This window comes from Cnephaeus nilssonii (genome assembly GCF_951640355.1).
Source record: "Cnephaeus nilssonii genome assembly, chromosome: 6".
NCBI classification, from domain to species: domain Eukaryota; kingdom Metazoa; phylum Chordata; class Mammalia; order Chiroptera; family Vespertilionidae; genus Cnephaeus; species Cnephaeus nilssonii.
Window position 1 is genome coordinate 50,731,293 of NC_137077.1, and position 68,387 is coordinate 50,799,679.

The window sequence follows — 68,387 nt, forward strand, 5'->3', positions numbered from 1 at the left end:
CAATGTTTGATCACTTGGGCAAGATGTTGACTATCAGTTAATTCCTTTTTTAAAAAATGTTTTTTTTATTGATTTCGGAGAGAGGGAGAGAGAGAGGGATAGAAACATCAATGATGAGAAAGAATCATTGATTGGCTGCACCTGTACACCCCTGACTGAGAATGGAACCTGTGACCTGGTTCGTGGGTCGATGCTCAACCACTGAGCCACACTGGCCAGGCAGGTCACTTCATTTTAAGTTATCTTTTTTCCCCCTGTATGTTTGCAAATAATTTGTGTGGTGATATTTGGCACCATGATAATATCCTGTTCCCTAACAACTTTTTGCTTAAAGTTTTGGTGATTTATAACACTTGCCTGAATCAATTATTTCATTTTGGGTTGCAGAATGAATGGTGATTTTCTTACCCTTTTATGTCTTCTACATTTATTAGATGTCTTTTTTTAAAAAGTTTTCCCTCATTGACTAAGAATGAATTGCAGTTTTAAAAAATAATTATTGTTTTTTATTGATTTCAGAAAGGGAGGGAGAGAGCAATAGAAACATCAATGATGAGAGAAAATATGGATTGGCTGCTTCCTGCACAACCCCTATTGGGGATTGAGCTGGCAACCTGGGCATGTGCCCTTGACTGGGATCAAACCTGGGACCCTTCAATCTGCAGGCCAACTCTCTACCCACTGAGCAAATCCAGCTAGGGCTGTAGTTAGTTTCCTCTAAAGAGAGAGGGTAAATGCTTAAATCTTTCCTTTCAGTTAGCAATTTTCAGAATAAGGAGTTAGGGTAAAAGTTACCTCCAATGTGGCAAATTGTTTTTTCTCTCTCTCTGTTTTTGAGTGTTATTATAGATTACCGAGATTTTCCCAATTCTCATCTCAGATGGATGTCCTCAGCCATCTATTTCTTTTTCCCTTTATCCAAGTCCACTGTCAACTCTCCGCATTTACGCCTGGACTTTCCCGTTAGGCCACTAGAGGCCACTAGTTTCCTCCTTGCCCCTATGCTGCCGCTCTATCATAGACTACTCCATGGACTATCAGCTGTTGTCTCGGTGGTGCTGACGCTGTCCACGGATCCGCTCTAGGATATTGGGAGGCCTTCCCATATTGCGTGAGGAAGGTTTGGACGACGCAGTCGCCTCGCCGGCCCCCAGGCGGTTAGCGCTTCCGGGGTCGGAGGGTGCGCGGGGTTGAAAGCGGGCCGCTCCGCCCCGTCCCCCTCCCAGACCAGCAGAGGCAGCAGCCGGAGCAGCCGCAGCCTGCGCCCTCTCCCGCCCGCCCGCCCTCCGCCCGCCCGCCCGCCCGCCCTCCGCCGCCCTCCACCCGCCCCGGGGTCTCTTTCCCCCTTCCTCTTCCACCCCCCCCTTCCTCCTCCGCCCGCCCGCGGGGCCCCCCTCGCCTTCCCGCCCGCCCCTATTGTTCCGCCCCCGGCCTCCCGCCCTTCCCCTTCCCGCCCGCTCCCCTTTTCCCCTCAGTCGCCTCGCGCCTGCAGGTAAGCTTCAAAATTCTCCCTCCGCCCCCGGCTATAGCACTATTTCACTTCTTGCCATCTTTCTTAGCGAGCTCCAGTCCTCGTCACGAGCCCCGGCCTCGCGTAGTCTCGCGTGAGCGCCTACTCCCTCACTCAGCCAGGTCGGCCATTCACGCGAGGTCCTGGCTCCTGCGCGGCCTAGTAGGCCTCGTGAAGGCCTGCCCCCCTCCCTCCGCCTTTTCCCGGTGACGGCTGCGCAGGAGTTAAGGAGGGCGCGCGCGCGGTTAGGGAGCAGCGGTGGATTTGTTGGTTGAGGGGGGTGAGGGGAGGCGATGGCCGGCTTGCAGGCCGGGCGGGTGAGCGCGGCTCCCCGCGGGGGTCAGGCGCTGGCGCAGCCACGCGAGGAGGCGCTGCTAGTCCGGCCCCTCCCCCTGGGTCGCAGCGCCCCCCCCCGACCGAACCGTTTATTTTTTCCTCTTAGTCTAGTCGAGGGATGGGAGGGGGGGCATTTTTTAAGTGGAAAATGCTAGGATGGCCAAGGGGAGGGGGGCTGCGGAGTTAAAGAAAGGGTAGACGGGCCCTCCCAGTTACCGAGTTATTCAGGACGTTCTCTCGGGGTAACGAATTTTGAAATTACAAAATGCCTGTCGATATAGACCCAGACCGAGCTATTTATAGAAGGGGTAATGGACTGCCGGATTAACAGCTGGATTGCTGGGATTGTGTACTTCTATTGACCTAGTCAAGAGAGATTTTCTTGGATGATTTGGAGTTAGAAATGCACCTTTGTGCCTTACCTCAAGAAATGGCTTCAAATAGGTTTCAGTTTTCTTGCCCTTTCAAACTTGCTTTATTGTATTTGTAAAGTGCTTCCTATGAGTGGGGATAAGGAATTAAACTGTCAGTTTGTTAAAATGTCTTATTTTAAAAAAGTTACTGTAAACCGAACTCTGGCCCGTCGTCTCCCGCCCCCCCCCCCCCCCCCAGCACTTTTGTTTTTCCATGATTAAAAATTGTTTAATTCTGGGATTTTGCCAGCAATTAATTATTCTGAAAATGGGTGAAGGGTGCTTTGGGGATGCAAAGCCCATCTTTTAAATAATCACACGCTGGGGCAGCTTGCCATATACAGAATGATCTGGCAGCCACTTTAGTACTTAGGGTAAGGGCTTTGTGTTCGAGCAAAGTTAAAACGGTGGCTAGTTGTAAGCGAGATCCTTGTTCAGTTTTGAAGGGCGGAATACTAGAAATGTCACTGGAGAAATTTAACAACTTTGGAGAGAGTCTTTTTAAAGCTGCCACTTTTATTATCAATACCGTCCTAAGGCGGTATTGTAGGCAAAGGTATATCCAAAACAAATCCTCTTCATATAATCAATGTTCTAAAACAGAAATGTTAAGAAATAGAGGATAGGTGGGGAAAGGGCTTCCTCAGTAGGAAAGGCTCATTATTGTTGTTCAAGACAACTACACAATACATTTTTAGCAGTACCAGTTTTATTTTGGTTGATTGCAAGAAAATTTAAGAGACTTGATAAAGACTGAGTGGTAATAAAGAATACACAGAAGCAAAGAAATTTTCAGAAATGAGTGACTATTAACTTGGGTTGGGAGAAGGCTATACTTAGTGAATGTATTGAGTCATTTTCTGAAGGGGGGAATATGGAACATCAGCCTAAATGCCCCATGGAGGGCATTTCAGATGATGCCTTTTTCAGTGAGGTTGTTGATTTAAATCTCTGAAAAATTATTTGATGTCATTTATCAACACTTAAACTTTTAATGATAGATTCATTTCAATTTCTTTACCTAGAAATTGCTACTAATAAGAAAATTTACATGTGTCCTCTTTAGCCTTCAGCCTGAGCTGCTCCCTAACAGGGAAGCAGAAGGTCACTTGCCCCCTCTGTTGTAGTTGGTTAGTTTGAGGTTTGCCCTCATAATTTCCAGGTGTTTTTGTATCCTATTGAAGTTTAATTCTGGTGAAGGATGACTGGTGCACGGTCAGCAGTTCCCCTTAGAACCATTGCTAATTGAAGGAATCTTCCTCCTGAGAGTCAGCAGAAACCCAACCATTAATGAGAGACGACAAAGTTGCTTTCCATATTTAATAGAACCTGAGCTGTTAATGGGGGTCGTTACTGCAGTTTTGCTGGATGTATACAAGCTTGCCAAATGAAAAGCTGTCATTTAAAGAAGAGTCAGTTTGAAAACATTGATAGTGGCGAAAATAACAGGGAAATATTCTATTGTTTTCCTCTTCTCATTTGGTCATGTTTGTATTTCAGTTCTTGGCTTTCACCTTCCCTCCCCCCCACCAGTGACCAAAGACTTTACCACTCAAAGTCCAGCTCCCCAGAATACTGCTCGACATGGACACCGGTGTGATTGAAGGTGGATTAAACGTCACTCTCACCATCCGGCTACTTATGCATGGAAAGGTATGCACCAGCTTGGGAAATTGGGTCATAGTAACTGCTAGGGGAGGGGCCAGGAAGAGAGAGCATGTGTCTTGGAGCTCATCAGATTAGCACTGTAGGGTGTCTGGCTTTAGCACTCTTCTCTAGCAGAGTAGATGAGAGTGTAGTGGGAAAATGGACAGACTTCTCTGGGAAGCTCCACTGAGCAGGAAAGGCTTAACTAGAGCCTAGAGCCAAAGACTATGTCATACCTGGATAAGATTTTTCTCATAGAGGTTGCTATAACTTGTGCTAGGTAGATTGCCCCTGCAATTTTTGGAAACTTTAAGGGTGGATGATGTATTTTTTGTTTATTTTAAAATAACTTACCTTGTATATTGAACACAAAGATAGCACTCCTGCATTATTGTTCCTTATTGAGAGCTCCAGTTACATTTTGAGCAAAGAAAAGAATAATCCCGCCCACTCCCCTTTCCAATAATTCTTAGTTTTTTCATTACTTTGGACAGTTAAAAGTTTCTTTTCATGATAATGAGCACTTAGAGTTTCCTCGTATTTGACACTAGTTTTCTCCATTGTAGGAAGTTGGCAGTATCATCGGAAAGGTAAGATAGTTTCACTTCCACTCTAATTACTATTTAGTCAGTGTCGGTTGAAATAGCAGTTTGAAGTCACTCTTGATTTTTCCTTACAGAAAGGAGAATCAGTTAAGAAGATGCGAGAGGAGGTGAGTTATGGGGGGATTTGGGGAACTGTTACCTTGGAAAGTTAAAAGCTTAAAAGCAAAAATTCTGTTTAAGGAGAGCTTAGAAGGGGGAAGGTCTCGAGAAGAAGTTAATATTTTTCTGGCTTTGTGGTCACAAATAATATGCTGGGAGATGTAGTTCTAGCACGTCTTCATTCATTCATGACTTACGGCAACTTTTCTTTACATTTATTAATTTTTAGAGAAAGAGAGAAACGTTGATTTGTTGTTTCATTTATTTATGAAATCATTGGTTGCTTGTATGTGCCCTGCCCGGGCATCAAACCCACAACTTGGTCACTCTAACCAGCTGAGCTACGTGGGCCAGAGCTTAAGGCAATTTCTGTAGTCTTGTTTGAGGACAAACATAGAACAGTATTTGCAGTGATGCTTGTATCAGGATCATGTATATAGGCAGCTCCTTGCCCATCTTATTCAGGAGGTCTCTATATCTACATATGCTAGATATTTTGTCTACTTAACCTCTTGTTTCTGTTTCTTATCCAGAGTGGTGCACGTATCAACATCTCAGAAGGGAATTGTCCTGAGAGAATTATCACTTTGGCTGGACCCACTAATGCCATCTTCAAAGCCTTTGCTATGATCATTGACAAACTGGAAGAGGTTTGTTGTTCTCCCTCCTCCCTCATTCTCATTCTTCATTTATACTTGCTTCTCGATACCTTGTTGATATTCAAAGGAGTTTTTAATTTTCAGGACAGACTGGATTATAAAAATCTGTAGATGGGTTCTTTGCTCCCCTTCAGTATCCCCAAAATTTGATTATCATTTATAAAATAAGTCACTTGAGTATTAAAACAAATAGTTTGACTATTACCAGGGACTCACTGTAAAATAATGGTGTTAAAAAAGCAACATCTTTTATTTTTATTTATTGACCATCGGGTTGTTGTTTTTTATATTTGGAGCTGGGTTTTTTTATTGTCTAAAGTATTACATATGTCTCCTTTTTCTCCAATTGACACCCCTCCTTCCCCCAGCCATTCCCACCCTGGGCAAGCCCCCACCGCCCCAGTGTCTGTGTCCATTGGTTATGCTAATGTGCATGCATACAAGTCCTTTTGACCAACGGTTTTTAAGGTATGCCACCACTGCACTGGTAAACTTTGTCCCCAATTCATAGTTGAGTGAATTAGATTAATGTGCTTTTAATAAATGGCCCTGCTGAACACTAATATACCCTATAAATATGGATATCTTCCAGCACGGGGTTCAGTTATACTTTTTTAAAAAATCAATCTGAGAGCTAGGAGGGAAGGAATGTTTTATAGGTTATCAGAAGCAAAATATTGATTTCAGGCTTTTTGGCAGAAGGAAGTTTTTTTGTTGTTGTTCACCAAGCCACCTCACCCTTCAGGTACTGAACAGCCATTAACCATCGAGTAGGTCGGAAGTCTTGGCTTCCTCTCCCTTCTGCCATAATACTGCTAATCTCTAATTGACACCACAGGCAGAGGAGAGCTTCTGGCTGCTGCTTGATTGGTCCTTAGATACTTAATGGTGGCTGAAATCTTATCCTTGCCAAGATCAGTAATGTTAACCTTTTGACCTACAAGACCCTGCTAATCCAGACCTGTGGCTTAAAAAACATTCAGAAAATTTGTTCATAATTGAACCAACTAAGAAACATGTCCTTGACTTTATATTTAAGCAGTTCCCAGGTCTAGCTACTATATAGAGGTTAAGGCTGGGTAGTGATATTTAAACTAGTTAATTTTCAGAAGGCTAAATCGATTAAAACCATGACTTTTTGAATGCAGCATTGTTATGGGAAAAACTGGGCATTGGGGCCAATATAGTTTAATTTTAAATCTACAGCTTTATAGATGTGATTGGGGCAAGTACTCAGGCTCAATTTCATTACCTGTACAATGGTAACATTACCAAGAAATTAAAACAATGGTATACAGAAGTATACTCTTTAATCTTTCTAGGTTTCTAAGAGGACAGAATTAGTTATTTGAATTTGGGTTGCATTGTTTCACCTTAATATTTTATTTAACTGTGACTTCAATCTTGATTTCCTTTGGCCAGTTTAATTTCCAAAACTAATAATTGTTTTTCTTCCTCTACCAAGAACATTTCCTTTCCCCAGGGTGAATAAATAAATATAGGCCTAATTCTGAGGAAGTTTGTAGGTGTTTTTATCTTTTCAGAAATAGTTAATTTGAAGGGACATTTTTGGGCATTTGTTGATGGTGGATATATATAATATGTCCTTTATTTAAGGGTAACTGGTTCTTTTATGGCATTTATGGGTTCCAAGGGATCTGCTTAAAACTTGTTATATTCTGTCCAGCTGGTGTGGCTCAGTTTGAATGAGAGCACGGTTCTATTCCTGGTCCGGGGGGTCAGGGCATGTGCCTGGGTTGCAGGCTTGATCCCCACCCCAGTAGGGGGTGTGCAGAAGGCAAATGATTGATTGATTCTCTCATCATTAGTGTTTCTATCTCCCCTCCCTCTCTGAAATCAATAAAAACACATTTTAAAAAACTTCCTTAAAAAAGAAACTTGTTATATTTTGGTGTTCTGATTAATTTCTTGTTGTAGGACATCAGCAGCTCTATGACCAATAGCACAGCTGCCAGTAGACCCCCAGTCACCCTGCGGCTGGTGGTCCCTGCTAGTCAGTGTGGCTCTCTCATTGGGAAAGGTGGTTGCAAGATCAAGGAAATAAGAGAGGTTGGTAACTTTTGTGCTCCTTTTTGAAATTTAAGTATTCTAAATGCGGCTTAAGTATGACTAGGAAAAGTTAGCATTTGTTGAGGTGAAGATAATTATTAAATAGTCCTAGAAGATTACAATTTGACTATATTGGGATGGAAAGTATTGTACAATTGATCTTTTTATTAATTTGACAACTTTTCCATGAATCTTCATAATTCTTTTTTTATGTCTAAAGAATTTACAATTTGATATGTAATAGTAGCAAATATTTTCCTTGGCCAAATTCCTATTGCGGGGGGGGGGGGGGCGGGGGGAGGATGGGAAAGGATATTGGAAGGTATATTGGGATGTAGTGGTAATCTTGCTCTCTTAAATTGTGGAGTTACATTGAATTATGGAAGCTTTTAACTCTATCTGGGAGTTACCAAATTGGATGTTGGAATGAAATTTGAATGACTCCTAAAAGAAAACGAGTTGGAGTTTTGGGGAGCCTCTATTGTACATACCAGGAGAAAGCTGGGATTTTGATTTGTTCATTGATGTATTCCTCGAACCTGGAACAGTGCCTGGCACATAAAATGGGCTTAATATAAATATTTGATTAATATGAATGAAAGGTGGGTGAGATTTGTAGGGATTTTGTTTGATGGCCCACAATTAACATTAGCTGAAAGGAAACTGTCAGAAGGGCCTTTTTCTTGAGAGCAGGTTAAATTTAGACTGTTATTCAGGTTTATTCTTGGCTTTCAAAGGCTAATTTATTTATAACTGATTAAACAGTCCTAACTGGAATAAGGGAGGAGTGGGAAGGGAAGTCAGAAAGGGTAAGGTAGGAGGTGGGGTAAGTGTCTATTGATCTTTAGATTCTAAAGTTGCTACTGGGAGGAATTGGAAGAGTAAGTATGAGCTGTTTTTCTCTGATTTTTAAATTTCTTTTTACCCCAGAGTACAGGGGCTCAAGTCCAGGTGGCAGGGGATATGCTCCCCAACTCAACTGAGCGGGCCATCACTATTGCTGGCATTCCGCAATCCATCATTGAGTGTGTGAAACAAATCTGCGTGGTCATGTTGGAGGTAAGCCCTCAGGCTCATGCTGAGAATGGGGGGAGGGTGATTCTAGGGGAGACAGCCTCATCTATATTTAGTAAGACTAGAATTAGGTGAGGCTATTAGAAGCCTCCAATGGGGGTGGGGAAGAAGATTCCTGAGTTCATATTTTCCTTTCCCCAGTTTGGCTTTTCTTATAGTCTGAACAAAAAATAGAAACTGCTAAGTAGCAGTGATCTTTTGGGTTATAGCAATTCTAGTGGGGTTGGTAGGGGAAGATTCACTACTTGGACTAAGTGGATAAAAGATGTATCTGGGTTTCTGAGATTCTAAGTTGCCTCTTGGATTACAGAATTTTTGCTCCATTCAACTTTGAAACATTTAAATTTCTGTGTTTTGTGGCAGGATTATATTCAAAGTGGTAGTTGTATAGAAAAAGTATATCCAAAATGGTGTTTATGAATGACTTATAAGGTCCTGGTATGTGTTGTTTGATTAAAGCAAAAATAGCAAAATTAAGAGACAGTAAGCCTTTTTAGAATTGTTATTTGGAGTTGGACCCATCTTGGCAACAAAGGAAAGTAGAATTTCCAAATAGAAAAATATTGATGGAGCCTTTGGAGTATTTATGGACAGTGTCTGTATTATACTAAAAAGTCTCCAACTAAAATGTACGTATGTACACACAGAGGTTTTTCATATTTGTTAGGCTTATTTGAAAACATGGAAATAATGCCTAAATTATTACAGGGGGATCTGCCTTGATGAGAATTAGTGTGAGCTGTGTAGTCCACGGACCATCTTACTACTTTAAAGGCAAATAACTGCAGATGATTTCAGATTAGATCTAGCCAAAGACAACGTTGGTAGGTGAGGGGATGGAAATACAGTTTTTAATTTAACTGACCTGTGTGAGCTTAAGCCACACAGCTGAAGCAGCTTTGAAACCTTATCTCTTTTTGTTTTTTTCCCCTCTGACTCTCTCCCAGTCCCCTCCGAAGGGCGTGACCATCCCATACCGGCCCAAGCCGTCCAGTTCACCGGTCATCTTTGCAGGTGGTCAGGTAAGAAAATTCTTATTGCTGGGCTAGATAAGAATGAGGTTTATATTTGAAATGTCAATTTTGCCAGCAGCACATCAGGCCACTCTGCATGCTTGCTGAAACCTGTATTCTGGCCATAGTTTGACCTGCTTTTAGTTTTATTTATTTTTTTTGTACTGGAGAAAGCTGTGAATGCCAAGCCCTACTTAATTTTTAGTAGGCAATGGGAGTTTTGTAGGCACTCGAAGAGGTCATTTACTTGGTGATTTAAGGTGGGTTGGCTTAGAAGAAAGGGTTAAATTGCTTCAGTATCACTACCCTCCCTATCCCCACCCCATCCATATTTATTTTATGTATGGGATATTCTTCAGAGGTCTGAATAAAGGTAGCAAAGACTTGGACCTCTGAAGGAGATTCTGGATGGTGTTCTCAAAATTGGGGGTCCAGAACTTGAGTGTCCTACAAACTTCCCTTTCCCCACCTCCCCTCCCCTACTCCTACCCCTTCACTCCCAAACTCCAGTGTATTTGTCTCCTAAGTTCTTAAGCTCATAAACACTGGTTTGAACCCACATGGCATAACGAATCAGCTGGGGTAATGATTCAGTATGCAAGAATAGAAGGGGGAGAGCATGTTGGGCAGTGGTGATGTTGACCTTTGGTGTTTGAGTAAGAACACCAAAGCACCCCCTTGGGCTTCTTCTACTCCTTTACTCACCTAAACACTTGATCCTTGGCACATGGATGGTTTATTATGAAGTTAGATTTTTATGACACGAGCACTGATCACCATGGTAATTTTATACTTTGTTGGTTAGTATTTGAGGAGTAGGTAGGTTAGTGTTTAAAATACTGGGATTCAGGTTGGAATAGTGACCTTCATTTTGGTACCTGCCTAACAAGTGCTTTACTCAAAATACCTTTACCCACATGAGGCTGTCCTGTTCACAAGCACAATTATTTAGTCCCATCTTGCATTTAAACTGGGGAAGCATGAATTTGAAATCTGTCTCATTCATACTCTTGAGTTGGCATAAAACTGACCAGATTTTGGGGGACTTAGTTTGTCATGTAGTTCTGGGGGTGTTCACAAGTTAATCATGTCACAGTGTTACCTTGAAACAATTTAGTACCTTGCTTTTAACACTAGCCGTGTACAAACTGGTTTGATCAAAGGGCTTTCAGTCAGTTTGGTTAGGGGCAGGATAAGCAAAGACCCAGCCAGAGTTAGTGTAGCAAGTTTTAGCTTTAGGAGTTTTTTCCCTCTCCCCAGGAACTCCAGGTTCCTACTCTTCTGGATTCTACCACTCCCTTTATAAAGAGTCCCATGCTGTGCCACAGCAATCCTTTCTGTTTACAATTCTTCATTTCCCTTTTCTTCCCTTCGTTACCCACTTTCCCTTTCTTACCTATTTGCTTCCCCTCCCTCCCTCTCCTTTATTCAGTTGACCACCCTCTAAAAGCTTGCAGTTTCTCCCACGATTGGCCCTGTCATGGATTATTCCCATGGGCCTTTTTAAATGGACCAGTTCATGCAATGTCCCACAGATGGACCTGTGTCTTTTGTTTCTTTGTGATAAAGTGGGCTCTATAGGGGTTCAACTTAATCCCTCACTGACCAGGAGCTGGCATCAGCTCTGTTGCCTTACCCCTTTATTACTGAAAATAGCCCAATTGTGCAGTGTGAAACCTGCCTCTAGGTAACTTTTTTTTTTAATCGACTGATTGCAGCTCGTTTCAAATTGTGTTGTGAGCTACTTTTTAAAGGAAAAGAAAAAAATTAAACAACTTTTTTTTATGTGAATTTCATGCTGGTGACAAGGTGCCGGATTGACAGCCCTGGAGACTGAAATCCTCTATTTATCCACAGGACAGGTACAGCACAGGCAGCGACAGTGCGAGCTTTCCCCACACCACCCCGTCCATGTGCCTCAACCCTGACCTGGAGGGACCACCTCTAGAGGTGAGAGGGGATGTTCAGTCTCCAAGGCTCACTCAATCCTTCCGCCTCAGCCGAGACTGCCAACACGCGGGGGGCCAGTGACGCTGGTGATTTTTGTGCTGTGGACACCACCTGTCCACGGGGACCTGGACTGACCCCCCCCACACCTCATTTCACACAGGCCGCGTAGCCCACCAGATGGTAACACCAACTCTCTTTTTTTTTCTTTTTGTTCAACCCCTCTTCCCTATATCCCACTCCTCCCCCATTTTCACCTTCCCACCCCTACCTGGGTGCACTTTGAGGGGTACTGGCCACTGATGTGAGAAATCTCGTATCCTTTTAGCCAGCTACTCCTTCCTTCCCTGCCCTTCCTACTCCTTGTCCCCAACCCCATTGCCCTGAAGTCCCAGCTCCTTTTTCTGAGGTTATGGTGTGGGGGGAGGAGGGCGTAGTGGGAGCTGCAAGTGCATTTTATTGAGGGGAGGCGGGAGAAGGCAGGACTTAGAACACAGTGATTTTTTGTGTGTGTGTTCTGTGGTCGGCTCTCTAGTACTTAGGGACTAAACTAGCTTCCAGTGCATTTAAAGGTCTTTAGGCAGATGTAGAGAAAAGTAAAATAGGGAAAGGGAAGTGTTTTAAAACATTCCATGTAGGTTTGTACAAACACAAATCATTCACAACACCATGATTGGTAGAGGGGTTGGGTGGTTTGAGGGAAGAGATCCTTTTCCTCCCAGGCTGTCTTGTACATAGGGAGAAAGAAGGGGGCTTGGTCAATCCAGGCATTGCTTAATCCCACTTCTCACATTTTCATTTAGGAACTGATGTGTATTTTGCCTTTGATTGCAGGGAACATGGCTATGGCTCCCTTTTAAGGCTTCCCAGAATAAGTCATATCTAGGGTTCAAAGAAGGCCAACTTGGGTCTGATTGTATTTGTGAGATATCATTTACTGCCTCAATCTTGGCCTCCCCATTCTGTAGTTCAACTCTGGCTTCCTGGCTAGTTGAAATGTCTTTTTCTCCCAACTGGGTGGCTGTCCGTGATTGGTTTTTTAATAGGAACTGTTTTCCTCCTTTTGTAGGCCTATACCATTCAAGGACAGTATGCCATTCCACAGCCAGATGTAAGTTTTGTTTTCACTTCTTCTTTTGTAAAGCTCCCTTTCCCATCCAAAATTGTCTCATTCCTTTCTTCCGTGTAGGCAGAAGTGAGTTGGGTCTTAAAACAATCGCAATATTAAGTTGTTTTCCTCATAAGATGAATCCCATATTTCAACCTTTAAATAATCTTTAATCAGGGCATAATGGCACCTACTTTGCCTTTTGATATTTAATCCCTGGAAATTATGATTGGCAGAATATTAGTTTCTACTTTCCTGCCTATTCCAGATTACTCTGTCTAAAAGGGAAATGTTCTATTTCTGGGCATAATTTAAATTAACTGGACTGTGCATCTCTGTATGGAGTCTTCAATTGGGGGTGGGGTGGGAGATGGTTTTGCCTTTGGGTATTCCTCAATTTGAGATAGTAATTTTAAAAGCATCCGGAGGGTTGGGAAAGGGGCTTATTTATACAGGGAGGGATAGGAAGTTGAATATTTGGGTATTCAACTCAATGGAACCTTCCTTGCCACTAAAAATTCCTATTTAAAAAGTGTTGATAATCAGACTTTTGTTTAAAGACATTTCTTTCTGCACTGTTCCTTTATCCTTACTAACCCTTTTAGGTGCTGAGCATTAGACTAGGGAAGTTGAGTTTGGCTCTTGGTTAGTGTTAGGGCCCAGAAGGGGAAGTATACTTGAAGAGGGATTATTTTACAACAGCCAAGACAGTTTATATACATGAAGAAAAATAGCTGTAAAAACTAGTAGTGGGGGAGGGACTAAAACCCATTTGGTTTCATCTTAATCTCCTTATAGTCTCCCTCCTCCCCACCCCCCGTCTCCTTCCCTTTACCCAATACTGACAGAACCCTGCATGGTGTGTTTTCCCTAGCACCACTGCACAGTTTATTTACCCAGCCTGTCTGTGCTTGTCCCTGAGGCAACTTTGGCAATGGCTGCAAACACCTTCATTAAATAGCCTACAAGGGATGATTGTTGGGTGGATGCTGCTGCTTTTCTTTTCACACACCCAAAATGGCATTCATTTTCTTGTACTGATTCCTGTTCTAACCCTTCATATTCTGTCTATCCCCAGAGGGTAAGCCCCATCCTTACCCTCTGTTGTAATTGGAGTAGTAGAGACAACTTTGGGGATCATCAGGAGCTTTGCATTTTCAAATTTGAATGATCTTGAACCCTGGCTCTGTTACTCTTCTAATGTCAACCTCTCCTGTTTCGTCCCTGCAGTTGACCAAGCTGCACCAGTTGGCAATGCAACAGTCTCATTTTCCCATGACGCATGGCAACACCGGATTCAGTGGTATGGATACCTCAGTGTTTATTTTTGTAAGGTGTAGTGCAAGACAGAGGCCAGCCCCAAGGCCTCAGTTTGACATCTGTTTAAGACAAACTTCGTTACCCAGCATCCTACTGGTTTAAAATTGCCTATCTTCTGTGGCTAAACCAAAGGAGGTAATGTGTTTAACTTGGTTTTCATTTGGGATGAGTTATTCTAAAAGAAAAAAAAAAGGCCCTTGAAGGTTTGGGGTGAAGTCAGGGGATGCTTGTCAGGCAAAGGGTAGGCTGACATTTCCTCTAACCTATTCTCATTGCTGCCCCTTTGATCTGATTGGCACCCCCTTTCTTTCCACCAGCTTTCACAGACCTGGGTAGAGACAACAATCCATTTGTGCCAAATTGTGTAGTGTTTTTTGCTTTTGTTTTGTTTTGTTTTGGGCTTTTTTTTCTGTATAAGGAATAACTTGTCCGATAGGGTTAGGATGAGACCACCAAACTCATTTTCACTTGTATCTTAACAGGCATTGAATCCAGCTCTCCAGAGGTGAAAGGCTATTGGGGTAATGATTAAAAAAAAAATCTGTAGTATTCTACTGTTATATTAATAAACTGGTGGGAGTCTTGTTTCACTGCCCATGACATACCAGCAACATACACATGGCAGAAAGAAGCTGAGAGAGCAAAAGGGTGGGCCTGGTGCCCCTGGGGGGTCCCTTGGTGGATCTGGCCAACCCCCTTCTAAAAGTATTGAATTTAGCAACCACAATTGAGAGCAGGGCTAGCCTTGACACTTAGCTAGCTGCCCTGGTCCAGTCCAGGTGCCATTATAGATGGTTATAGGTGTTTGCTGATTAGATTTTTTTTCTTTTTCTTTGGAAAACAATAAAAACCAGAACAAATTAATGAGCAATTGAGCAAAAGACAGGGAATAAATCTGGAGAAATGAACTTCCCTCTCCTGACTGCCATTCCCTCTGACCTTCAAATGTAGGTTAAGATAGTGTGTGTGTGGTTGATGGGGGGAGGCACTGTTAATCTGATACAGGTATATTTAAAGCAACTCTGCATGTGTGCCAAGAGTCCATGGTACCCAATAACAGGCATGATATTGGCACTGGTGCTAGTGAGCATCAGGTGAGATAAAATTGGAACACAACAGCAGGAAATTCTAAGAAAAAGGGAGAAGTGCAGAAGGACTTGGTTAGATTTTGGTCCTGTTTAAGGATACCACACTCCCTTTCCCCTTGCTTCCATCCCCTTACACCCTAATAGGCTGGGCTTTGCAGGAAATGGTATGAAATCAGCTCTCCTGAGTGTACAGAGGAATCTTTCCAGAATTATTTCTATACCCCTCTACCCCTCTTTACTCTTTGAGGTTTCTAAGTTAGTGATGAATCCCAACAGCCAATGCTGGGTTTCCAGTTTGTTTCCTTCTGTTAGGTTAATGTGCAAATCAGTTGGGGTTTGTATGCTGCACATTGAATTTTCTTGCTCTCTTCTGTCTTTTAGCAGGTTTGGATGCATCTGCTCAGACTACTTCTCATGAACTCACCATTCCAAATGATGTAAGTATAGTTAGTTGGGTTGCATGGGATGAAAATAAGAGAATTGGTTTTAAAGAATAGAAGTCTTAGCCAGTATCATGCCACTTTTAAGGCCTAGGGAAAGGAAATTGTTTTAGATACCAAATTAAAAACTAGTATCTAGAATTCTGAATAAAAATAGGTGGAGAAAATGGGTAACACTTGTTGGGTATTCATGAGGCAAAGAACCTTTATATCTCAAGTAGAAATTCTTGTTTGCCTTTGTTTCTTGTAGAATCTGAAGCCTTATCCTTAAAGCAGTGGTCTTTGGATGTTTTATCTGTGCTGTTTAATATGGTACTCACTAACCACATGTGGCTATTTAAATTAAGAAGAAAAAAACATTCAATTTTTCAATCTCACTAGCCACACCACACTTGATGTGTTCAATAATCACATTTTATTAGTACCTACAGTACCAGACAGTGCAAATGTAGACCAATTTTTTACTTTTTCTCAAGGCAAAAACATAAGAAATTAGCCAAAATCCATAGTAAAGTGGTAATCATGGCAGGATGAGTTTTAGATATCTGTTGCCCAAAAAAATCAAAGATACCTTTACCTTTATTTCCAGGTTTATTATGATAAATTAGGTTTGTTATCTTGGCTCAGTTTTATTTTTTCTTTGGATTTACTCTAAGAAAATGAGCTATGCTCAGTTGGCTATGTTGGAGTCTGTAGGCTCAGTTGGCTCTGACAAAAGAATAGGCAAGAGTTGAGCGCAATCTGTAACTCAACCTGGAGTATATGAGTAGTGTGTGTAGGATGCAGTAGTTTCCATTGCCTTGTTCATGGACCCAAGTTATAGAAGGCTGGAGGGGTGGGATGAAATTCTTGGGCCTAGCCATGGTATTCCTAATTTGGTGTGCATTCTTGTTTTTCTCCCTAAAGTTGATTGGCTGCATAATCGGGCGTCAAGGCGCCAAAATCAATGAGATCCGTCAGATGTCTGGGGCGCAGATCAAAATTGCGAACCCAGTGGAAGGATCTACTGATAGGCAGGTTACCATCACTGGATCTGCTGCCAGCATCAGCCTGGCTCAATATCTAATCAATGTCAGGTAAGAGCTCCCTGCCTTTTTTGTCTTAGTGATGTCAACACACAAGTAATGTGTGTGTTGGGGAAAGCTAAAAATGTATTATTAAATGGGGGATTATTTGGGGGATGGGAATGGGGATAGATGGAGATGGGGGAGAAGTTTAAGTCTAGCCCTGTTTTCATTCATTTTTAGTGTAGCAGAAAAAGGAACCAGATTGTAGTAAGTTCGCATGGGGTTGAAGGGGGGATAGAATGCTCAGATTTGACTTTTGATCGTTGGGGAGTGGAAAGGTTGGGAGTGTGTCTTCAGTAATAGGTCAGGTGCTCTGGCTAGAGCCACCCATACTTAGACTCAAATGTGGGACTTTACATGTCATATAGCCCAATGTTTCTTTCACTGATAGGGTGTAGGCTCCAAAGTACCCTTAATTGAAATAAGGATAATGAGGTAATGTGACAGACAGCAAGGCAGTTTCTTGGGGGTAGCTATTAACCTTTTATTCTGAAAACATGAATTTTTCTCAAATCACAAATGAGTTTCATTGTTCAGAGCTTGTGGGAAAGCGGAGGCACAGGTTTTGGAATATTTCAGAAATGCCTAGGTGTTTTCTCTTTTTCTTCCACCATCTCATCCAATAATGACTTCCTGAAATTGTAGTTTCCTTATTCAAAGCTAGCTAATGTTACTAAAGACTTGATTGTAGCAAGACTATTTATAGTCCAATGGGCATCCTACAAGGCATTTAAAAAATAGTACTTCTTGCTTTTTCAGTATTAGTACTTATGTCACATTTTCATTGCTTACTAACATTTTCAAACCAGTGTTAGCCCATTTCCCAAGGAGCTTAGCCATCCATTTTATGTAGCCTTTGTCTAGTTGCTTTTCCCTCTATAACTATTTGGTCTCTTGTGCATTCTAGTTTTGACTCTTAGTGCAAGACAAAGGAATTCATAAGTATGAATTTTATATTGTCATGCTTACACTAATCATGTCTTTATTCCATGGTCTTTATTCCTTGGTTAAGAATTTATCAGTTCCTCAATAGTGGTTCTGACCCCCCCCCCCCCCCTTCAGTCTTTTTATGTCGTGAGGTATTTACTAATCTTTATGTGGAAAAGACTTTCTGTGTTTGTGTCTGCTTTTTTCTTCAGCTACCAAGCACATCAAATTCTTAATGTTCAGAGTCAAATATAGTAAGCTTTTCACAGAAACTGTTTACAAAGGTTTAGTCCTCTTGTTTCTAATTGGGGGTGGTTAAGTGGCAGGAATCATGTTCTTGGAAGCTGGAAGTTACTTTCTTTGGTAGGCTTGCCATGAATATTGTCAGATAGTGTTGAAATGAAACTTCTTGCCTGACCCCCCTATATTAGGTCAGTGGCTACACTGTAAGGAAGCAGAACTTAGTTTCCTGGTTTAGTTCCTCTTCATGATCATCCTATTTAATAAAACCGTTTAGGCTATGGATTTGGGTCAAAACCTCTTAAAGTCAACTTGAGTTAACATCAAAGCAAGGGCTCTGCGTGTACAATGCTTATTCTTCATTTTCTCATCTTATTAGCCCAGTTGAATGCAAAAAACAAACTGGTTTTACTGTTAATACTAGCCAAGAAATATTTCTATGCTTTCAGTAATGGCTTATGAGCATTTCTGGCCTGATTGTGGCAGTCGGTTCCTTTATCCTCTCCTTTATGGATTGCAGCTGTCCTGGACTTACATAGACAAAATGGAGTCTTAAGAGGAGCCTAGCCTCCTTGCCCTAGAAGAGCTCATCCTTTGGGGTGGGTTGTCCAGGCAGACTAAAGACGTTCTGACTTAGACATGTGTAGACATTTGGGAATTGCAGATCATTACTGTCATTTGGAGTTATTTTAGGAGTAGAAACGGTATTTTTACTTGTTGAACATGAATTTTTTGGCAGTGCTTGCTTTTCTCCCAATTCTGTAAGGTCTGTATTACAAATATGGTCAATCACAAAACAAATAGCTCCTCCCCCCCCCCCCCCCCCCCATCATAACCCCTCACCAGAAATGAAGCTTCCCTAGTTCTTATCTATGGTTCTGTTCTCAGCATTTTTCTTTGAAAATGCTACATTCTTTCAAGTTTGAAATTAGTCATTGACCTACTTTTTTGGTCTCTTTCCCCTGTCCATCCTAATATATATTGGTTAGTTTGCAATGGAGATAGAAGCAAAATTTCTTATTAATTACAGGGGAATTTTTTTTTTTTAATTCATTGGGTTAATATCCCAAGGCTTCACAAGTGATTAGTGGCTGAAACATTTGTTTCTTCTTTGGAGATAGAGTGCTTTCGTTTTCTACTTGAAATCATTCCTTTCTGACCTCTGGGTTGGATCAATGTGTCATACATGGAAATGTGTTTCTTTTTTCAGCCTATGAGCTTTTTCTTCACCATAGCAATTTTAAATAGCACTGTGGAATGATATTTGGCGGGTAGACATTTTTAGAGGGTGGGATACAAGGTAAAAGGGAGACAGCTTTGTCACAAGTTGGTATTAGGTCTTCCTAATTTGCAACCAGAAACACTGATAACTGAAGCGGTTTTTGTCCTGTACTTTTTCCCTTTTGTGGTCTTCCCTTCCACCCACCCGGTTTTTTTTGTTCCTTTTTTCCTCTGTTACAGTTTAGAAAACGCTAAACCCTCCTCCCAGGCAGCCTCCGTCACGATCCCTGATCACCTCAGCATCAACCTCTCTCAACCCTCCACCCCTTCTTCTTCTTCCTCCTCCACCACCACCCCCTCGCTCGCCACAGCGGGGACCTCCGACGCACCCTCCAGCCTCCCCAACCCTCTTCCGACCGCCCCTTGTGTCTCCAGTCTGCTTGGCATGAAACCCATCCCTCTCCTGGCTCTAAATGTTGTGTCTGCTGCTAAGGGTACCGGGGCTTCAGCTGCCACCACCACCACCTCTGCCGTGCCATGTGTAACTAACAAACTGAAAGGCGAGAAACAGAGATTCTCCCCCTACTGATTGCATATCTTGAGGCACCCCCTCAAGTAATTATTGGTTCATTTTGTTTTCCTTTGTTAACATTGGTGAGAAACAATTGTGAGCTTGTGACATTTCCTTTTTACTATTTGGGGGATAACTGGGTGGGGGTGGGGGCAGTGGTAACGGTGTTTAGGTTTAGGCCATTTCAGCTGAGTGCCTGTTTCTGAGTCTGATTTGTTGAATATTTTATCTAGAGCCACAGTTCTTGCTCTTTCTCATTCTGTTACTTTTTTGTAGCTTTATTCTGCCTTGCAATATAACAATGTGTTAGGCTCTGTGTTAATGAATAAAAGCTTCTCCATTAATCTTTTTATTATTATTATTTAATGGTTAAGTTATCAGCTGGCCTTCTTGGCCAGATTTGTGTTTCTAGCTGTAATAAAGTTGCCACAGTAAGAACCTTAGTTTACCGTGTGCTGTCAAGTGTAAAGGGGTGGGAACTTTGTGACCTGTGGCTTGACTAGGGAGTCTATAAAACTGACCGGACCTCTTTGTATCCCTGGTTAATTTTGTAACCCTTTGTCATTCCCCACAAAGGGAGATGGGCCTGTGGCAGATTAAATCCAGAGGGTCTTCCATAATTTGCAAGAAGTTTACTTAGTGAAGATTAGTTTCTCTGATTTCTCAGATCCTTTACCTTGCCAAAAGCAGCAAGTAACAGGGGTGTCCATCCCAGGTTTGTTTCTGCTGATGAGTGGTTTACTCAAAGAAGTTATTTCTTTACCCAGAATGGGGAGGCAAGTTTGTTTAAGTCTCAAAGTTTGCCAGCATGTCTGCATTCCTCTGAAATAGCATTAGTCCTCTTCCTATGACATTGGGTAAATCTTAAACAACCAACCTGTGACATCTCCCCAAATTTGATAGGATTCTGTCCAATCATCCTAAATCGTCCCTAAATTATTAGACTTTATCTTTTTTTCTATTCCTTGTTTACCCTTCTGTCTCCCCACCAGCCCCCTTATTTATCATGTGTAGAAAATTATAGACTTAAATTTGGAAGGAACCATTAATATCAGCTGTAATTCATCAATCTACTCATTTATCAGGTTAAAAAAAAATAGAAGCCCTAAGAAAACTTAAATCTGCAAATCACATGGATGACTAGTGAGGACTAAGAACTCAAAATGCACTTAATCTCCTGAAGCCTTATTATTTTTCTTATCCAAGACCACAGTTCTCTCCATAAAAGGGTAGAAATACTGTAGGTAGAAAGGTAAAAGCCATCTAGTAGGATTACATTCTACCTGAATACATATTGCAGGACTAATGAAAGTATAATGCTCTTCCCAAAGCACCAGTGTAGAGGATTTTTCCCTGATGACCTTTTCCCACATTCCCTTTTTTTATTTTTTCTTTAATCCTCCTCGGGGATTAGATTTTCCCCAGTGATTCTAGAGAATGGAAGGGAGAGGGGTAGAAACATCGGTGTGACATTGATTGGTTGCCTCCCCACAAGTGCCCGACTCCAGGCAGGGATCGGACCTGCAACCCACGTACATGCTCTTGACTGGGAATTGAACCTGAGACACTCTGGTGTGTAGGCTGATGCTCTTAACCATTCAGCCATGCCAGGCAGGGTCCCTTTGGTTTATGTTATGGTGTTAAATTGCTCATGAGGATTGCAATATATTACATTGGTGGTGTGGCCCTCAATCCCATCTTGGGTCAATGAATTCATTTTACTTGTCCCCAAAGTCTACATGGGATGGGAGGGGCAAACATTAGTTAATTGTCCAGATAGACTTTTTCTTGTTTAGTTGCTATAGATGCTCCTTTATCATATAGTCGAGTTTTCCCTTAGGTAAGCTCTTTTTGTAGTTGGGACTTAATCTTGCTGATAATCATCTCCCCCCAGGTACCTGGTTTTATTTTATCTAGTTCTTGATTAGAAGGCCTCTTCACCTAATGAGTTCTTCCTAAAGAAAGATTGCTAGGAAGGAATCTAGATGTTTTAAGGGGCTGACTGACAACCGTCACATAGAGTCCTCAACAATATTTTTGTTGGGTTTTCCTATTCCTTGTCCCCCTTATACCTGCTCCTTCTTCCAATCCTGCTCAGGCTGTGTGCATGAACAGTTCCTTTTAAACTCTTTGGTGACAAAGTGCCACCACCTTCATGCATCAATTTAATTTTTTTTAGGTCCTAGATCTAAACTGTTTCCAGCAATTCCTCCCTGAACTTTCATTCAGGGCCTGTTGTTTACATTACTCTAGATATCCCATTTTGGCATTGTCAAGGATCTACCCTCTTTAAGAACAAAATATTCTCCTTTATACCCAGGTAGAAATACCATTTCTGACTAAAATACTAATTCGTAGTTGAAAGACCCATCTATCTTGGCCTTGGTTTTTCTTGCCTCTAGCCAGCTGTTGGGCTTTCATTGTGGTAGAAGAGATACAGATGGGAAAATATTCATGCTCCCTTGACTTAGGCAAGTCATTTTAAAGTCTATGAAATTAATTTATGAACTGAAACTTCAGTTGTAACATTTGGTTCTCTTTAAAATGGAAACTAAGTCTTGCTGGCTACCTAATATCAGTGAAGCAGGCCAAATGCCTACATACCTCTCCTTCAAAGCCCTAAATTGGACTCCAGGGCTTCAAATGATGTTTTCCAACAAAGGCTTTATAGCCAGGTATGTTTGTCTTAAGACCACAGATTTGGGAGCTTATAGCGAGTTGCTGAAACAAATTATTTTAGCTTCCACCTTTAAGTTCTGAAAACCATAAAAACTATAGCTTGAGTATAATTCTTGACCCTTACTATACCTATTACCTGTTTGACATCTCTTAGCATTTGAAACTCCATTATCTCTTAATAGTTAATATTGGCCTTTATTGGCAGAGAAACCCAGGACTGTTCTAGAATAAAAAGCTGTTTCAGCACTAGCTTTGTGAGGCTACTTTCAGATAAATGTTTCCTAAATTATTCTGTCGGTATTTTAGGAGGATTGGAAATAAGCTCGGCAATAAAGAAACATTGCTTCTGTGATTTGTGACTTGAAGATACTTTACTGTCACGGTGTACTTCTATAAAGTGTTTAACATCTCCCACAAAGGTTCTGGAGGAACATAGTTTGAGGGACGCCCACACTTGGTAACCAAGCCTTCTCAGTTTCCTTTGATTCTGAGGTAATTTCCCCTCATGAAGTTTCTTCAATTGCAGGGGTTACAGGCACATGGTACTCGTTAATTCAAAAAACCTTGTTACTGAACCACTGATTGTTTCACATAAACTCTACTTCACAGTTCACCAACCAACCATCTGTTGAAAGATTTGGAGTTGAGGTGCAGCTGGGCATTTAAAAAAACTAACTTTGAGTTCTTGTTTTGTGTTACAGGCTTTCTTCGGAGACGGGTGGCATGGGGAGCAGCTAGAACAATGCAGATTCATCCATAATCCCTTTCTGCTGTTCACCACCACCCATGATCCATCTGTGTAGTTTCTGAACAGTCAGCGATTCCAGGTTTTAAATAGTTTGTAAATTTTCAGTTTCTACACACTTTATCATCCACTCGTGATTTTTTAATTAAAGCGTTTTAATTCCTTTCTCTGTTCAGCTGTTAATGCTGAGATCCATATTTAGTTTTATAAGCTTCTCCCTGTTGTTTTTTTTGTTTTTGTTTTTTTGGCTCATGAATTTTTTTTGTTTGTCATGGAAATGTAAGAGTGGAATATTAATACATTTCAGTTTAGTTCTGTAATGTCAGGAATTTTTCAAAAAAATTAAAAGATGGACTGGAGCTTTTTCTTTGTGAATAGAAACTGGATGCCACAGTGATTCATGTGGGTTTTATTCCTGTTGTCTTGCTGTTATTTTTGCACCTTTTATCCCTCAAAGGACAAGGACCCTGCTTGGGTTTTGAATATAAGCATTTATTCCAGTTAAGATGTTTTCTTCTGTTTTACCACTCCATTCTTATTTATTTCAGTAGCCCTTGATTGGATTTTCTCTTGAGCCTGCATTGAAAGGTGACCTAGTAGCTATAGCAAGCTGGCTGTGCCCTTAATTTCAAAGGTTGGGGGTTACATTTTCCTAGGATTTATCTGTAAATAGGCAGTCACCTGGGGGTTGGGTTGTGGGAAAGGATGCACATGCATACACCTGGAAGCTGTTGGAAGTGTGTCTGGCTGGGATTCAGGTTGCAAGATGAAATATTAAGATCTGCCTTCTAACATCCTTTAGTTTCCTGCTCCCATTTATGCAGATAAGTTTAGAAGGTCGGAGCTTTAAGTGATGTTCATTTAGAGAGAAGAGCATAAAAGGAGGAAGTAATTTATCCACAGTCCTCAGATAATGTCTGGAGCCCAAGGCTTCTCCTTGATCATGTATGCTACCTCATTCATTCACCAAGAAAACCCTCGACAGCTGGGCCTGCTTGGAGTGGTTATATTTCAAGGTTTTTCACAGGGGTTACAATAGGACAGTTTCCACCCCAATCAGGCACCAAAATAAAAGCAGGGACTTAAGATCCCAGTTCTTCAGCCTGAGCCATCACATGCTTGTACAATCTTCTAACCTCCCCCTAGACCCTAAGCCAGTGCTTGGGCAGAGAAATGAAGAGACAAAGAAATTAGTTACATTGCACCTGATAAACCTCAGAAGGGAGGAGCCAGCCTTAGCCTCCCTCCTCCCAGGTGCAAAATGTGTAAACAGTTAATGGAAAACAAAAAAGTGCGGTTAAGTGGCTCCCTTTCCTTCTCCCTGGTATTTGGGGAGAAAGGGTAGAGAGGACCATAGGAGGCAAGTTGGGCTTTTCTACTGCCTGACTGCTTGTTGAACATAACTGGGTGAAGCAGGGAGGGGCCAGTTTGCCCTTACCCACAGATCTAGGACAGTCCTTGTTCATTTCCACAGCTGCCAGTTAGGTGAATTGGTCAGGGGGTCAGTCTCTTGAGCCTGACTTGAGGCTGGGATAGCCCTGTCTTTCTCTGTTGATTATGTGGCGCATATATATATTATTTATATAAATATTCCTATGTACAAGAACAAGAGTGGCTTTCATGGAGGGAGGGAGGCTGGGGGCTGCAAGGCTTCACCACTGTTGGGATTGTCCAGTTCAGTGCTGTCACAGTCTGAGTCCTCGGAATTGGGAGGGCCCTGTGAAAAGGAGACATGCAAGGAGGGGTGAGGCTCAGAATCTCTTGTATAAACCTATCTTCTGGTCTCTGCATCCATCTACCCAATAGCTCTCAAATGACCAGGTATCTCTTCCCTGCCCAGTACTGCCTGTTTCTGTTACTCACCTGCTCCTCCCTGAGTAGGTCCTGGTGCTGGATGGGCAAGGAGGGTTCAGGGCCTGTAACCACCTCTGAAGCAGGTTGGTCTAGTGGGATTTCTGATCCCTGGGAGCACATGTCATCAGACCGTTCATCTGGCCGCTCATCAGTGTTGGTACTGCCAACATCAGGTGTGCCACTGGGGGATGGCTCACTAGCTGTGCCTTCCTCCCCATCTGATGGATTCTCTGAGCTGAAGGTAGAGAGTGACTGGCGCATGTTCAGGCCCTGAGGCCACCTATAGGTCAGCGAGACACCTACGGCTTGACTGCGCTTCTTGCAGCCCAGGAAGCAAAAGAATGTCATTACTTCTTGTGCTCCATCACTCACCTCTGGCTTGATGTCAGCTCTACTTCACTGTCTACTTCCCCTTCCTCTTCCTCTGATGATATGCCACGTTTCTGTAGGAGAGATGAATAGACTGGTCAAAAGTGGGAAGAGGTAATGGGCCCAGGGAAGGGGAACATAATTCTAAAGCATTAAGTAGGGAATGGCTTAAGATAAAGAGCCTAATGTGGGAGGTGAGTTAATGCATTTGGACCCCAGGGAGAAAAAGAACTCAGAACCCTCTCATACTTTACCTGACTTCTGGTGACAGCAGCCCTGTACAGCAGTGCAGCTGGGGTCAAGTGCTGGGACCCAGCCCGGCTTCCTCCCCGTCCCGCCGTCCCTTCCCTTCCAGTTCCCAGCAGCCCTGCACCATCACCAGGCCCTACTGGTGGAGGTGGCTCCCCTTTGGCTCCCCCAGGTGAATCTGGGCTGGTGGAGCCAGGTGCTGAGCCCTCACTTGGGGGGGTGTCGCCCCGGGCTGGAGGTGGTGAGCCAGGATCCCCAGTTTCCCCTGTGGCCCCCCGGCCCCGAGCTCCCAGTGCTGCTGACAGCAGATCTGGGGATGAAGAGGACATCTTTCGTAGCAGGAGGTCATGATGGAGCCCACGGAGGGCTGGAGGGCAGGCTTCCCAGGCTGAGGGTCCCCCTCCTAGCACCCCTGGGCTTCCTGGTCCCCCAGGTTCATGGGGTGGCACAGCAGCACGAAGCCCAGGCAGGTCCCCACAGCTGCCCTTGGCACTGGCTTTGCGATGACGGGTCTTGCCACGGCGATTCCGTCCTGGTGAGGGGGGACCCTTAGGACACCCAGGAAGACCCACCCCACTCAGGGCTGCATCTAGTTTTGGTAGCAAAGACTCAGTCTTGAGGATATCTGGCCTGGTGGGAGAGGGGAAGGACAAGTTTGAGATTAACAAATTTATCAACTGAAAGCATTCCCTAACCTTGGGCAGTACACAAAGCACTCCTCTCCCCTTTCTAAATACACAGTACCAGTCTTCCTGGCATCCTTGACTCCTACTCCCTGCTTCTGCATCCCTCTTGCCAATTTTGAATCTCGGCACTTAACTCTGGTCTCACCTTTTGCTGTGGGGTGACAGCTTCTGTGGAACATTCCTCTTCTTGATGAGCTTCTCCATTGTGTTCCCATGCAGGAGACCCCGCGAAGGGTGTGACTTCAGCAGACCTGGGCACCTCCGCTCTAAAGCTTGTTCCCTCCTAAAGACACACACCACTTCAGTTGGGCATGTGACCAAGAAGGGGGACCCAGGCTTAGTAGCATCTGAGTCAGGCACAGCTTCATGAAAGTGGGATTAGGGTTGTGTAAGGGCCTTATGGTTACCTGAGGAGTTCCCGCTCCTTAAGCTCCAATTGCAACATAAGGGCATTAAGTTCCATGTACAGGTTGTTGGCTCTCTCCAGCTTCCGTTCATAGTGTTCCCTGATGTCCAAGGCATGTCTGCAATGGGCAGAAGAGTCCCTGAGGTTAGCTGGCTTCACTGGGTGCCATAGTTGATCCCAGTCCCTGAGAACTGGTCCATGGTCCCTGCTGTTGCTGAAATCCCCTTTCCAAACACAGGCACACACCTGAGCTCCTCCCTCCTCCGCATCACCAGCTCCTCTTCTAGGCGGTGCAGACATGTCCCTTCTGACTTAATTTTTTCAAAGTGCAGCTTTACCTCTTCACGCCACTCTGCCTGGGGGTGGAGAAATAATGAGGGGTGAGGAACATAGGAGTGAGGAACATGATTGACCAACACCAGGTCTCAGCCTCCCAAAGCACATTTATTCCATCCCAATCAACCCTTCCCAGCCTCCCCTCAAAGAGAGGAAGCTCAGGTGTTCATTTTCCTACCCACAGCACACCTGGGACTTAAAATAAGTCTCCTGGGGTGTAGAAAGGACATCTGCTGAAGCAATGTCTAGATGTAGCAGGATCTGTCGGAATGATGGACGATTTCGTGGTTTGCTGTTCCTGGAGGCGTTAAAGAAGGAATTTGAGGGAGGACCAGAAAGGAATTAGGGCATCCTTTCTCAGTGTCCTAATGAACCCAATCCTAGAATGGACTCTGATAAAAATTCCCTATTCAATTATGTCTAGGAAATGTTATCTGTTAGCATAGCAAAACCCTGCAGTAAGCAAACCTATTCATTTTCAACTTGCTTGCCAAAACAAAACCTTTTCCCTAATGACTCCATTAAAAGAAACACACTTTGGGAAATGTTTAACCAAAGATTAGAAATGTTCAACCTTCCTTTGGGGTCTAGGTTCCAAATAAGGGACCAAGGCTCTTCCCTCCTGTGTTCTAAAAATTGTAGTGCTTGCCCATGGTCACAGAAAGCCTGTGTGGCTTTGAATCTAATGCACTCCTGCAGATTACTGGTTAATCCACCTCTCATTTCTACATTGTAGTCCCTTGGATTCATGGTCTGAATCCTGGGGTCTTCAAAAGCCATATATGGCAACTCTGTCCCCTTTTCCCTGTTCATGATTCTGGGCCCAAATGCCTGGATTCTACATGCTGGTTAACCAGCAATACCCCTTAGCTTCCCAGCTTTGCCAGGCCACTCTTACCAGCACTGGCGAAGCAGGATTTTGAAGCCATCTGGACAGCTGGAGGGCACAGGCAGATGAAGACTGTTGCTTCCCACACCCCAGATGATGGCTGAGGAATCTACATCTTTGTAGGGAATCTCACCAGTCAGCAGTTCCCATAGCACCACACCAAAGGACCTGGGGAGAAGAGGGGATATCACTTGGGAGGTGATCCCTCCAAAGGACCTGTTTGCTACCAACACATCTCACTTGCACTCAGGCCCGGGAAACCCTCTTCCCTCCCACACTCCCTATGCTGGCCACCTGCTATTCTCAGTCCTCAGCCTGGCCCTCACCAGATGTCGACCTTCTCAGACACAGGCTCGTTACGAATCACTTCAGGGGCCATCCAGGCTACTGTTCCTGCAAAGGACATCTTGGTGCTCTTGTCACTCAACTCCTTGGAAGTGCCAAAATCGGAGATCTTCACCACATCGTCGTACGTGATTAGCATGCTGGTAAAGAGTGTAGTCAGCTGGGGTCCAGGCCCCTCCACACACCTCATCCATTGCAGCAACTCTACTTTTCTGTTAAATCCTTTGGGACACCCAGGGGGCTCACCACAACCCTGGGTTAGGACTGTCACTGGGAGGGGTTTCTGAGATGGCCACATGGGCATAGGACAGGGTCTGGAAGCAGGGAGATGGCTACACTGACGTGGGTGGCGTTATCTGCAGGAGACCATGCACATCAGTGTCTCCCTGCTTGCTTGCTTACTCACTTGGGGGACTTGAGGTCTCTATGGATAATCTTGTGCAGGTGCAGGTAGTTCATGCCACCAGCGATGCCCATGGACCAGTCAACCAGCAAGGAAGGGGTGACAGGGCGGCCAGCCCGCAGTACCTCATACAGCTGGCCCTGGGCGCAGAACTCCATGAGGATACAGTAGCAGGGAGCCTGGGTGCACACACCCCTGGGGACCAAACAGTAGTATGAACCAGCCCAGTATACCTGGAACCTCATTCCCACCCATGCCATTTGGGTGTCTCTTTTAAAAAGGATAGGGTAGCCCTAGCTGGTTTGGCTCAGTGGATAGTGTCAGCCTGTGGACTGAAGGGTCCCAGGTTCGATGCCAGTCGGGCACATGCCAAGGTTGCCAACTTGGTCCCCAATGGGGGGGGGCGTGCAGGAGGCAGCCAATCAGTGATTCTCATCATTGATGTTTCTATCTCTCCCTCTCCCTTCCTCTCTGAAATAAAAAAATATATTTTAGAAAATAAAAATAAAAAATAAATAAGGGTAGGGTAGCCCAGCCGGTGTGGGTCAGTGGTTGAGCCTCTACCCATGAACCAGGAGGTCAGGGCATATGCCCATGTTGCAGGCTTGATCCCTAGTAGGGGGCATGCATGAGGCAGTCAATCAATGATTCTGATCATTGATGTTTCTATCTCCCTCTCTGAAATCAATAAAAACATTAAAAAAAAAAAAAAAGGGTAGGATAGCCCAGTGTAGCACAATCGATTGGAGCGTCGTCCTGTGCACCGAAGGTTCGATTCTGGGTCGGGAGACATACCTGGGTTGTGGGTTCAATCCCCGGTCAGGCCACATCCAGGAGGCAACCAACAGCTGTTTCCCTCTCTCAGTGATATTTCTCTCCCTCATACCAATAAAAATATATCCTCAGGAGAGGATTTAAAAAATTTATAAAAATATTTTTTAAAAGTAAATAAATGGTGGGGAAGATCCCTGCTGCCCAAGTAGGTCCCTACCCTCAGCATAGTATCCCCAACCCCTGCCCTGAACCTTACTTGAAAGTGATGATGTTGGGGTGCTTTAGCTTTCGCAGGTGCTTGATGTCAGTCTCTTTCAGGTCCCGTACCTTCTTCACAGCCACCTCTTCCCCATGGAAACGCCCCAGAAAGACAGCACCCTGGGCCCCTGAGCCCACCCACTGCAGATCCAGGATTTCCTCAAAGGGGACCTCCCAAAGGTCTGTGGGCAGGAGGCACAGTGTCACAAGGTTCAGAGAGAGCCACCCTCAGGGCCTTGTGATGGTCAGGTACAGGGAGAGGATAGGGTTAGCTGAAATGACTCAAGGAGGGTGAGGCAAAAAAGTAGCCAAAATAGGTCACGAAGACTAGGTTTCGGGGGACAGGGAAGGCAATGAATGAATGGGTGGCCTAAAAAAAAAAGCTGGGAAGTCAGTAGCTGATGGATGGATAAGGAGCTTGGGCCAAGCTCAGGGGAGAGGGTCAACAGGTGAGTTAGATGGGATTGTGCAACAGATCTCAAGCTCAGGGAAACAGGGAGAGAGTCCCTGAGGACAAAGTGGACAAAGCCTACCTTCCTGCTGCTGCTTGTGCTCTGTGGAGTAGGCTTTGCCGATCATGGTCCAGACAGGGCGCAGGCAGCCAAAGAGGCCTTCCAGGAAGCCACTGCCGCTCTGGCACTGCAGCCGCACCTCATCTGCTCGAACTCTGGGCACCCGACTCTCAGGGGACCCAGCGGCTCCCCCTGGGCCTCCTGCATCCTGCTCATGTAGCTGCAGGACACTGTTGGCAAAAGGCTCAGGAGGTGGCTCTCCACCTGGGGAGGGGCTGGGTCCACCCCCGCCCTGCCCACCCAGTGGCACTACGTCTCGAAGTACACACTGGGTAGGCGTCAGGTCTTTCTCAGGGGTGCAGTCAGAAGTGTCTGGGTCCAGCTTGCGCATGGACGCCTCGCTTAGGGTGGACACGAAACCCCCAAAGGAAGGGGAGGGTGTGCGGGTCTCATGGAGGCAGGCCATGGCCTCTAGGCCCCAGTGTGGCGGTGAGCGATGGGCCCTATAGGAACAAAGGAGGGAGAAATGGTCAAAGCCACAGGCACGTCAGCTCAGAATGCTCACTCTAGAGTCACAGGCACAAGTTGGGGAGCTGGGCTCCCTACTGGAAATAACATTTGAGTCTCACCGTCAGGTACTCATCCCCCTTCGCAAGTTTCACCTGGGACCCATCTTAGGAAACCTGATACACAGGCTTCCACTGAAGTGTCTATTAGTAACACAAGTCTGAGAATGATACTCAGGTATACAGGTAACATACCTGAGTATCATTCTCAGGTAGACACAGGTAACGGCCCTGCTCAGGTACTGGTAAAATATATCTCAAGTTCAAGTGTTATGGTAACAGACTAGTCCCTTCTCCCTGTAAGATTACTGCAATTTGCCTTAGGAGCACATATTTCTTTCACTTGAGGCTCACATGCACACACACATGTCATATAAGGGTCTCAGATATATATACCTTTTGAGTCTCAACCTTAGGCACCTAAAAGTAACACACCTAGGGCCCTTGCACGGAAGCACGCATAGGTGACAGTGATAACACTCAGCATCACTCAAGCACTCTCAGATGACATTCCTGGGCCTCACGCTCGAGTACTTACACATGATACAGCTGAGGCAGTAGCAGGAACACTAAACTCAGGTGAGAGTATCCTGAGGCTCAGAGATCACATCTGGTCTCCCGTGAGGGTGCTCAGAGGTACACACCTGGGCTTCTTCCAGATACGTGAAGGCAGTAACCAATCAACTCCACTATCTCCCCAGCACAGTTGGGGAACAAGGCAGAACCATTCAATGGGGGTGCAGAAGCTGTGTCAGGACAAGCTGTAGCCTACTGCTTCATCCTGCTTAGCCTAACCCCCATCAGCCCAGCTTCTCCCCTAGGCGGTCAGTTAGAGTAGACCCTGTCTCCTCTTTTTCCATGGCCTCATTCCCAGATTCCCAAACTAAGACCCAGCTTTCTAGACAATGAAGATATGTCCCAATCCATAGCTGGATGCTACTTAAGCAATCATCAAGAACTCTGAATCCTGGCCTTGCCTCTGCCTCTTACTGGCTGTGTGACTTCAGGCGAGCTGTATTTGAGCCCGTTTCTCCAACTGTACAAAGGGTAAACCAGCTATCATTCAGGCACAGCCAATTCTGCGCCCTATACCAAACTTGTCCAGAGCTTGACACAGGGGGTCATTCTAGTCGCCCGTCTCCTTCCACATCCAGTCAGTTAACCAAATCCTGTGACATGAGGGTTCCTGAGGACAGCAATCCTCATTGTTCCTTAACCCCCTGCACCAGAACCCGAGTCCCATCAGGAGAGGGATGTCAGGAATCTACACATAGAAAAGGCTCACTGATAATGACGCAGATCAACATGGACGTCTGGCATCTCTGGTGGTCTCAGCTCCTGTAACATTTAATTTGCAGGCCTCTCTAAGCCTTTTTCAGTGGGTGTGTTGGACCCAGAATCTGTGTATAGAACAAGCACCTCAGATGATTCTTGTGCCTGACACATTTAAAAAGTTCTGACCCGATGCCATTCTATTCTCCCTTCTCTACTCCCACTTTACTACTTAATTCAGGCCTTATTAGCTGTGTCACCTGACCCAGGACAACTGCCTCTTAAATGGTTTCCAAGTTCTTCCAAAGCCCCCCGCCCCCGAGCCCGTTCTCCACCAGCCTTTAAAATAATTTTTTTTCTCTTTTTAAATCCTCACTCGAGGATATATTTACTGATTTGAGAGAGAGAAAGGAAGAAGAAGGAGAGAGAAACATTGATCGGTTGCCTTCTGTACCCACCCTGACAGGGGATGGAGCTGAAAACCCAGGTATGTGCCCTGACCAGGAATTGAAGTCAAAACGTTGTTGGGTGTATCAGGGGATGCTCCAAACTAAAAGATGGCCAGCAACCCCTCTTCTGCTTCAAACCCTTTAGTATGCTCCACTGCCTTTGGTCCGCCTGCCTGACCTTTGAGCTCTGGCCCCTTCCCAGCCTCATCTGCCACTGCTCGGACCCGCCCAGGCCATACATAACTGGGTTGAGAATGGCTAACTCTCATGGAAGGCTTACTATACATGTTAGCCTCTGTCATAGTCACATGAGCTCATTTAATGCTCAGAGCTCTATGGGAGGCATCTTTTGCCCATTTGACGGGTATTATTAAATAACCTGCCCAGGAAGCTTAGCTAGGAAGAGGCTCAGAATCGGTCCCCAGGTGTGCTCTCGAGCCGAATCTCTTGCTCTCCCATCTCACTTCATCCTGGAAGTCTCTCTCTCCCCCCCCCCCCCCCCCCCCCCCCGGCCCTGCTGCTGTGGCACAGTCCCCTGTGCTTCTGTCATGGCTCCCATTACCCTGGCCGCATGTGATAGGGCGCCTGGCTCCTCCGAGAGCATGAGTTCGCATGGGATCCATCCCGGGGCCTCAAACAGCACCTGGCGAGCAGGCAGGTGCTCAGTAAGATGGGGCCACTGCTTCACTCACCCCAGAGGAGTGTCTTAAGGACCGCACCTACACTACCTACCACTCAGACCCAGCCAGCGAAGGACATACCACCACTGGCCCCTTTATATTCCTGAGAAAACAGGCGCAGAGAGCTGAAATCAGTCCGGTCCATCCTCTGAATCCCCAACACATCCCACGAGATGAGCGCCTTCAAGGGGTTAGATGCAAATGACACTACAATGCAAATGACAAACACAGGCCAAATAACAAGCCAGTTCGCCGCAGAATTCCCCCTGGAGGATCTGCGGGCTGCCACCAGCGCCCCTCAAACGGGGCTTCCCTTCCGAACCCCTGAGAAGACAGGCGGGAGCTCCCTGGCAGGCCAGCAGGGCGGGACGGCGGGGTCGGCGTTGGAGGCGCCAGGACCACTTGCCGGCCCGCTAGAAGCCCCAGTGAAGGCCAATCGAGGCGGAGAGGAAGGGGTTACGGGCCCATCACCCCCTCCCCTTCCCGGTCGTCACGTGGCGCGTGGCTGCGGGCGGGGGCCGGCAGCAGGAGGAGGGGGTCCGGGTCGGGAAGGGGAGGGGATACAAGTTGAGGAAAGCGCAGGGCGATGCGGCGTAACCATGACGACTGGGCCCAAGGCGGCGCGTGAAGTCACCGGGACCAGATTAGCCCTGGGTCACGTGAGCAGCGACGGCGGGGGTGGGGCTGCGCCTCGGCCCCGCCCCCGACCCGGGCTGGCCCACGTGCAGCTGCCGGCCGCTCCGGTGCACCTCTCCTGCCCCCACCTCCCTCCCTCGGCCCCGCATTCAGATCTCCGGCTGGGCGCAAGCAGAGGGAGCCTGATGCTGGAGAGGGGGCTTGGTTTGGCATTGGGGGGGTGCAGTGTCACAGAGAAAGCAGGAAATGGGGAGAAAGGGAGAATAAACACAGAAAGGACAACAGGCACAGCCAGAGAGGGAGAGACAAGTTGAGAGATACAAAGACAGAAACAGCGTGAAGCCAGGAAGAGCCAAACCTGAGAAGAATGGATTGAAAAACTGATTTTGAAAAGCAGAGACACTGAGAAAAAGGAGAGGAAAAGGGACTGACTGAAGAACAGGATGATTCGTTTTCTGTTTAGAAGCTGAGCCTTGAGTAGGCACAGCACCTGGCTTTTAAAAGGCAATTTGCAGCCTTCGTTTGGCGTTTGGCAACTAAGAGGTTCAGGCATAGAGAGGGTGACATGAAGCCCAGCCTCTCTCCAGCTCACCAGCTTCCCCAGAGAGCCCTCTGGTATCCAGGGCCAGCAGCTGGGAGAGAGGGAGAGGAGCCATTTCACCTGTTTGTCTTTTAGGGCAGTGGGAGCAGCTGAAGAAAAAGATGGGACTAAGGCAGTGGTCGGCAAATTCATTAGTCAACAGAGCCAAATATCAACAGTACAACGATTGAAATTTCTTTTGAGAGCCAAATTTTTTAAACTTAAACTTCTTCTAACGCCACTTCTTCAAAATAGACTCGCCCAGGCTGTGGTATTTTGTGGAAGAGCCACACTCAAGGGGCCAAAGAGCCGCTTGTGGCTCGAGAGCCGCAGTTTGCCAACCACGGGACTAAGGGAAAGGGAGGGAATCTATCCAGGCTCAATCCACCCTCACCCTGTTCTCAGGCTAATGACAACTCTTCCAGATTGACCTGAAGGGGTGAGGCTCCAGGGAGCTGTAGTAAATGGGAGATATCTCTCTTGCAGCAACCCCCCCCCCCCCCCCCCGCCCTTTCCTTTCTCTCTGACCTGCCAGCTGTGCCCCACTGCTCCCCCTCCCCCGCCCCGGCTGGGCCTTGGAGCCAGGGCTTTGGGGGGATATGGCTAGGAACCCCTGGCCCAGACATTTGGTCACCTGGGGGAGGGGAGCTGTCTCCCCAGCCATCAATTATGCAGAGCATTGGGGAAGGGCAGGGATGTGACGGGAGTGGGTGGATATGTCAGTCATCTGTCCACCATGTTTATCAAGTGCTTACTGTGCAGAACTCTGTTCCAGATTGGGTGAGGGGACAGAGTGGTCCCTAAGCTATACATCTTCCAGGGTAAGAGGCTTTTTGGACACCTTGACACCCAGTTTCAGCTACCAGATTCTCTGCTTTGGTGCTGGTTCCCAGAGTGCCTCTTCAGGAGGCTGTATAAGTGGTGAAGGCAGGGAATACCCTCTTCCCCCTTTTTCTTCCTAGGTTCCCAGCCTGAGATGCTGGAGGCCCGTGGCAAGGAAACCCTTTGAATTCTTCCTTGGTTCCTCCTAACAGCTTCGTCTCAATGCCAGGCTGCTTATCTGGCTGTCTTGGAGGCTCAGTTTCGAGGCCAAACCATCTAAATCTTGGGTGTTCACACTGAGCACGAGCCACTTGTTCTGGCCTTCACTTGGTACTCAGGAAGAGGAGGGAGATTCCCCTTCTTTCTTGAGTGGGGGTGGGAAGGGAGGCCTTCATGGGGAAAGGAGACCGGAGACTGGAAGGTTAGTCTCACCTCTGCAGGCTTTGAGACCCTTAGAGGATGGACTGACCCCTTCTGGCCATGCCTTCTGGTCATTTGGCTGCAGCTTGCTGTTTTGCATCTTATAGAGTCCATGGTCCTGGCCCCAGGGTTCTTCTCAGACAAAAAGAACTACAACTTTTCTCAGTGCCCTCATGAGGGGGAAATGCCTTCTCCTGAGAACCTGGAGAAATCGAAATCCAGGCCCTCGGCCTCTTACAGGCCGAGCCCCGAGAACCCTCATGGTCACCACATCTTCCAGCAGAGTGGGCAGTGAAGGTGCTGAGAAATGGAGGGAATTACAAAGCCAGCTTTGGATTTGGATAGATCCGAACTAGAACCTCAGTTTTGCCAAAAATTAGTTTAAGAAATGTAACCTCTCCAAGGCTCCCAACTGTACCTCATGGGGTGGGGAGGGTTAAGTAAAACGATGTAGGGATGCTCTAAACACAGTCCCTGGCTTGTCTTCCTGGTTGGCTGGACACCGGGTCTTTCTTTGTGAATTCTGGAAAGGCCACCTCTTTCTGTCTGACCAGAACAAGGGAGACTTGGTCTCCAACCTTCTGCTTCCCCGAGGCAAATCTCAACTTCAGGTCCCAGGCACACCAGGTCACAGCGGCGGCGGTGTGCCAGAGTCCCGTCATTCCTCTACCAGGTCCTTGGTCCTTCCTCTGCAAATCCTGCCAGACTTCCTCCTCCGCTCTGAGGAGGAAGGCTAATTCTCTGCAGCCCATCCTCACCCCCTGGCCAGTGTGGTCTAGAATTACCCCTCAGCCCTGCTCTTTCAAGTCTGAGGGAAGGAAAGGGTAGGAGCAAGATATGATGGGCCACGGAGCTCACAAAGGGTCTTTCCTGCTCAGAACCTCAGGAGAACCTGGAGGAAGCTCAGCGTATTTTAACAAACAGTCCCTGAGCTGAATGTGCATTTTAAAAGAGCTTGAGGGATAGATACCAGTGTACCATTTCCTAGGTAGGTGGAATTGTGGGTGTTTTTCTTCTTGTGGCTTATCTATATTTTCTAGTATTTCAGTAATAACTTTAAATTGCTTTCAAGTAAGAAATTTAAAAATCTACTTTTAAAGAGATGAAAATTACCGAGTGTTGTCCATTTCTGTCACCTAGCTTGGGACAGTGTGCAGTAGAGGGAGAGTGGATGACCTGAGAATCAGAGAGGCTTGGTTGACATCCTGTCTCTGCTCCTGATCATTTGGGCAACCTGGAATATGCGACTTCTTAACAGACATCGGCTCCTTCATCTCTAAATGGGGCAGTGGTACCTCTGCCACACAATGGTATGCACTTTATAATGCATTGGGTAAGAACACAGGCTCTGGTTCAGCTCTGGCCACATATTAACCTTTTCACTTCGAACAGATTACTTAAGTATTAGTTTCTTCATCCCTAAAATAGAGATGATGATGATAATACTACCTCTTAGTCCTGTTGTAAGTCTTGTTGAATAAAGTTCCTGGCCCAGTCCCTGGCACCCAGCAAGCCCCCTATAAGCATTAGCCATGTGAAAAGTGCCTGACAAGCTTTAGAAGGGGTTTTATTCATGTAATTCCCATCTTTTCTTTCCCTTTCCCTCTGCCACAAAAGCAAGAAGCCGTAGGCAGGGTACCAGTGGAAAGGGACAAGGGACACGGACAAACAGGAGGGAGAAAAGGGGAGCAAGGAAAGAGGAAAGCAAAGGACAGGGGCTCTTTATCCTGGGTGATCTTCGGCCTCTTCTGCAATAGAGTCCCTGCTTCCTCAGCACCTTCCCCAACACACACAGCCCTAGTCCTGGGAGCAAATGAAGCAGAGGCCAGTCTCTGTGGGCAACCCCTCATGAAGCCCCTGGCCCCTGCTGGCATCTTCACACTTTGCTCCTTTTCCCCCAGCAGGGACTTCCGAAGGGTGGTTCCCCCGTCCATTATTTCTCCCCAGCCCAGGCAGGACTGCACACAATGAGCCATTTTTCCGTTAGGTGAGTCCTGGGTGGAGGGTACTAGAATTTAGAGCAGTGATGGGCAACCTTTTGAGCTTGGTGTGTCAAACTTCGCCAAAAAACTGAGCATAACTCGGGTAGTGTGTCACTTTGAGGAAAAAACATTATTTCGCAAATGTTTCATCCTCAGGAGCAGCAAATGTTTCATCCTGGGCATGCGGCCGCGTGTCATCAGAAATGGCTACGCGTGTCAGTGCTGACACGCGTGTCATAGGTTCGCCATCACTGATTTAGAGTCTTCTTCCTGGCAAAGCCAGGTGACCACATCATCATTTCCATCACTTGCTGGGCAGGACTGGGAAACAGCAGCTGGTTTTTAGAGGGGTTCTGCCATCCTCAGTTGTAAGGACACCCAGGAAGTCCTGAGCCACTTCCTTACTTAAACTTCTTGCCTCCTCTGCCCATACTGGGTCTAACGAGGGGAAGGATATTTAGTTGTGCATTTTCATGTGTGCGGGAGGTGGGTCTCCCAGAATCCCCTCAGTCCCCAATGTGAGTGGGTGAGCAGCAGGCTTGAGAGGGAAGCTGCTCTTGCCCCTCCTAAGTGTGAGATAGAAAAGAGCAGGCGCTACCAGCTCAGAGGAACTTCAGTGTCTGCTTAGAAAGGCCAGGGCACACCTGGGTCCTTGCCTTCCTGAATCCTCTCTGCTTGCCTTTCCTTGGTATGAAGGACACTCTGGCTGAAAACCAGAGTTCCCAGAGCCATGGGGTTAATCCTGAAAGTTGGAGGGGAGTTGCACGTTGTTTAGTGGAAGGCACTGACTGTCTTGAGGTAACTCGGGTGGGGAGAGACCTCCTGGATGAGGACCACTCACTCACTCTCCTCCCAAAGGGAACAGGTAATGGAGTTAAAAGGTAGGACTACTCCCTAAATTCTAGGATTCTTATGTATTTTTAAGCCAAGGAGTTTGAGGCGTGTGTGGGTAAAAGGGAGGAGGAGGTTCATGAAAGGCCTGGGCTTGGGAAATGGGTGAGGAAAACGAGAGGAGATGGAAGGACAGAGGGAGAAACCCACATATGAATGGAGGAGGGGAGGATGCAACAGCTGTATGGAGAAGGTGACTGCCATAGCTGGAGGGGATTGGGGGCTTCACCGTGGACGGGGAAGGAGACCACGGCCTGGGCCTCCAGGAACAGGTGCTCGCTGCCTGTAATCCTCAGGTGCAGCCTGCTAAGTGTGTGTGTTTGCGGGGAGGTTGGGGGTCGGTGGGCCCACCAGGCCTTGTCCATCCTTCCTTGCCTTCTTTCTCAAGGGCCAAAACTCCTCCTCCTCCTTCCCTCTTCTCCTTCTGAGGAAGAGTGGGAGGAGAGGAGGATGGTCTCTTGCCCGCTGTCCTTAAGTCGGTTCCCCATCCATACCCCCACCCCCACCCCATACGGTCCTTTTAAGCTTTTGAGGCTCTTCATCTCCCATCTCCCCGCTGGGCCAAGCTGGGCCGCAGCGTCCCTCCCCTCCGTTCCTCTCCTTCCCATCCCCACAGGCGTCGGGTCCAGGTCTACAGTTCCTCCATTCCCACAGCCTCAGCATCCCCGCTGCACCCTCCCCCACCCCGCCACAGCTGCATCCCGACCCTCCCTCGCTACCGGGGTCCCAGGACCCGGACCCATCCCTGCCCCCCGCTCCCCACGACTCGGCCCGGCTCTCACCTCGGGGGCTCCGCGGCCGCAGCACAAAAGGCGGCGCTGCTGCAGCTCGGCTCCGGATGCTGCTCCCGCCTCCTCCTCCTTCTCCTCCTCCTCCTCTCCTCCCCCCGCTGCCCTCCACCGGACCCGGGGCGCCTTCAGAGGCGATGCTCGCGCGGTGTACCGGTGTCAGCCCCAGATTTCTCCCCCCACCCCCCAACCCCTAGCCCCGTCCCTACTGCGCTTGAACTCCCGCTCCTTCCCAGGCCCCTGCCCCCGGCCCCCCGGGACGGACACGCCCTGAGCGGGGGATGCTACGCTGGAGCCGCCGGCCTCTTAAAGGAGCCCGCGGCTGCCATCCGGTGCACTCCAGGCGGGTCCCTGGTCTGTCTGGGGCCCTCGCCTCCCTGCGGGCGGTCCCACCCGGGGCCTTAAGCTGATTCCAAAGGAGCCCCCTAAGACTAGTCTTACAAACCCCTCCTACACCCTGAGGCAGTAGCCCCTTAGATGGGAAAACACCCCACCCCTGCGCACTAGCACTGCTCCCCCAGTCATACCAATTTTGCCAGCTTTCCTTCCCCTAATTGTCACCACTCCAGTTCCAGCCAATGGGAATCCACTCAGCTCAATTCCCTCCCCCTTCCGTGTTCCTGGATGACCCCCCAATATTCCAAGATTCTTCTGGACCTCCGCCCCAGGCTCAGCCTTCTCTTCCCTGACCCACTCTTAGAACACTCATGAGAATCAGATATTTTTTCGTGATTTCTTTCTCTGCAAGGTCACAAGATTTTCCTTCACCTTTCAGTTCAGTGGTTGTGAGACTTTGGGAAGGAGGGACTGGACCTCTGAAAGCCAGATTAGCCGACTGTCTTAAGAGGCCAACATTTTCTCTTGCTCTCAACTGAGACCCAAGACCCATGGCAGAGGAGATGAGACCACCATGGGCTTTAGTCCTTCCAATCCTGTCGTCCCCTCGATTCTCAGGCTCCGGAGGGGTCTCCGGGCCGGCCACAGAAGGTTCCCTAGGGTGAACCCGGGAACAGCCACAGAAAGGTGCATTCTAGAAAGGCTTTAGAAAAGAAACAGGCTGCGGGCAGAATTAAATGGGAAGAGAGGTAAAGGACAACCTAGGAAAAGGAAGCAGGTTCTGTGAGACGAAGGCCCGGACGCTAGGGGCCTGGGCTGAGGGCCAAGGGTGAACTGTCTGAGATGGACTCGCACGTACCACTGCCCCGCACTCGGAGGGGCAGAGAACCGTGCTCTCCCGCGTCCCGGTCAGGCCTACCCTCGCAGACCGCGGAGAGTCAGGACCCGACAGCAGTCTCACCACTAGCCAATCACAACCTTTTTTCCAGAAAGAGGCGGGGTCAAAGGCACTGACTTCTTCCTTGTCCCTGCCCCTCGGGGGAAGTAACCAATCGCAATACACCCAGAGCAGGTAAGCGCAGTCGGGAATAACCAATTGCGCCGGAAGCTTCTCGTGCAGGCTTGACCCTGCCCCTCCAGCTGCGACAAACGTGACACGCGAGCTCCTGGGTTCGGTAGTTTTCTGAGCACCGGAAACCTTGCCCCCCGACCTCCCGCTCCGCCACCGGGGAGTTAGCCCTACCGCCCGCCCCAGCCGCTTCCACGCTGCTAATGCGCATGTCCAGAGCCTCCCCCCTTCTCCCCCCCCAGCCAGGGGAGAGGAGGCGCGGAAGGAAGGAGGCGGGATAGTATTTAAAACAAACAACCCACCCTCCTCTCGGGGAGCGACTGTGTAGGGGTCCGCTCCTCCCAGAAGGCGGCGCTGCCTGCGAGGGCGGACCACGCGGAGGGTTGTGGGGCGGATAGCTCCCCTCCTGCTGGAGGCTCATAGAGTCGGGTGGGCGGGGGGACTCCATGTCCCAGAATGCCCCACGGCGGGCCCGACCGGCCGCGACTCCGGGCTTGGCCCCGGCCCTAGCCTGTCGGCGGTGTATTGGGGCGCGTGGAGGCAGAAGTCACGGTGGCGCCCGCGGGGACGGAGGAGGGAATGAGTGAAGAGGAGCAGGGCTCCGGCACTACCACGGGCTGCGGGCTGCCCAGGTGAGCGGCCTTGCATCGATCGCTGCAGGGCGAAGAGCGTGGCGCTGTGCGGAGGGGTAGCGGCGCGGCCCCAGCATGCACCTGGCCTGAGGGTTGTTCCCGGCAAGCACTGGGGTATTGGGCCGCGGTTCCCGGCAGTCACCCGAGCAGTGGCCACTGCCTCCAGCTCGAAATAGTTTGGGGCTGGTCCGGTTCCCAGACTGTACTGGGGCATTGGGCTTTATGCCCCCGACATTCAGTGCATTTGGTGGGTAACTGGGTTCCTGGCTGCACTGTGTTAGGGGACATGCACTTCCAACCTGCACTCGGGTACAGGATCCCACGCCTTAATTGAGACAGGAACAGTGCATTTCCCGCTTGCCCTAGGGCAGTGGACCCTGCTCTCCCAGCCTGCACCTCTAAACATTGAACCTAGCCTATGACTGCTGTACTGCCTGGGGTCCCCTGGACCTTGTGACCCCCATAGTGTGCCTGGGTCTGATATAGCAGTGGTTGGCCAGGTGGGTGCAGAGAGGGGAGGTGTGATGAGGGTCTGTGCCCCTCCCCCCAGTATAGAGCAAATGCTGGCAGCCAACCCAGGCAAGACCCCGATCAGCCTTCTGCAGGAGTATGGGACCAGAATAGGGAAGACGCCCGTGTACGACCTTCTCAAAGCCGAGGGCCAAGCCCACCAGCCTAATTTCACCTTTCGGGTCACCGTTGGCGACACCAGCTGCACTGGTGAGGAAGGCTTGGGCCAGCCTTGCTGGGGTGTTCATTCGCAGGGCCCCAATGGCTTTATTTCTTGGAGTCTCTTCACAGTCCTCTTCTCCAAGAGCCGTGAGGGAGGGAGAGGTTTCAGGGGGAAAAGCCACTGGCTGGATTGGGAGAACAGGTCTGTGAGGAGGTGGGTAGTTCTTGGGAGTGTTTAGAGGAGCAAGCAAGATTGCCACAGTGATCTGGCAGATCGTCAGCATCCTAGAGGAAAAATGAAAAGGAGACAAACCGAAATCTCAGCGAAGTGTTTGGGGAGTGAGTGTCAGCTGTGCTGGGCTCTGTAGCAGGTGCTTAATTTAATTCCTATTTAATCATAAACCTCAGTCTAATCCAGTGATGTAGGTGGTAGTACCCTCAAGTTGAATAGGAGGAGACAGGCTCAGAGGGGTTCAATGACTGGTGCAAGGTCACCCATTCTTAGTAAGTCAGAGCCAGGCTTTGACGCTAGAACCTACCTTATTTCAATTTTTACAGCCATCTCTATTTACTGAGAGAAAGTGCTTCCCAAAGGAAAGTAAGGCAGAGAAAGAATCGCCACCCAAGGTGTCTGAGCTCAGGAGCAGTTCTGTCCGGCATGGCTTGGTTTGGGGAGCTCATAGAACACTTCCAGTTTTGGACAGGGGTTGGTCAGTGAGGAGGAGCTTGGTTGACTCGCTGTAGCTGTGAGGAGAGAGGCTGTGGGATGCTGGTTTCTCTTCCAGTGACCTCCAGTATTGCCCACACCCCCTCTCTCAGGTCAGGGCCCCAGCAAGAAGGCAGCCAAGCACAAGGCAGCTGAGGTGGCCCTCAAACACCTCAAAGGGGGGAGCATGCTGGAGCCGGCCCTGGAGGACAGCAGGTGAGGGAGGAACAGCTGAGGCATCCTAAGAGGCCCTGCCAGGAACCCAGGCCCCTGCGTCAGCCCCTTTGCCCAGTAGGCCTGACCTGGTGACACTTGGCCACCTGATCTTCTCTTCCTGAGTTTCCTCTGGACCTGAGCAGGGTGCTTCCTGGGGGAAATGGCCAGCTCCACGGAGGGATTGTGGCTGTGGTTTGGGGTTCAGGCTAAGGAGGGGAAAGGGTGGAGGCTGAGGCTGGAGGGTGTTGCCTTCTCTGTCTAGCAAGATATCCTTTCCTCTTCTGCACTGAGGTTGGAGTTTTTTGCTCCTATAGTTCTTGGGTAGAGAGACCCTCTTTCTCTTTTCCTCAGTCTTTTTGATCCAGTGTTTGGCAAGCAAAGGATCCCAGGAGGAAGAGCTGGTGGTTGAGCTTCCCTGAGTCTTTGACTCAAATGGGAAGTTTTCTTAGGGGATGGGCAGGTGAGGAGGACCTGGGTCCCCCACCCTTTCACTGTCCCCGCTCCACAGGGGTGTGAATCAGAGGCTCCCTTCCCCTCGGGAAGTTCTTTTTCTCCCTTAGACTCTTCACTGCCTGAGGACGGTCCGGATTTTGCTGCTGCAGCGGCTGCTACTCCTGTTCCATCTGCTGCCCCAACCAGGTATCTTGTGTCTTCTGACTGCCTGGTGGGGGGCAGGGGGGGGGAGGAATGGGTCCTGGCTCCTGGCCCCCAGCCCTTGGACCCAGGCTGGTCAGGCATGAGGAAGTCTGAGAGTAAACAGAGGCTGGAGTAGTCGGGGACCAGAGTTTGAAGAATTTGCACCAGCTGGTAAGCTTTTGGGACAAGTGGTAACCAGTTATTTTTAAATGGCCATGTGGGTGATGTTTGACCCATGTTAAGGGTCTTGCAGGCCCCATTTTCTTCCGAGTTGGCCCCATGATGGTCCTGTGTTTGAGTCCCATCCGGTTCTTCCAGGGACTGGATATACAGCCCCTCTCCCACTGTCCTGGCGAGGGGGTGATCACATGTTCCAGAAAATTGAAATGGGTCTGGGACCTGGAGGAGACTCACTTGCAGGGGAGGGGGAAGGAAAGGCGGCTGGGAGTTTGGGGTGGGGGAAACCAAAACGAGGCTTAGGACTCCTGGGCAGCAGCAGACAAAACTAGTCCCCTCAGCTTTGGCCCTGGGCCCTTTTTCCTTCAGGAGCCCCCCCATGGAGGTGCAGCCCCCCGTCTCCCCTCAGCAGTCTGAGTGCAACCCTGTTGGTGCTCTGCAGGTGTGCCCCCTCATTTCCTGTGCATGCCCGTCCTCCCTTGAACCAGGGGCCATGAGGGCAGGTTATGGGGGGCGTTTGCCCTTTCTGAGGGCTTTTTTTCACCCCATTTGTTCCTCCTCTAGTCTGGAATCTGAGGCCCCTCGGGTAGGAGGGAAAGGATGTTTGGACTCTTCTCGCTCAGCCCGTCCACCCTTGTTTCTCCCTCCCAAGGAGCTGGTGGTGCAGAAGGGCTGGCGGTTGCCTGAGTACACGGTGACTCAGGAGTCGGGGCCGGCCCACCGCAAAGAGTTCACCATGACCTGCAGAGTGGAGCGCTTCATTGAGATTGGTAACTGGGCAGAAGGGAGTTCTTGCAGCTCCTGTCCCCCAACACTCCAGTCCTGGCCACAGGCAGCACCTAGCTTCTCTGCTACAGCCCCGCGCTTTTGGCTGAGACCCCCAGCTTGGCTCCTGCCTCTTAGCTTCTTCCTTACGCCCTGTCTTCCCCCTTCTTCTGGCCAACCAGATTCTCAGGTGCATGGCAGGTCCTGAGCTCCCCTTTCTAATCGATGTCTCTTAAGGGGACCCTCAACCCAGATTTGAGCCCGGTGGAAAGCACTGAGTCTGTTGGGAGTTATAATCCAGTAACCCTCTCCCCGCATGCAGGCAGTGGCACTTCCAAAAAGCTGGCAAAGCGCAATGCGGCCGCCAAAATGCTGCTTCGAGTGCACACGGTGCCTCTGGATGCCCGGGACGGGAACGAGGCAGAACCTGACGATGACCACTTCTCCATTGTGAGTGGCTTGTGGGCCATCCCCCAGGCCAGGCCAGGGCACTGGGGACTCGGTTCTGTGACTCGGGAGTGAGCCTTTCTGGGTCCCAGGCCTGCTTCTGTCCATTTTCCTATCGGAGCCAGGATTCTTGGGGTTCCCGTTCAGCTTCAGCTGTAGGCCCACCTGGTGAGTGTCTTGGGGGAGCTGGTGCAGGCCAGGGGCCTGCAGGCTTTTGTTCCTGTGATGAGGAAGGCAGCTTGGCCATCCAGTCCAGGGTCTGATAGGGACAGGGATAGGGGGTCATACGGGAATTGACTTGAGGGGAGGCAGGCTGGAGGTACCCTTCTTTGGGCTATTCTCTCCCGGGACATTAAATGTCTCTCAAATGCCAGGGTCCCAGCCCAATGCCACATCTTTCTCACTGTCTTCATCTCGTCAGGGTGTGGGCTCCCGCCTGGATGGACTTCGGAACCGGGGCCCAGGCTGCACCTGGGATTCTCTGCGAAATTCGGTGGGAGAGAAGATCCTGTCCCTCCGCAGCTGCTCCCTGGGCTCCTTAGGTGCCCTGGGCCCTGCCTGCTGCAGTGTCCTCAGCGAGCTGTCTGAGGAGCAGGCCTTCCATGTCAGCTACCTGGATATTGGTATGGCTAGTTGGGGGGCCGGGGGATGGTGGGGACTGGACCAGAGCAAGTACACATGGGGATAAGGAGTGGGGGGAGGGCATGATGGCGGCATGGATCCCACCCCCCCACCCCCGGTGCTGCCTCGCCACCCGACACTGCCTCCTCCTCTCTCTCGGTCTCCAGAGGAGTTGAGCCTGAGTGGGCTCTGCCAGTGCCTGGTGGAGCTGTCCACACAGCCGATCACCGTGTGTCACGGCTCTGCAGCCACCAGGGAGGCAGCTCGCGGCGAGGCGGCTCGCCGTGCCCTGCAGTACCTCAAGATCATGGCGGGCAGCAAGTAAAGCTCCAGCTGGACTCCTGGACATACAACCTTGCTCCCTGCTCTTCCTGCTCTCGGCCCAGGCATCTGCCCAGCTCTGGCACCCTCTGGAGGTGCCATCTCTACCTCTGACAGACTGCCTCCCTGCAGGCCGAGGAGGGCATGGGCCCAGGAGCCAGGGACCACAGTGCCTCAGTGGCCCAGGATCCGTCCTGTTACTGGTGATGGAGGGGAATGAAATCGGACCGTCCCCTAGAGCCCAGAATAAATGTGCTGCTTTTATTAAACCCTCATCTTTCCGTTTCCCTGAGTAGTTGATGGCAGAGAGTTTCGTGCCAGATCACCTCCCCTTTGTGCCTCCCCACCTTGTTCTGCACATGTCCCCGTGCTTGCTTTTCTGGTGGCAGGAGGCTGGGTGCAGTGACTTCTGGGAACCCCATCACCTGTGTTTCTGGAGTTTGGTGGAGATGGAGGGACTGGTTCTTGCCATGGGCTCCCTCCCAGCCCCATCAAGTCTTAGACACAGACACCTGATTCAGAAGCCAGGCAGCTTTATTTGGGGGGGGGGGGGGGCACACATGGCACTTTTGGGTGTGGACCTTGCATGCAGATGGATCAAGGGATGACATGTCACTTCTTCCCAAAGCGCTGAGGGGCAGCCAGACTCCAGAACGGGGAGCTCAGCCCCTCCCCAGCTCGGGTACTCAGCCGTTCGTTGCTCCCGGAGCCCTGGGTGTTTCTGCCAAACCTTAGGAGAGATCCATCTTCAGCTGTAGGTCCTTCCAGTCCCCCCTTCTGTAGCCCCCTCCCTCTCTCCTCCCCTGGCCCCTGCCTTGCCGGTGTCCCTCTCAGACTCACCTTTGGGGCTGAAACGGGAAGGCTGGGCCCCGGCCGGGTCTCTGCATGGCCTGGAGCAGCGAGAGGAAGAGTGACGCAGGAGCCTCGGCATCCTGTGGCGTGCGGGGTCCGGTGTCTTCCTCCTGTGGTACAGGGACACCCAGCAGGGAATATGGGCAAAGACATGACATTCAGGTCAGTAGGGGAAGGATGTGGCTTCCAGTGACTAAGTTGTAGGAGGCTGAGTAGCCATTTCTTCAAACAAAGACCCTAGCCACAAGTGTTTGAACCGAGAGCACAAGTCCCATGCTGAGGTAGAGAGAAACAGTGATGTGGGGAGGGGTGCGCACTTACCATGAAGATCTGATCTCCACCCCGGCCCCCTGGTCCTTCAGCGTGGCCCCAGTCTGTCACTAAAAGCAGCACCACCAGCAGCACTGCTGCCTGCCTGGAATCCATGCCGTCATCTGCCTTCCTCCGGCCACATCTGCCTCTTATACCTGCTGTCCCCCTGCCGGCCACCCCCACCGCAGCTGGAGGGGGAGTCTAGAGCAGGCAATGGAGATGCACGACTCCATTAAGAGCCCCTGGGATCCCCGCCCATGGCCCCTCCGGGACTTCCTGCTCTCAGCCTCCGGCCCTAGCCCCTAAGCCTGGCATTACAGACTTTATTAGATGCATAAATCCTGTCTCCAGAGCTTGAGAAGCATCATTAATTGCAGATGCTTTGTCAGTGCCAGGCCCTGGGGGGCCTTTAAGAACCCCCAATCCCTCAACAGGTTGGAGAGCTCCAATTGATCACCTCCTCCTCTCTTTTCTAACTTGTAGAATAAAAGCATAAAGAAACCCCTGTCAGGAAGGGCTAGGTATTGTGTCCTGGAACAGAAGGAGTGGGGAGAAGAGGGTCAGAGTTGGCGGGGATGACCCAGCCGGGGTCCCTCCCCTAACGGCTGAGGCAGGGTCACCCAGCCCACTCACACCTCTGCATGTGTGCCTTTTAGAGCCACTATGAGATTTGCCTGTGGGTAGGAAAGTGAGATGCAGAAGGGAACAAAATGAAAGTGGGGAGCTCTCAGAGTGGGGATTGCTTCAAATGTTTGTAGATGGACCCCATCTTCACTAGAGGGCAATTGCTTGCTTCCGCCCTGCCTCACCTGGGGCTAGGGAGCCATCCCCGCAGCTGAGGCACTGCTGCCACCCTGTGGCCACAGCTCCACACTGTCAGGCCCAGCCATTTCCTTTTCTGGACTAGAGCTCTTTGAAAGATCAGGTGCATGGAGGTGCCTAGGGCCCTGATTCTACGGAGTTCCAGAAAGGCAGGGGCAGAATACAGGGGATGGACTATGACTTTGTCCATCTCACTCTAGTCACCCCGCCTCTGACTGGCTCTGACTTACTGGGGCGCGAGACTGGAATCCAGCCTTGGGAAATACCTGCTCCTCAGGAAGGGGTCCTTCAAATCACCTGGTGCCCTTTCCCTTCTGATCCTAGGATCCCTCCCCCCACTCCCCTCAGTAGTTCTGTAGCCATCCTGGAGAGGTGCCATGATGTAAAGAGCCTGTGACTGGCCTTGGCAAGCTGTCTACCTCTAAACTGCAGTTTCTTCACCCAGAACATGGCAACATAAAAAAACTACTTCCTAGGACAAGCATTATTTGAGCTACTTTTGGTCATCCATCCAGCACAGAATCTGACACAGAGCAAGAGTCCTCAGAATGTTAGCTGTGAGGAGCCGACACACCCGAGTCCCGGGAACTTACCATCTCCTGAGTCTTCGCATTTATCCTTGCACTGAGCTGGTTTCCGTCTCCTTGTGGCCTCCACCAGGGGGTCTTAGTTTGCCTCTTAAGTCTCACAGAACATCTCTCCATTCTTTCATGTGTGCAAGCCTTTAACAGGTTTGAAGACATTTCATTCTTCTACCCTATAGTCTTTTTTTGTTCAAGGGGAGGCATTTCTCTTTAAAGTAAGGCATTTGTAAACCAAACTGTACTCTGGGCAGGTAGATTAGAGCAGGTTTTGGATGCTCTAGAGACTACATTTCTATTAATGCAGCCGAAGCGAGGGGAGCCTTTCTGTGAGCTCGTCTCACGCTGGGCCCTAGCACAGAACCTGGCATTCACCACTGCATCTTGCAGTCCCACCACTTCTTAAAGGGGAGAATTAAGACCATAGGTAGATGGTTCTTCTGTGGGAAATGGATCTGGCCCCACAGAGTCCAGAGGAGCAGAGGGTGGGCAGATCACTGCAAAGAGCAGCTCTGGGGTCCGACAGAATTCAATTTTAATCCCAGCTCTTGGCACTTCACTGTGTGCCTTGGAGAAGTGTCTTAACCTTCACTTCATCATCAATAAAATGAGGCAACTAGTCCTCTTATAAAGAGATGGCTATGAACAGTAAGTGACGCAAAGCATCTAGCTTCCCATGAGCTCAGGCACTCGATGTTTTCCACCCTGCTGCTTCCCCTCTGCTAGTCTCTGATCACCAAGCACAACACTATCTGAGCTGAGGCTACAAGAAATGAGCTCATCTAGCTGGCTTCCTATGTTCAGGATGGAGGTGACTGGCCTCCTCTGGTTAGTAGTTGGAATGGGTTAATTCTGCTATCATGGGAAACTGCCCTGCCTTCAGAGTCTCATCCCAAACCTCCCAAACCTCTTAATCTTGGCTTCAGGATCTGGCTTTCAGCAACTTCCTTTCTGACCCTTCTCTGGCCCTCCATGTGTTCCTGACCACAACACAATGAAGACCAGACTGCCTTTCCTACTTCTAAGGAGACTCAGTCTCCCTATTTGTCAATTAAACCCAACACCAGCCACAAACAGTTTTAGATAATTTCTCTCCTATTGGGAAACCCAGAGACACCTGCCATCTCCTGGTCGAGTTCTTCAGCCGGCTCACTCTGCGCTTGTGATAGTTACTAAGGAATACACCGATGCAATTAGTAGTGACTGCCCTACACCTCCTTACTCCATATGGTTCCTAGGCATTACCTCTTTTTCTTAATATGTTTTTACTGATTTTAGAGAGAGAGAGAGAGAGGAGAGAAAGAGAGAGAGAGAGAACGTTGATCGGCTGCCTCCTGCACCCCCTTCACTGGGGATCGAGCCCACAACCCACAGCCCGGGCATGTGCCCTGACCAGGAATTGAACTGGCAACCTCTTGGTGCATGAGATGATACTCAACCAACTGAGCCACACTGGCCAGTGCTACCTGTTTTTCTTGAGAACTCTCTTACCTGCTCTCTAACCAACGCCCGCCCCCCAATGCCCATAGCACTTATACAGTCATAGAAAGTTTCTCTTTTGATCTCTGTGCATTCCCTCGTCATGTTGGAAACTTCTTGAAGATAGGGCTTATTTTTGTTGTTTTAAAAAAATTGTTGGGAGCGGGTGGGTACAAAACACTTAAAGGTGAGAGGACATTTGCTTTCAAACACCATCCCATCCCCCATCCATGTAAAGCACACACCTCCTCTAGTGAGTGCTCCCATGATGCTCTGGGCCCTTGTCCCCAGGGCAGTGCACAGACCTGAGCCCTGCCTTCTGTTGTGTTATGTATTTATATAAGCCACCGCCTTGTCTAGACTGTGTGTTCACTGCATAAAAAGGAAGGGTAAGAATCCTGGCTCCTTCTGTTTTAAGAAATGGGAAAGCGAGGAAGATCACAGACGTGAAAGCCCAGTGAGTCCCCAGGAAGAGTGACAGTGGGACTTGTAGATCAGAGGATCGAAACATCAGACATAACAGTGGTTCTCTCGAGAGTTTAATGTTATATTTGCAGCATAAATAAGGCACAATATATGTCAGGGCAAGGGAGAGGGGGAAGGCCTGGCTGGGGGTAACTGCTGAGTGGCAAGGGGAAAGGAAGAAGGGACGGTGAGGGAGAATGGAGCGAAGCCCCTGCCTCAGCCCCGTCCCGGGAGATTGTGAGCCTGCTCACAGGGGTCATGCTGAATGGGGTGGAGGGGAAAGGGAGACCATGGTTTTGTAACAAAATAGCCTGTAGCACTGCATGCTCCCACCTGTCAAAGTCCACCACTGGGGAGACTCAGACCCCCAGTGGAGTTCCTTGATGAGATGGAGAGGTTTTGCTACATGTCAAAGATATACAGATGAGCAGAGATATAACCATAGATACACACTGCTTTCTTTTCAACAGATACTATATCAGGAGGTTGCAGCCACAGCTGCGGGGCTGGAGGCTCATCTCCCTGCCTGAAGGGGTGTGTGTGTGTGTGTGTGTGTGTGTGTGTGTGTGAATTGAACAGCTAAACTCCAGCTGGTCCTTCCTGTAACAAAGAGTGTGGAGCGACCAGTCTGCAAGGGAATATGGGACACATCTGCCCAGACCGATGCAGGACAGTTTTAGGGATAAGTAGGATGAAGATAAACCTAGATTTCGAGATGAATGATGTGGTTGTTGTTTTAATGGGGGTGAAGAGAGGGACTGGAGGAAATGGAAAAATACATGTGTTAGTGCTAAGGCAGAGGATGGTACTCAAATAGTCTTGACACCCTATAAGAACTTCCCAGCTTGCTCCGAGGGCGGTGGTTCTCAAACTTTAGTGGGATAAGAACCACTCGGAGTGCTTGTTAGAGCCCATCCCCAGGGTTTCTGATTCAACAGGTCAGGGGTGGGGCCCAAATGTGCATTTCTCACAAGTTCCCAGACACGGTGGTGCTGGTCCTGGACCATGTTCTGAGAACCATCGCCCTAAGGAAAAGTCAATGAAACTAGTGCTCATAGCCATTTCTTACAGCTAAAACCTCACTCACCAGTAGTAGCTAATGCCGGTAAGATATCTTTGTGCTACCAGCCCCCATTAAAAAACAAACCCTACCAGCTACAATACAAACCTGCCTCTACAAAGGACATAAGCTGCCTTAACCGTCCCTACTCTCCCCAGCCTTTTTTCATTCTTCCCCCAAAAAGAGATGAATGAAGTGGTACAAAGGGTGGGAATGGTGGCCAGCAGCCACCTATGCTCATTCCAGCTGGGTCAGCACCCTGGGAGGGGGGATTTGTGTCTGTGTGCACATGTGTGTTGTAAACAGAAACAGTTTTGTACTCTGAGGGGAGATTAGGGTGTGGGAGGTTGAGGATCCTCACTTGTCTTATTCCTCCCTCCGCCCCGGTCAAACAAAAGTCTAAAGAAAGCATAAAGAGCACATCAACAAAGGCATATGTGATATAGCTAGAAGGACTGGATTCTAAACAGACTGGTTATGAAATAAAAAACAATACTTTTCCTTCCTGTGTATACAATGTACAATATTAATGGAAAATAATGACGTGGGGATGGAAAGGAAGTTATGAAAGAAAGGGAGAACTTTTGGGGGGAGAGCGGTCTCAGGGTAGCACCTTTAATGGAGCCTCTCAGAGTGGGACACGGGCCTCAGAAGCCAGAGGAGAATACCGTGTGTCTGCTTGGTGGGCAGCTGTAAACAGGCCTGGCTATGACTAAGCACCCCGGCTGTGAGTGGTGCTCGAGGGCAGGGAATCAGGAAAGGAGCCAAGAACGGCACAACAGGCATAGGAAGGCCACAAGGTGAGGTCACCTCTTTTACCACCACTGAGAGCACATGGTCTAGTCTTGGGGCCAAGAGGAGGAGCAGCTGAAGGAAGCCAGATGTGGGGCACACCACCAACAGGCAGAGTAAGTGAAGAAGCTCCTCCTCTTTCCGTCTCTCCTCGCTGTGCGGAAGCTTCTCAGGCTTTTCAAGTCTAAGTGTGCTTTCCAGGAAATGGGGCAGACTGCACACCAGACCTGGTTCTGGCCCCTTTCTCTAGGTCAGGGGTGGGGAACCTTGTTCCTGCCAAGGGCCGTTTGGATATTTATAACATTATTCAAAGGCCATACAAAATTATTAACTTAAAAATTAGCCGTCTGTGTTTGGTTAAACATTTCATTAACTCACCCCAATGCCTTGCCAAGGCCAGACCAAATGATTTCACGGGCCTTAAACGGCCTGCGTGCCCGAGGTTCCCCACCCCTGCTTTATGGCTTGCATGTCTAGCAGCTGTGTCTTGGAGTGAAGTGAGGCCGAGTCCTGTGTTCAGTTGGAAGAGTCCTAGGGTCCATACCCCAGCTCCTGTCAGAAGTGTCTTCCCTGGGCTCCCTGGCAGGCCTAAAGGGCTAAATAACACCCTCCATGATGTTTGGTTCTGGTGCAGAAGAGTCTGGAAGGCAAAGGGCACGGAGAGCAGCCACACGGCTGGCAGCGAGGACCAGGTCGATGGCATTCCCCTTGATATAAGAGAGGCTCACGGTAAGCCATTGCTCTGTCTTCTTAGTGAGACCGAGGACCAACTGAAGAGCGGTCTGGAGGCTCGTCCTGCCCCTTCCTCAAGTCACTGCTGCTGTTCTAATGAGGTTCTGTCAATGCCCCTCGTCTAGGTCCCCAGTGCTAACTCCCCACTGATGAAAATGAGAACTAGACATGGGGTTAAGAAACGAACTGAGACCCTCTACGTAAATGAGCCATCCTACCCAGGGGCAGATGGGCAGGACAGCCTCCTCCAGCGCCCAGCAGCGAGGCAAGGCCTGCGTGAGATTCTTCACTTGAAACACACTTGACCGAGGGGCGAAGAAAATAGTGAAGGGTCTCATGAAGGCTCCTTAGGAGCCATAAACTCAGTCAAGCTTAAGGGCAAGGCTGATGGAGGGAAATCAATAGAATAAAAAACTGAAACAAAACTAAAGCAGAAGAGCGCGGGGAGCAGCGTCTGAGAGCCCTGAGCAGAGTTATGGCTGTGAATGTTACAGGCGAGTGGAGTCCCCGGAGGCGGAAACCTGCATCCTGACCATCTGCCTTGCCATTTGCTAATCTGAGTCACCTCAGGGGCTGTTCCTGCTGGGTCCCGGGTGGTAGAGGATGAGAAAACCACGTTTCTCTCCTTTCTCTTCACCAGGTGTGGCTTGTTCAGCACCAGCTCTGAAAGGGGAAATTAAAAACAATGCAGTGGAACATGTCACCTGACTGGCTCACCAGTTTATCACTCTGTGGAGATGGCAATCTTGTAGCTGAGAACATTTCCTCGTTCCCCTAGGCCAGCCAATTTTGGAAGACAAAATAACAAAGGAAGCTGGAAGTTACCTGCTTGTATGTTTAAGATGGAGGTAGAGAGATGGAGAAAAGGACATTCTTGGCTTTGGCAGATGGCAGGTGGCGGCTCTGGGACAATTGGAAGGGTTTCATACTGAAGAGCTACTAAAGCTGACATACCTATCCACAGGCCCCTGGCTTTGGATTGCTTCCTGTGGCCCTGGTAGAAATTGCATAGTTCAGAGCCAAAGGAAGATGAGAAGTCTTCATGGGGAAGAAAGAGAGAGCAGAGGGATGAATTTCTTCCTCTGTAACCCAACTCTTCAAAGTAAGAATGGCTGAGAGCAATAGTCACCAATTTCCCAGGCAGGCTAGACCTTTCAACAAGCAGGGCTCTTCTGCTGAGCTCAGTACTTCACCTGTCCCCGCTCCCCCCGCCCCGCCCATCCAACCTTGTGCTCAGAAAACCCTCGCAGGGCCCTGGCTATGATGCCTGAGTCCTGGGGGTTGGCCTATGGAGAAGCACTGCATCCAGGGGCCAAAAGCAGAAAAGAGCTGAAGAGAGGCCTAGTGGCCAGGCTACGAGCCTGCTGAGAGAAAGAGGGTAGACCCAGAGGGCGTGGGACACGTGTGAATACAAGACCCCAGCTCAGGGAAGAAGACAGATGTGTGAGGCTGAGATGGGGGAAAGTGAGGGACAGCCTCCCTGGGCTGCATCTGAACCAGCCGTGGAAGAGAGGCATTCATGTGGACAGGAGAACGAAGAGGGAGAGGCAGAGGCGGAAAGCTGACCCAAAGGAATATGCATGCTTTGGTCAGTCAACTCTTGTACAATATAAAGAGTCACTCCATTAACCTGATGGAACAAGCTTTCCTGCCTGACCTGATGATTAGACTGAAGAAGGATGGAGTGGGGAGGGGAGGAGTCAGCCAGTCAGATCCTGGGCTCTTCCCCTTTCACTCCCAAGCCCTATCTAATAAGGCCACCAGGTGAGATTGCAAGGCTTAGTGGGAAGTGGAAAGGAGCCCACCACTAGACTGGGAAAACTCAAGAGACAAAATGTGGTATCCAAATAGCTCTGGAAATAGATTAAAAAGGACTAGAACTCTTGAGGTTTTGTTTCTTTCTTTTTCCTTTTTTTGTTTTTGTTTTTTGTTTGTTTTGGTAGAAAATAGGGAGAAGGACTAAAGTTTATGGAAGAGCTGGAAAAAATATTGCTACTTCATACATCAAAGGTAACTTTACAATCTCCCTAAGTGAATATTTTGACTAGAATTTTGGATGGGTAAAAAGGGATATAAGCAGCTACTGGGACACAATGTCCTGAGTCCATGAGGGGGCTGGAGATGTATGCAGTTCATTACCCTATTGGAACAGTCTTCTTAGTCATGTTTTTAAAGGTGATTTTTGTTGTTGTTAATTCTCATCCGAGGATACTTTTTCCATTGATTTTTTAAGAGAGAGTGGAAGGGAGAGAGAAACAGCAGGTGATACTCCATCAATTCTGGCTCGCTCTACCTAGCAGGTAGTGACATGCTGCTAAGGAACAAGAAGGTAACAGTTATGGCTTATTGGGAAGAGAGGAAACTGGGAAACCTGAAACCTAGAAGTGCATGGTTAGTGTTAAAAGAGAGAAGTACAGGTGCATGGGCGAGGGTGATTGACTGTTCAGACCATGTGGAAGGGCCTTCGGATGTGAGGACATCAGAAACCCCCCCTTAGGGGATGATCTATGTGGCTCTGGGGCTGGGAGGCTCCTAGTACAGGTGTCAACGTACATGACCATGTGGCTGAAGAGAAAAGCCCCACATCTGTCCTTTACTCACAACACACAGTTCCCCCCCATACTGCCATGTCCAAGACAGATGGGAGGGGATAAGATGACATCTCTCTTGGCTCTCGAACGGGCGAGCTCTGGCTGGGGACCTCTCCACCAGGGGAGGCATCATCTGCCCGCAGACTGGGACTGTGGAGTCATAATCACATGCGACTGTATCGGCATGCTCAGTTCTGTCCTTTGGCTGGCCATCTGAGTGAGGACTGAGGTGGCCACAGCTTCAGCTGCAGAGCGAACACTGAGGCCATTGCTGGGTGCTGTTGCTGAGCTGTGCTGAATCACAGGGGCTGGAGAACCCGTCGGCTCCGAGCTTTCCTTGGGGCTTTCTGCCAGGGAAGGAGGGCAAATAGCAGAGAGAAAGTGGTTAGAAAACAGAATGGGGGTTTTGCCTGGGAGCGCAAGATTAAAACCTCCCCCCTTTAAAAAAAAAGAAAAAGAAAGAAAACAGAATGGGGAAACAGGCGGAACTACCTTTTGTCACAATTCTAAAGGAAAGGGAAGCCTATCTTTTTTTTGATGGGGGAGAAACTTCCCAGATCTTGGCTTCTAAGCTATGAATGAGCTAGGAAGCAGTAAGCCGTGAGAAGGGAAACAAAAACTAAACAAATTAACCTACCTATCCCAATAAAGCAAATCCCCAACATGCTAATTACACTGTCTGGCTTCTAGGTCTCTGTTTGCAGTTCACTACCCTTATTGGAACAGTCTTCTTAGGCATGTTTTTAAAGGTGATTTTTGTTGTTGTTAATTCTCATCTGAGGATACTTTTTCCATTGATTTTTTAAGAGAGAGTGGAAGAGAGAGTGAAACATTGATGTGAGAGAGACACATTAGTTGGTTGCCTCCTGCACACACCTGGACCAGGTACGTGCCCTTGACCAGGAACTGAAGCTGTGATGCTTCGTGCATGGGTCAATGCTCTAACCACTGAACTCCCCAACCAGGACTACAGGTGATTTAAAATAGCTTTATTTTTAGGTATCTTTTCTGATTAATTTCCATAGGAACTGAATCATTCCATTCTTTTTTCTATTCCTTTAGAATGTAGTTACACCATAGGTAAGCCTAATAAAAATCAAGCTACAATCAAATAATGTCATAAATAATTAGTCCTTGGCCAAGGTTCACTTAACACAATAAACCCCAAAGAGTTTACCCTCCAAGCTATTACTTCTAGGTATTACTGATTTAAAATATTTACGATGAGTTATGCCACTCCACCTAACGTAACAATAACATTTCACTAAACACAAATATCTGAACTGCATACTGATAACTCCATGTAGCTCATCAGTCAAGGAGCTTTCTTAAATGGCTGACAGCCCCGATGGGCTGCTTAAATAGAGATGTGTGGAATGAGGGAAAACTTCCAATAGTTAGCTGTATTTTTGACCTGAAGAATGCCTGAGTCTTCTTTTAGAATCTGTGAAGCCTTCTTTGTTGCACTCAGGAAATTAACTATTTCTCTGCTTGTGCTTTCAGAGCACACATTCATTTATTCATCACATATTTAATGAGCATCGTCCATGTGCCGGACACTGGGGTATATAAAGAGTAAAACGGTAGCCCTGTCTTTAGGAAGCTCCCAGCCTAAGGGCTTTCTTAACAGGGATATCTGTGCTTACCCTACGAACAGGTTGACATGTTTATCTCCTCATAGCCCCAAGTCTCTCAGAGGTAGAGACAGTGTCTCATTTGTATTGTGTTAAATACCTACTATAATGTCTACATCACACAGCAGGAACTACATACATTTTTGCTGTAACAAATAAGTAGTTTAATGGAATGACTACATGTCAGAGTTCTTTTTTTTTTTTTTATGTCAGAGTTCTTGTAGGAATTGAGAGAACCTATGGGCTCTCCCCTGACAATAATATTTCATCCAGTTTTATGGCATTAAAAACTAACTAGCCCGGCCATGATGGCTCAGTGGTTGAGCATCGACCTATGAATCAGGAGGTTATGGTTTGATTCCTGGTCAGGTTACATGCCCAGGTTGCAGGCTTGATCCCCAATCATGCAGGAGACAGCCAATCAATGATTCTATCTCATCATTGATGTTTCCATCTCTCTCTCCCTCTCCCTCTAAAATCAATAAAAATGTATTTTTAAAAAAATTACTATAAGCTGCTGACTCCCATCGTTATATCTTACAGACTTTCCTCTGAACCACAGACCCATGTAACCAGCTGTCTGCTTGACTCCACCTTCAAAACAGGCTTCTGCCCAGCTCATGTGGCTTAGCTGGCTGAGCCTCGTCCCATGTACTGGGAGGTGGTGGTTCGATTCCCACTCAGAGCACATGCCCATGTTGTAGGCTTGATCAGGGTGTATGCAGGAGGCAACCAATCAATGTGTCTCTCGCACACTGATGTTTCTCTCTCTCTCTCCTTCTCTCTTCTTCCCTCCCTCCCTCCTTTCCATTTTCTCTAAAAAAAAAAATCAATGGAAAAAATATCCTTGGTGAATATTAACAAAAACAAACAGACAAAAAGACTGTCAGGCTTCTTAAACTCAGCTTGTCCAAAACTGAGCTCCAAATATACCTCCCAATTCATTTCCTCCTACACTTTCCCCTATTTCAATTAATGGCAAATACATTCTTGTAGTTGCTTGGGCCAAAAACTTTGGTTTAACTTTTATTCTTCTTGTTCTCATATATACTGTTACATTTGGCCCATCATCAAACCCTGTCACTCTAACTTCAAAATATCCTGAATTCAACTCCTCCTCACCACTTTCACTTCCACCATCTTGGTCCAAGGTTCCAACAACTCTTGTGCAATTGCAATAGCCTCCTGAGTGGACTGCCTGCTTCTGCCCTTGAAGCCTGCACTGAGAGTGATCCTGTCCAAATGTAAGTCAGATCAGTCATGTCACAGCTCTGCTGAAAACCCTCTGCTGGTCCCCAGTGTAGGGTAAAAGCTGAGATCCTGACCACGTCTGACAAGGCCCCCCCAAAGATGCTCCCTTTACCTTCCCTATCTCATCTCCAACTAGTCTCCAGGCCCATCCCCTCCAATCCAGCCATGCAGCCTCCTTGATGGTCCTAGAATGTGCCAGGCACGCTCCCACTTTGGATCTTTGCCTTTGCTCTTCTTCCTGCAGTACTTTTCTTCCACATAAGTGCATGCTAGCTCCCTCACTTCCTTAAGGTTTTTATACAAAAGCTACCTCAAAACAAACAAACAAACAAAAAAACACCAAACAAAAAAAACAAAACCTAAAAGCCACCTCATCTAAAATTTCAACCCTGCTGCCAACACTGCATATTTCTCTTCATGTTTTATTTTTTTCTTCCAAGCATTTACTATTTTTTTTATTTATTTTATTTTTTTATTTAATATATTTTATTGATTTTTCACAGAGAGAAAGGGAGAGGGATAGAGAGCTAGAAACATCGATGAGAGAGATACATTGACCAGCTGCCTCCTGCACACTCCCCACCGGGGATGTGCCCGCAACCAATGCACATGCCCTTGACCGGAATTGAACCTGGGACCCTTCATTCCGCAGACCGACGCTCTATCCACTGAGCCAAACCGGTTTCGGCACATTTACTATTTTTTAAAAAAATACGTTTTTATTGATTTCAGAGCGAGGAAGGGCAAGATAGAAACATCAATGAGGAAAACCAAGATGGCGGCATAGGTAAACACCTATACTTGCTGCCTCTCACAACCACATCAAAATTACAACCAAAAGGCAGAACAACTACCACCCAGAACCGTGAGAAAGCTGGCTGAGTGGAAGTTCCACAACTAGAGAGGTGAAGAAAGTGCATTGAGACTGGTAAGAGATGCGGAGGTGCGGAAAGTGCTGGCACCTGGATGTGCTGCTCGTTTAATCGGGAGGGAGATACAAGCTCCCACTTGCTCTGAACTCCAGTTCCAGGCAAGACTCTGGGGAACCCAGGCACATATGGGGAGAAACTGGACTGTCTGGCATCAGGACAGGAATGCGAGGGTGGCTTTCTCTCAGAGAGGCTCGCAGCGATCATTGTTCCTGCATGGGGGCGCAGGACGTGAAGACTTAGGGACCTCTCCAGGGCAGGGCTGTTTGCTCTGGCAGCCATTGCCGTTTGCTCCACCCTGGTGATTCCCAGAGACCCCACCCCACCCAATTTACAACCCCACACCCAAGCTGTTTGCATCGGCTTTTGCATATGAATGGCCTGTCCTTTTTCCGCCTAAAACTTGTCAAACTGCAGCTGGGTCAGAGAGCCCCAGAGCTTCCAAAAGAAAGCCCAGGGCCCGGCGGCAACAGCAGCTGGCCTTACTTCACAGCTGGGCCTCGTCTGGGCACTTCCAAACCCCATACAAAGAGGAGGAATCTGAAGATGTCTCTGTAGCTCCTGCTGGGCGACCCCAGACAGTGGGTGACTTTGTACCTCCTTGGAGATCCAAAAGCCAGTGTACCCAGTGGTCAGAGTGAGACCATACTGGATTACAACTCTTCACATCCATAAGAGACACACTCAAGGGGCAAACTCAGTGAGCACCAAAGCCCCACTGAAGCAAGTCCTGCCCCATAAGGGTGTCTCCTGCGCAATAGATCTTCCAGTGTAGACACAGCTGGTCATCACAGCCAATTGGCCTGGAGGTCAATTCCTCCCAGTGATACCAACAGCAATCAAGGGTTAACTACAACAAGACTGTGCAAACAGCCCACAAAGGGGTGTACCAAGTGCGTCCACCTCAGGTGACTGGGGAGGCTGAGCCAGTGGGCCCTATAGGACACCTACCACACAAGGCCACTCTATCAACTTAAGGAGACTTAGCAGCTACCCAGTACATAGAAACAAACACAGGGAAGCAGCCAAAATGCGGAGACAAAGAAACAAGTCACAAATGAAAGAAATGGATGAAAGCAAAATACTGGATATAGAGTTCAAAACCACGGTTATAAGGTTACTCAAGAATCTTCTAGAAACCTCCAAGAAATTTAGTGACACCCTCAAGGATATAAAAAAGGACTAATCAGAAATTAAGCATACACTGACTGAAATAAAGAATAATATACAGAGATCCAACAGGAGACTAGAGGATCCCAAGAATCAAGTCAAAGATTTGAAATACGAAGAAGCAAAAAACACCCAACCAGGAAAGAAAAAAGAATCCAAAAATATGAAGATAGTGTAAGGAGCCTCTGGGACAACTTCAAGTGTACCAACATCCAAATTATGGGGGTGCCAGAAGAAGAGAGAGAACAAGATATTGAAAACCTATTTGAAGAAATAATGACAGAAAACTTCCCTTACCTGGTGAAAGAAATAGACATACAAGTCCAGGAAGCGCAGAGAACCCCAAATAAGAGAAATCCAAAGAGGACCACACCAAGACACATCATAATTAAAATGCCAAGGGCAAAAGACAAAGAGAGAATCTTAAAAGCAGCAAGAGAAAAACAGTTAGTTACCTACAAGGGAGCACCCATATGACTGTCAGCTGATTTCTTAACAGAAACTATTCAGGCCAGAAAGGAGTGGCAAGAAATACACAAAGTGATGAATAACAAGAACCTACAACCAAGATTACTCTACCCAGCAAAGTTATCATTTAGAATTGAAGGTCAGATAAATAGCTTCATAGACAAGAAAAAACTAAAGGAGTTCATCACCACCAAACCAGTATTATATGAAATGCTGAAGGGTATTCTTTAAGAAGAAGAGGAAGAAGAAAAAGGTAAAGATAAAAATTATGAACAACAAAGTGACAACAAATGAACCTAAAAATCAAATGAATAAAAAACCTGATGAATAGAACAGACTGGTGAATGTAATAGAATCAGGGGCATGGAAAGGGAGCAGACTGACAATTCTCGGAGGGAAGGGATTGTGGGAGGTGCGGGAAGAGATTGGACAAAGAGCTTACACCTATGGACGAGGTCAGTGGGGCGGGGGAGGCCTGGAGTGGGGTGGGAACTGAGTGGAGGGGAGCTAGGGGGGGAAAAAAGAGGAACATCTGTAATAATCTGAACAATAAAGATAAAAAAAAAGAAAAAAGAAAGAAACATCAATGATGTCCTAGCCGGTTTGGCTCAGTGAATAAGAGCATCAGCCTAAGGACTAAAGGGTTCCGGTTCGATTCCAGTCAAGGGCACATGCCTGGGTTGCGGGCTCGATCCCAACTAGGGAGCGTACAGAAGGCAGCCCATCAATGAGTCAATGATTCTTTCTCATCACTGATCTTTCTTTCTTTCTTTTTTTAAAATATATTTTTATTGATTTCAGAGAGGAAGGGAGAGGGAGAGAGAGATAGAAATGTCAATGATGAGAGAGAATCACTGATTGGCTGCCTCCTGCACGCCCCCTACTGGGGATCGAGCCCACAATCCGGGCATGTGCCCTTGACTGGAATCAAACCCGGGACCCTTCAGTCCCCAGGCCGACGCTCTATCCACTGAGCCAAACCAGCTAGGGCTCATCATTGATCTTTCTATCTCCCTCACCCTCTCCCTTCCTCTCTGAAATAAAAAAAGAGATAACTAGAAAGATGGTAGAGTGCCTAACACAAATTAGGCTCCCAATACACATACCCTTTATCTGTGATGGTTAATTAGGAAAGCTCTACGTTTAAAAAAAAATTTTCCCCCATAGGACTGGTTGCTCCACAAAGGCTGCTCCCTCATCAGTCTGGACCCCCCAGAACATTGAGAATAGAGTTATAAAATTATAAACATTTGAGACACTCAGTACATTCTGACCTTGCTAACTGACCTTGCTTAGGTTGTAAGCCACTCACCTAAGTAGCCTTGGGTCTTTTTCTGTAGTGCAGTGACTGGACAGTCTTTATGAGCTAACAGTAGCTGTTTCAACTGAGCCACCTCATTGCGTAGTAATGTGACTTCATTCTGGGGGCGGGAGGGGAGAAAACAGTATCAAGAAAATTCATTCTTCACTCTTTCACCCCCAGTGACCATCTCTCAAAGTGACGACAGGATGCTGCCTGGATTTTCTCTTCCAAATCTGGAGACTTCTGACACAGCGAGGCTTCAGCTAGCCCAGGGCCAGTAGAATCATGAGTTCAATGACAGGAGCTGCTTACAGTGTAAGGTAGGGATTTACAATAGAAAAATTACTCCTATACAGGATAAACATGATTATACCAAAATTAATAATGCATATGTCCTTTGACTAAGAGAGTCTACTTCCATGAATCTATTTAACAGAACTACCTATTCAAATGCATATAATGTTCACTGCAGCATTGCTGTTCTAGCAAAAAATCAGAAACATTACAAATATCCATACCTTGTAATGTAACCACACTATAGAATGTACTACTATACAGCCATTTTAAAAAACACACAATCCCTCCCTGACTCCCCTACAAAAACTATAAATGAAGATAGTATTTAGAAATACATATATTCCTGGACCCTGGCTGGGTAGCTCAGTTGGTTAGAGCATTATCCTGATACACAAGGTTGTGGGTTCAATTCCCGGTCAGGACACATACAGGAATCAACCAACGAATGCACAAATAAGTGGAATAACAAACTGATGTTTCTTTCTTTCTCTCATTCTCTCTAAAAAAAGTGTCTGGTAGGTGCACATCAAACTTACCTACAGGGAAAAGAATGAGTCTGGAAAGGCATGCTGAAGAGGGATTTTGTGTTTTGTTGTTGTTGTTGTTAATCCTCACCTGAGGATTTTTTCCATTGATTTTCAGAGAGTGGAAGGGAGGGTGAGGAGGAGAAAGAGAGAAACATCTATGTGAAATAGAGACACATCAATTGGTTGCCTCCAGCAGCGCCCAACCATTGGGGGCCATGATCGAACCTATGATCCAGGTATGTTCTCTTGACCTGGAGTTGAACCTGTGACCCTTAGGTGCTCAGAGGTGGGGTGGAGTGGGGGGATGCTCTAACCCAGTGGTCAGCAAACTCATTAGTCAACAGAGCCAAATATCAACAGTACAACGATTGAAATTTTTTTTGAGAGCCAAATTTTTTAAACTTAAACTATATAGGTAGGTACATTGTTATTAACTTAATTAGGGTACTCCTAAGCTGGCCTTTGCTAAAAACTCAAGGGGCCAAAGAGCCGCATGTGGCTCGCGAGCCGCAGTTTGCCGACCACTGCTCTAACCATTGAGGATACCAGCCAGGGCGAGACTGTGTTTTTATTCTACCTCTTTGTGTGTATGTATGTGAATATATTATCTTGTAATGAAATATTTTAAATAATCAGAAGAAGGAAAAATAATATTCAAGAAAACGTATGGCCCTGACTGGTTTGGCTCAGTGGATAGAATGTCGGCCTGCGGACTGAAGGGTCCCGGATTTGATTCCAGTCAAGGGCATGTACCTTGGTTGCAGGCACATCCCCAGTAGGGGGTGTGCAGGAGGCAGCTTATCGATGTTTCTCTCTCATCGATGTTCCTAACTCTCTATCCCTCTCCCTTCCTCTCTGTAAAAAATCAGTAAAATATATTTAAAAAAAAGAAGAAAATGTATGAATTATAATTGTTCTATTTTTGCTTGTGTGGCTTTTTCTTTCTTTCTTTTATTAAGCTGCATTATCTGGGACAAATGCATTTCCCTTTGGGTATTCCATGACCCCAGTCAGAGTTTACTGATGACTTAAAAGAGCATCCTGGGGTGCTTAATCTAATTCCCTTCATCCAAATGGGTCTATGAATAAATCATTCCAGTAGCAGCTTTGGCAATCGATGATGTCTTTTCCAATCCCTGGGGAAGAGATTTCAACTCTGACAGTAAGAGATTCTTTCTGCATTCTTCCTGGAACATCTTCTGTATCTGTCCTAACTTAAATAATTACCATCTTCTATTATATTGTCCCACTTTTTTCTGACTCAACACTACTTTCAAGACTCAACAATCTCGACATCCATCTAGGACCCACTCACACTCAGCTGAATGTTCTGAGAAGTGAGTTCCTCTGCCTTCTTCTCTAGGGAGGACACCCATAGCTTCCGCTTCTGACGGCAGCGAGAGGCAGCAGCCCGGTTGCGCTCCAGAAAGCGCTGCCGCCGCTCATCCGGATCTTCATCCACTGTGCGCCGCCGGCGCCCTCCTGTGCTCGGAGTGGGCTGGGCTGGTGAGACCTGTTGCCCAAGAAGGAAGCGGAGTTACTTGAAAGGAATTAAGCCTGGTGTTAGGTATATTGGTAAGACCTGGTAAAGGGATGTATCAATCTCTGTAACCACAGCAGGTCTCATCACTATGTGTACCCTTAGCTTCTCTTTTGTGATTGTTCCTCACTCTGCCTCCCATTTCCTTCCAGTCTTCGCAAGTCCCATACTTATACAGCCAGAGCTCAGTTGGAAACTGATTATCTCTGAGACAGACAGACAGACAAAATGAAACTAGGATCACTTTTTGTTTCTTATAGGGAATCTTGTAGGGAAGGAAAGCATAAAGGAGGGTATGGGAAACTTTTAGCAAGATTGGAATAAAAAGTTTACAAATCGCCGAAACCGGTTTGGCTCAGTGGATAGAGCGTCGGCCTGCGGACTGAAGGGTCCCAGGTTCGATTCCGGTCAGGGGCATGTACCTTGGTTGCGGGCACATTCCCAGTAGGGGTTGTGCAAGAGGCAGCTGATTGATGTCTCTCTATCATCGATGTTTCTAACTCTCTATCCCTCTCTCTTCCTCTCTGTAAAAAAATCAATAAAATATATTAAAAAAAAAAGTTTACAAATCACTGATTTGGACAAGCAATATATACAAACAACCGAATGCTATAAGTTTCAGAAAAGAAGATTTTACTACTAGTGAGAATTAGGCTATTATGGAGAACTATGGATTAGTATATTATTTTTATTCATAATCCTCATCAACCCCCCCCCCCTTCCTGTTTGTTCTTTTTTAAACAGAAGAGCATTTTTAAATCCCTTTATAAATTGGTGATATAGGATTGTCTTTTGTCTTCAAACTTCAGGCTGATGTCCCTTGACTTTTGGATCATCTTCCTTTTTGTTAAGCTGATATGTGTTCTGAGACAACAGACCAATTTTATAATAGCAGCAAACATAAAAATGTAGAGGGGTAAACCATCTGCATAAAACAAACTATGTAATGTAAAACAACACCAAAAGTAAATATGTTCTAGATCTGTTGCTATTAAAGAATATCTATATTAGTTCCCCAATGCTAGAAGCTCACATTAGTTGTATGAGAATAAGCATGAGCTTATAAAAAATAGAATCTTATACTCCACTTCAGGCCCTACTGAATCATCATCTTCATTAAGATAATCAAGAGATAATTTTAGTTATTCAGACTAATATCTCTCCCAAAAGAAAAAATGGGGAGGAAATTTCAAATTCAATTTAATGAGCTAGAAGCCTTAGTTCAATGCTTCTCACTACACCTAGGAAAATTTACACTAATTCTTCTGAAATTCAAAATTTCCTCTCTGCCCTGAGCTCACTGGACCACATGTAAAGGTTGGTGCTTTACCAAGGATGGGGAAAAGGAAATGACAGGTTCCTATTCTCTCACAGGCAACTCACAGCTCATGCAGGGAATGGATGTGAAAGAACAGCCCAAGAGAGGGGGGAGAATGAGAAGGAAAGGAATCCATGGTGACTAAAAAGGAGGTGGTATAATTTCCTCAAGAGGCAAAGCAGCACAACTCAGGCAAGGGGTTACTGCGCTACCATCTCCAGGGACTGGCATCGGAAGGGGACACATGAGAGTGGGCAGGCTTAGCTCCCAACAAGAAACTCCAATGAAGGTTTTTGTTGCTGGCCAAGCTTTAAAGCAGCATGTGGCCATTACATGTTAGGACATGTGGTGGTAAATGATGAAGCAGGTGGTGACATCAGGAAAAGGGGCTGGGCAAAGAATACAACTCTAGAAACCGATCTCAGATTTTTGTCACCTGTCTAGAACAGATAATACAAAACTGAGGCCTATTTGGTTTTCAAAGAAATTTTCTAAAACTGAGGCCTCCTTCAGAAAAGAACTGGGCATCTAAAAGGGACTGCTCTGTCTTAAGGGATTAAATTGATAAGGAAAAGTTGGATTTTTGTGTTTGTTTACTGAGCCATCTTAATACTGTGACATCACATATTAATATATTACTATTTGATTTTTGCTATAAAATATAATCAAGTGATGTGGTTGTTTTTTTGCTATAAGGAATTTATTAAAGACTAGCCAATAATCCCCTATAACAATGGCACATACAGTAATTAACAGCAAATATGCTTAGTTTCTCGTTTAATGTAATGACCAACACAGATGTGGACAACGCAGAGTCCTCAGAAAGTCCAGGAAGCTGTTACCAAGGATATTAAAGGACCATGTCATTCCTCTGAGCAAAGGCCTGGGAAGTCCACATGACCCCTTGAAAGAGTGTCTCTAAACGCCCAGGGAGTGTTGAGGCCCTCCTCCATCCAGCCTGTATAGAGGGATCACAGACCAAGTTTCTTCCAGAGGGCTGAACATCTATGAGCTTCACAAACTCATGAACCTGCTTCTGCTCATGACAGATATAAACTGGGTAAGGGATTAACAGGGCTCATTTCTAGAGGTATCTTGTTCAGTTTCAAGGCCTTTTTCTCACTGCAGGCACACAAAACCAGTGGGTTCTGCTCAAGGGACAGCGTGAATTCTATTCTGTGTGCTCCTGCCCTGGCTATATTTCAATCCAGACTACAGGGCTCAGTGATACCTATAGGCTCAACTGACTACTAGCTAGCCAGGCACAACCTCCTGGCCCTCTAAACTTGTTCTTCTAATGATTGGTACATAGGGGATATGTACCTTCTAATGGATTGGTCCAACTGGATAAGGTATAGTATGGAGAGGGGTAGACATGGGGTGTGGGTTGGAGGTATGTCTACCGAGAATGGTTAACACTCTCAGAAATGTCTGTCCCTCTCTCTTTATGGAAAATCTCCCTATGCAGTAACACCCTAGCACCACAGACCTACTGGTCAGGGATTCATGACCCTTTCTGTGGAAAGCCAAACTCCCACCACCCCAAAATTTTCTTTAAATTTCTATAACTGAAGGAGTCAGTCTCTTAACTATGAGGACCTAAGCTGGCTACATAGTAACTCTCACTGGCCCTGATTTGTGGAACTGGTGCCATCTGGTTGGCACAGGAGCTCAGGTGCTCAGGTCCCCTCGTCCATGGAAAGAGGCTCTGATTTGAGCTTCACAAACTCTCGAGCCACTTCATCATTGCTCAGGTGGGTGTGTTTTTTTTAAAAGACAATAGATGAGAAAGAGATTAGGAGAACCTCCTTTGTCTGGTACACATACATGATTCTCATATAGATAACACCAAAAGTTAAGACCTCCTCTGTGACAGTTCTGCATTATCTAGTCTGCTTACATGTAAGTGTAACACAAGGGTGGATAAAGAATGGTTCTTTTTACTGCTGTCAAATTGTCAACAAGAATCAAAGCACAGGAAGGTGCCCAGAAAGCTGAAATCTATTCTTCTCTAAATTTTCTGCTCACTGAAAAACATAGGAGTTAAAAAGCAATGGTGACATAGCTGGTTCCCCCATCTAAGGGCCCAACTGACCTGTGGCTGGGCAGGGGATGGGGCGTCAGGGTGCTGGATGAGGATCTGGCTCTGCTCAGGACGGGCTGTCACCATGGTGCTGGCAGTACCCACCACCATTCCACAACCACCATTGATTGAGGAGACTTGGTTGGTTAGGGTGGCTTTTAGTCTCTGTAGAAAAAGATAAGAAAAAAATAAAAGGTTGTCAAGGGTGAGATTCTATCAAGGATGGGAAGAATGGGCTTGGATTTTATTACTGACTTACAAATAGCGAAAATTTCCATAACAATTTTCCCTTAACAGAGGAAATAAAAGAAAATGACGGGGAGAGAGTGTGCACCTGGATCCCTAAAATGCCTACTCTATTCCCTGGCTATCATCCTGGGCACAGTTGGAGGGTGGGGGTGGCTGAAGCAATAGAGTCCAGATGAAAGCTCTCTCCTGGAACCTGGCCAGGTGCTGGTTACGCAGCTATTCACCTCTTGGCCAGCTCTCCTGCCCACTCATCCACCCTCCATCTGTCACCCTGGAACTGAAACAGCAAGTGTTCCTCTCCAACAATCTGTGCTGCCTCTTCACGGCCATGGTCTATGTACCAGGCTCTAAAGGTGGAAGGGAGGAGATGGGAGTCCGAAATCAGGGT

The 68,387-nt window shown here is 47.4% G+C and overlaps 5 protein-coding genes across 38 annotated transcripts in view; 2 read left to right on the forward strand and 3 right to left on the reverse strand.

Annotated features, from left to right (window-relative positions):
• Positions 1-1,126: 1,126 nt before the first annotated feature.
• PCBP2 (poly(rC) binding protein 2) lies at positions 1,127-23,192 on the forward strand. 25 transcript variants are annotated; one of them, XM_079774674.1, is made up of 15 exons: positions 1,133-1,492; positions 3,793-3,912; positions 4,473-4,496; positions 4,586-4,618; positions 5,144-5,260; positions 7,208-7,339; positions 8,270-8,397; positions 9,348-9,435; positions 11,284-11,376; positions 12,443-12,484; positions 13,712-13,784; positions 14,284-14,322; positions 15,271-15,326; positions 16,236-16,405; positions 19,025-19,798. In XM_079774674.1, the coding sequence occupies exons 2-15, from the start codon at positions 3,844-3,846 to the stop codon at positions 19,371-19,373; spliced, it is 1,413 nt and encodes a 470-aa protein (XP_079630800.1). In that variant the 5' UTR covers positions 1,133-1,492; positions 3,793-3,843; the 3' UTR covers positions 19,374-19,798. The 25 variants fall into 25 exon arrangements, with proteins under 25 accessions (XP_079630813.1, XP_079630793.1, XP_079630790.1 ...); XM_079774663.1 differs by having other exon boundaries at positions 1,135-1,492; positions 3,760-3,912; XM_079774681.1 differs by having other exon boundaries at positions 1,136-1,492; positions 3,760-3,912; positions 15,274-15,326.
• Positions 23,193-23,330: 138 nt separating this feature from the next.
• MAP3K12 (mitogen-activated protein kinase kinase kinase 12) lies at positions 23,331-39,107 on the reverse strand. Of its 4 annotated transcripts, XM_079774662.1 has the most exons (15): positions 32,710-38,656; positions 30,190-30,363; positions 29,882-30,090; positions 29,347-29,530; positions 28,320-28,511; positions 27,895-28,053; positions 27,578-27,736; positions 26,869-26,977; positions 26,590-26,699; positions 26,345-26,461; positions 26,083-26,220; positions 25,257-25,881; positions 25,006-25,076; positions 24,643-24,913; positions 23,331-24,496 (listed from the first exon to the last, which is right to left on the reverse strand). In XM_079774662.1, exons 1-15 carry the CDS (start codon positions 32,718-32,720, stop codon positions 24,398-24,400), a joined length of 2,628 nt encoding a protein of 875 aa, XP_079630788.1. In that variant the 5' UTR covers positions 32,721-38,656; the 3' UTR covers positions 23,331-24,397. The 4 variants fall into 4 exon arrangements, with proteins under 4 accessions (XP_079630788.1, XP_079630786.1, XP_079630785.1 ...); XM_079774660.1 differs by lacking the exon at positions 32,710-38,656 and adding an exon at positions 38,941-39,107 and having other exon boundaries at positions 29,882-30,363; XM_079774659.1 differs by having other exon boundaries at positions 29,882-30,363.
• A 1,481-nt stretch (positions 39,108-40,588) lies between these two features.
• On the forward strand, positions 40,589-45,816 carry TARBP2 (TARBP2 subunit of RISC loading complex). Of its 5 annotated transcripts, XM_079775127.1 has the most exons (9): positions 40,589-40,983; positions 41,534-41,703; positions 42,475-42,577; positions 43,121-43,216; positions 43,760-43,832; positions 44,043-44,160; positions 44,478-44,605; positions 45,024-45,225; positions 45,391-45,816. In XM_079775127.1, the coding sequence occupies exons 1-9, from the start codon at positions 40,931-40,933 to the stop codon at positions 45,546-45,548; spliced, it is 1,101 nt and encodes a 366-aa protein (XP_079631253.1). In that variant the 5' UTR covers positions 40,589-40,930; the 3' UTR covers positions 45,549-45,816. The 5 variants fall into 5 exon arrangements, with proteins under 5 accessions (XP_079631253.1, XP_079631257.1, XP_079631256.1 ...); XM_079775131.1 differs by lacking the exons at positions 40,589-40,983; positions 42,475-42,577 and having other exon boundaries at positions 41,688-41,703; XM_079775130.1 differs by lacking the exons at positions 40,589-40,983; positions 41,534-41,703 and having other exon boundaries at positions 42,531-42,577; positions 43,138-43,216.
• Positions 45,817-45,904: 88 nt separating this feature from the next.
• On the reverse strand, positions 45,905-46,762 carry NPFF (neuropeptide FF-amide peptide precursor). Its single transcript, XM_079775132.1, is given in 4 exon segments — positions 45,905-46,274; positions 46,385-46,546; positions 46,548-46,591; positions 46,593-46,762. Coding segments are annotated over 4 exon segments (348 nt in total). The 5' UTR covers positions 46,617-46,762; the 3' UTR covers positions 45,905-46,156.
• A 3,349-nt stretch (positions 46,763-50,111) lies between these two features.
• The window catches only part of ATF7 (activating transcription factor 7), a 110,357-nt gene continuing 92,081 nt past the window's right edge, over positions 50,112-68,387 (reverse strand). For all 3 annotated transcript variants that reach the window (XM_079775123.1, XM_079775121.1, XM_079775122.1), the window contains exons 9-12: positions 67,763-67,915; positions 64,125-64,322; positions 61,995-62,103; positions 50,112-55,577 (exon numbers count right to left, since the gene is read on the reverse strand). In XM_079775123.1, coding sequence (XP_079631249.1) covers positions 55,360-55,577; positions 61,995-62,103; positions 64,125-64,322; positions 67,763-67,915 — 678 coding nt within the window. In that variant the 3' untranslated portion in view covers positions 50,112-55,359. The remainder of the gene's footprint in view (positions 55,578-61,994; positions 62,104-64,124; positions 64,323-67,762; positions 67,916-68,387) is intronic.

What these genes read in the sequence shown, in the direction of transcription:
- PCBP2 (XM_079774674.1), top strand. Translation starts at nt 3,844, where the DNA reads ATGGACACCGGTGTGATTGAAGGTGGATTAAACGTCACTCTCACCATC. An exon ending in TTGGCAGTATCATCGGAAAG is followed by an intron (nt 4,497 to 4,585) that starts GTAAGATAGTTT and finishes TTTTCCTTACAG; the next exon opens with AAAGGAGAATCAGTTAAGAA. An exon ending in AGAGGTGAAAGGCTATTGGG is followed by an intron (nt 14,323 to 15,270) that starts GTAATGATTAAA and finishes TCTGTCTTTTAG; the next exon opens with CAGGTTTGGATGCATCTGCT.
- MAP3K12 (XM_079774659.1), bottom strand. An exon ending in TCTGAGAAGGTCGACATCTG is followed by an intron (nt 27,737 to 27,894) that starts GTGAGGGCCAGG and finishes TCTTCTCCCCAG; the next exon opens with GTCCTTTGGTGTGGTGCTAT. An exon ending in ATCCTGCTTCGCCAGTGCTG is followed by an intron (nt 26,978 to 27,577) that starts GTAAGAGTGGCC and finishes TAACGCCTCCAG; the next exon opens with GAACAGCAAACCACGAAATC.
- TARBP2 (XM_079775127.1), top strand. Translation starts at nt 40,931, where the DNA reads ATGAGTGAAGAGGAGCAGGGCTCCGGCACTACCACGGGCTGCGGGCTG. An exon ending in TGGCGACACCAGCTGCACTG is followed by an intron (nt 41,704 to 42,474) that starts GTGAGGAAGGCT and finishes CCCCTCTCTCAG; the next exon opens with GTCAGGGCCCCAGCAAGAAG. An exon ending in CCGGCCCTGGAGGACAGCAG is followed by an intron (nt 42,578 to 43,120) that starts GTGAGGGAGGAA and finishes CCCCTCGGGAAG; the next exon opens with TTCTTTTTCTCCCTTAGACT.